The sequence below is a fragment of the Pelecanus crispus genome, chromosome 15 (genome assembly GCF_030463565.1).
Source record: "Pelecanus crispus isolate bPelCri1 chromosome 15, bPelCri1.pri, whole genome shotgun sequence".
Lineage (NCBI taxonomy): Eukaryota > Metazoa > Chordata > Aves > Pelecaniformes > Pelecanidae > Pelecanus > Pelecanus crispus.
Genome location: NC_134657.1, coordinates 4,295,224 through 4,363,457, shown reverse-complemented (window position 1 = coordinate 4,363,457; position 68,234 = coordinate 4,295,224). Strand labels below are relative to the sequence as shown.

Here is a 68,234-nt window from a genome sequence, read left to right as displayed (position 1 = left end):
ATGTGGTTCCCCCATGATCCATCAGTTCAATGAGCACTCCTATGACTTTATTGTGGCACCTCTGCCTTTCTGGGAACACTGATTGCGCTGTGGTTAATGGGTCTGCACAGATAGCAGCTCCAGGTGAGTTGCTCTAAGTGCCTGCAAGGGAGGTTAGCCAAGGGCATGTGTAATATAGCTGGGGCTCTTCCCATGCTGGGGAGGGCTGTTGAACTTTGCATGCAAGGAAGGTAGTGAAGCAGCTGCATGTGCCTGGGCACGGTGTAGGTGGGGATGCAGATAGCCCTGCTGCTCTGGGTGTGCTTCTCTTGCTTCTCATGGGCTGGACTAAGGCAAGAAGATACTCTGCAAAGAAAGGAATGTTACTGATTTGTGATACTCTTAAATCAATGCCCTAGGATAGTGTTGGGCGAGTGGTGCTGCTTCCAGTCAAATTTGAAAGGTAGACTTTGATTTGTGTTCAAGAAAGCTTTCACTGCTCTCCGATTAGTGCATTACAGTTTAAAAGTCTGCCTGCATCCAAGACAAGTGTGCTGTGAGGGTCTGTTGCCCAAGAGGCAACTGTACTTGCCAGAATGCATGGGGTGTCCCAGATGGCAGGGGTAAGCATTGGGATCTGCATAGAAAAAGCTGCTCTGCAAACTGTGACAGCAGGCATTTAAACAGGGCAAGAAGAGGAAGTGTTAACCGGAGCCAAAGCTGCAGCCAGAAGAAACAAAGTGCAGTGATCAGAAATAGGCCCACAAATGCCACACGTGGAGCAGTACGCTAGCAACAATTCTGCATGCCTCTCGGCACGGGCTCCCAAAGCAGGAGCCAGAAACACGCGTGGCTCTCCGGGCTCGCTGCCTGCAGCCCGAGTGCCCTCTGCTGTCACCGCGGCTCCGCAGCGAGCGGGGGGCGAGCGCGCCCTTCCCCGGGGACAGAGCGGGGCCGGCAGTCACGGCAGGCTCCTGACACTGCCCCTGCACGGCCTGCGAACGGGGCTGCCTTCAGAGCACTGCCTCTGGATGCTGCCAGCTAGCTGGAGCCCTGGGCTGCTGGGGTGATGAAGGAGGCAGCTGGCCACCTCTGCTGTAATCTTTCTTTGCATGAGACAAAACTCTCTTCCTCAAAATGAGGGAGGCTGATACTCAGCCCAGAAGCATGCTTGCGTGCTTGCTTGGCTGTATCTGGCTCTTCTGTTCCTGTGACATCTCTTCCTCGCATGCCAATCTTAACCACGTACCTTGCCTGTCCTCTTCTGGTTTGTCTGGGCCCCTTTGCTTCACGTGCAGGCTGCTGCGTAAGGAGCTCGGCTCTCGTGCAGCCGTCTCGGGCAGTAGTTATGCTTTGCAGCTTCCATGAGACTTCCCAGTTGAACTCACTATAGCTGCTCTCTCTGTAACTCCAAACTGCCTCCCCAGCAGGAAAGCATCTTTAGGCCCATTTTTTTCCCTAATAGGTAAGGAGACTGAGATGGACAGGGTGGTCACTGCCCCAAGGACATCAGGAGGAACTAGCTGGATGGAAGGAGAAGCAGGAATCGGGTTAGGTCAGTGCTGCTCACCCATGGACTTTGTTTTTCCCCCGAGAGATCTGTATGATGTGGGACAGTGATGAAGGAAGCCTGGGAATGGCTGTGTCTGAGCTGCAAAGGGAGCTGTGTGCCCAGGGGATGTTGCTTTGCTAGCCCAGTGTTTTCCCGTTCTTCAGAGGTCGTCTACTCCTGACAGGCTTGTGGGCCCAAATGCAAGGATAAGTCACTGGCTTTCCATCCCATTTGTGACCATGCTCATCTTGGCTGCAGCTTTAGGCTGGAGGCCTCTGCTGCAGGTGCGGCTGATGCCCTGCTATCCTGGCTTTCAGGAGGTGCCATTCCCAGCCTTTACAAGCTGTTTGATTTAGGGAGAATCAATGTCCTAAACTATCCTCCCTTTTACAGCTGGCTAGAACAGCTGGGCTGCAAGCAACAGGGAATTGTCAGGTTGGGCCCCCCCATCCTTCCCATCCCCAGTCTTGAATGCCTGGTGGGGGAGCAAACTCCATCTGTCCACAGACCCCCCCAGGTGGGAAATAATAGATGCTTCACATAGAAAAATTCGATTAGACTTGACAAGAGATGTATGCTAGCGCTTCCTTGCCAGGGCCCCATCTTGCTCTGTTCTGTTCCTCTGCAAGAGGCTTGCTGCAGAAGCTATTATGAAAAGAAAAACCCTTTTAAGTATAATGGCACTTATAGCCAGGACTGGCTGTGGTGGGCTTTATAGAAAAGGAAATTACAGTGGGGTCTTGTACAACTGCAGCCACCAAGATGCAGTTGGCTCCCTAGGACATCAGACGCCAGCTGCTGAGAGCGGGAAAGGGCTGCGTGGAGTGCTGTGTCTAGGGCTTCTCATAGTGCCTCTGGGTGTTAGAGGTGTGTTCATGCTGGTGTCTTGGCCAAAAGTGAGTGGTTCACGTCTTGAACTCTCTCCAGTTCTCCTCATGCAGCTGTTTTGTTCCACTGTGGGGTGTTTTGGAGGGCATTCCTTTCTTTGTTTGGTGTAGCTCACTGCTAAGCTCGGCAGTGGTCTGCCCAGAGATGGCTGTGGTGCGCTGTGGGTTTGATGTGCAAAGGAAATAGGAGCCCTTTCTACAGCTCTTGTTGCCATGTTCAGGACTGGGAGGAGACCCTTTTGTGTGGCCTTGGTTTTGTTTTTTCCTCCGGCATGAATGCTCCAGCAAGACTCAATTTTTGTGTTTTGATGCTTGGATTTCTAAATACTCTGGGTCTGGGTGATGAGAGTATCTGTTAAAGTACTTGGGGACAGACCTCTGTCTGTACAACACATGTCTGCATTGGTTATCAGTGTTCCCAAAAGCTACTGTGTAGTATCACACGGTGCTTGCTGCTGTTGGCACAATGAAAAGCAGAAGGAACCCCCATTTGAAGCTGTGTGTGATAGAGCCCTTCAGCGGCTGGGAGCTTTAATACATTGAAATCCTTTTGTCAGGGTTGCACTGACTTTCTGTAATCCTATGAAATTGCATCGTCTCAATTTCTGTGAACACGTGAGAACCCATTAACCTCATGTGCTCTGTTCGTCTCGGACAGCTGAGTTGATGTAGTCTTGGAATTGGATGTACGTGTATGGTGCAGATTTCAGTGTGCTCAGACTTCTGGTATTTGATCAAAATTCAAAAGGCATTTGGAACAAAATATTTATGTGAGCAAGATTCCCCCCCCCCATGTACCCAGGCACTCACTTGCACTGGGACTCTAGCACTGTTGTGGCTGAACACAAGGAGTAATCACTCCCCTGAGGTCAGCAGCAGCTTTTGCAAGAAGCTCCGTGGAGCACAGGCAGCTATTCCCTGCAGTGAAGCTGCAAGGCATTGAGTATCTTGGCAGGCACCTCTTGGAGGCGAGTGGGAAGGTCAGGACAGCTTTGCAGGATGCCCCTGGCAGCCAAGGTGAACACCAGGCCTGCTGGCATGAGGGGGAAGTGTGGAGTGGGAAAGCCCCAGGGCAGCTGCGTTCATGGTAAGAGAGCTGCTGGGGAGGCTGTGTGCATTGAGTAGTCCAGCCTAGATGAGCCTGAAGTGGGGGCCATGGCCCTACCCTGTATTTACAAGGGACACAGTATCTGAAGGCTTAATCCTGGGCTTTATCCTGACTGTGAGATGGCAGCTTAGGAAAGGTTCAGTTTAACAATTGCATCACGATGTGGAATATTGATCCCCTTGCTGTACTGATTCCTTAGAGACATACGGAAGCCTCATTTCTTCTGTGGGGCAGAGAGTGGGTAGCGAGTTGAATATTAACTAGCAACTTTGTCAGCTGTGTTAAAGGCTGTGGTGAATAAAGTTGCATTGTGTGCAGAGGTAACAGAGGGGAAAGAGTTAAATTCTGAACTGGTTCTGGTCTCTCCTGGGTCAGAACCAAGGCTGAGCTCACAGTAGAGCTACAGTTACAGAGGACCTGGAGGGCATCTGTCAGGGCTGGGCTGTAGAGGAGCCTTTCTGGACCTCCTCTGTACCTTGCATGAATTCCCACTATGTTTTAGGTGCACCTCTGCCTGCTGCTGCTCTGCAAACCCACTGCCCATCAGGTGCTTCTGACAGGTTTAGGCTGCTGGGCTGGGGAGCAGAGCATGTACCTCTTTCTGGGAGACTGACAGTGTTATACAAGATGGAGTAACTCCTGTTTTTTGGATAGGACTGGCTGACATTGCTCCACATAACTGAACAGAAAAAGCATGCTTAAGCACAGGACACAAATACCCAGCACACAAGGGAAGATCCACGCACAATTGTGTCATTTTATTAAGTTTGCCTGGACTCTGGCTTAGCATGGCTGTGGTTTGGAAGGCCAGTGTGCCCTAGGCACCCAGGGACAGCAGTGCAGAAAGCCCAATGAAGCAGAGCGTGCACAAAGTGACCAGCTCGGAAGCTCTCTCCTTTGGCTACAGGTTTAGTAGTACACTGCATTTGTAATGGTGCACTTTGATGCAAAGTGGTATTCAAGTATGTATGCGCTGGCAGCCCAGGAAGGGAAGACAGACAGATGGACACAAAAATCTAAGTGCCTATCTCTCTAGGCAACACCAGCTCTATTAAGGGGATGCTCTTCTGAGAGGACTGACTAGCAGGGATGGGCTTGGCTCAGGGAAGCTTAGGCGTCTTTGCTCGGGATGGTGGCTCACAGCCCTGAGTGGTATCAAGAGGCACTAGTGGGAGTATGTACCAAGTGCTGTCTTGTCAGAGAGCATATGGGCTGGAGGCAGACGTGTACTTTTTGCAGACACTGTTAGTAGCGGGAAGAACTGAGATGAAGTGGGGCCAACAACAGCTTTCTGTGCGAAGAGTATCTCCTGCCTGCAAAGAGTCATACTGGATGACCATGACGTTGCATGAAGCAGAGGCCAGGATTTTTAGGTGATCTCATGTCTGATGGAGAACATCAGTGCAAGCGGCGAGGCCGAGTCTAATGTGGTGCATTCACAAATCTATTCACATTCTTTGCATAGTCCCCTTGAGGAAAGATGGATGATGGCCCCTGGCATCTTGCATGCACATTCACACACAGAAGGGTCATATGGTCTACGGCCCGGAAGCAGCACCATGCAGAAACCATCCAAAGGCCATGGAAAGCCTTGAGGGAAGTCAGCTCCAGCACACAGGCCCCAGGTCAGCACAGCTATGGCTCCACTGTCACACTGCTGTTGGTAACACGTACGCCATACCATCCCTTCCAGAATAGCGTGTCCTGGCCACCATGTTCAAAGCGGACAAAGCGGACCCCAGGCCCATAGTTGGAAAAGGTGTGGGAGATCTTTGGGATGAGAGACAAAATGGTTGTTGGTCAACATCAAACCACCATGAACCTACCCTTCTTTAGTGCCCATAGCCTTCAACCCCACCTGCCCGACATACCTACCAGGTTGGGTAACATTTACACTAGGAGTTACTGGGAGGAGCTTCGATCCCATTGTTGTTCAGAGGCTATTGAGCCTCTCCCAGTTGGGCATCTCCTTCATCTTACACCTGCAGTGGTGGCTCAGCAAGTTTCCAGGTTTTATGTAAGGTAGCCTTCCAGTATAATCCCCTCATTCAATCACAGTGTCATGGCTCCACAGAACACATGACAGCCGCTGCCTCCTCCAGAACTCCCCTGCTTCTCTTTGCTTAAAGATATTCCCGATTCAGGTAGGTTGGGTGTCACCTGCTGAGCCCACAGCTGTAACTCACCTCAGTCCAGCTGGCATCGTTGTCCTGTGGGATGGCAATGGTCTCACTTCTGTACTCAGCCAGAACATCCTCATTCTCTGAGAGCAGCTTCACGCAGAGCTCATAGAGGCAGCCGGCATCACTGCGTCCTGCATACCTGCCAGGAGATCCAAGCTGCTAGTCTTACCTGTGTGAACTCAGCAGAGCCAGAGCACGCAACTGTATCTGGCTGAATGCAGGCTCTACCACTCTCATCAAGTCACTGGGGCCTGGGTTTGAGGTGGAAATCTGTAATGGTTCTTGCCCCAAGCCACCACCTCCCTTCATTTACAACAGGGACCTAGTCTTTACAGGCCATGTGCACTGATTGAAGCCTGTGGGAGCTGCTGGTGGCTCTGTAAGCCAAGACCCAGCCCTGTCCCACATCTAGGGGACCTGGCAGCTGAGGCTTTAAGGCCCAGTGCAGGTATAAGCCCTCTCTGCCTTGCCTTCTGAGGCATCCTTGCTACTTACCAGTCTTTTACCACAACTTTAGGCTGGGTTGTATCCATCAGCTCTTCCCAGTAGCCCGCAGCCCTGAGGTCAATGACCTGAGCTTTTCGACACCACCTGAAAAGCGAGATGTTAATTGGTCTCACAATCTCTCCTGGGAGTGGGGAACTAAAAATGTCCCCTTTCCTGAATAAGAGAAGAAATCAGCCTTACTCATAAGACGTAACAAAGTATTTATGGACTCCTTCACTAGGGAATTCTTTTCCAAAGTCCCCAGGGAGCTCTTCAGTTTTCCAGCCATCGCCTCCATTCTCTACCTCTCCCCAGTGCTGCAAGTCTTCTGCAAATGGCAGAAAAGAGACTCAGATGAGTCTTGGTTTCTGTGGGCCTGGGGAACCTGACCTGCTCCCACTGGCACCTTCCTCTGGCTTGCGAAAGGCATGCTGTTAGGTGCAGTGCTGATTTTGTATGTAGACTGTGGAGATGTTTGTTAAGTAGAGGTCAGGCAAAAGCCTTTTGTCTGGTTGAACTTAATGTTAACAAACTTAACGTTCCCCACCAAAATGGCTATGTGTGTGTAGGTTTATTTAACAAAGTACTCCAGAGAAATTATTTAGGTATTCTGAACTGTGTGTCAGCACTTTTTCAGTGTCATAACACAGGAACAGCCTGGGGAGAGATGCTGATTGCTTTATTTCTAAACTTTCTAAATTGCTAAGTGGTATTTCTAGAAGCAGTATGGCCCTAAATGTTGGGCTTTTCTGGTCTTAGCCAGAGGGAACGTGGGTGTTGGAAAAGCTTGCAGAAAAATAATCTGTAAACAAAATGGAGAAGCTGTGTTGATATTGCTTTGGTCTATGATGTGTGAAATGTATTTGTTGCTGTTTGGGTTATGAGGCTTGGTTACTGCTGCTTATTGCTAAGCATCTTGTAGAGCGGGCAAGCAAAGTTCACAGATTGTCAGAATAATGGCAAATGGGGTACGCGCACAGCTCTGTAATGTGGGCTGTAGCAGGGAGGGTACGCACAAGATTGCCTGAGCTGCTTCATGGGAGGAAGGCCTGAAGTGCCTGGTGAGCTAAGGGCAGATGAGCTCCTGAGCAGGGAGAGGCCTGATCTGTCCTGTCATGATTTAGCAAGAAGCAATCTGGAAACCCAGATGCCGCTACCAGTACTGCACTGGACAGGGGTTCTGCAAAGGACATCTTGTCTCAAATTATGATTCTGATCCCTGCAGAGGCTTATATGAAGCTGATGTCAAGTAGAGCCCTTTGTAAAGGCTGACTATCAAAGGCCTTCATGCCCATTAAATGATTTGACTGCGTGCATTAAGTGAGTTGACTCGGGCAAGAAGAAAATGCTGCAACCTGAGCAATTAAAATCTTTTTCAAAGACTGGAGATGCCCAATTCCCGGTGACTAGTCATCTCTATGAAATCCTAGGGCTTGTTATGCTTGTGTCTCACCTTCACCACATGGGTTCTTGATGAGATTCTTCCTTTTCTTACTCAGGAAGTAGAAGTTTTGCCAGTTCTCCGTGTTCTCCTGTGACTCTGCTCCGGTGAGGCCTTCCTGCTGACACTTAAGGATCCAAAGCGCAGCTCCATCGACCAGGTTCTTCCACTGGCAGCAGACCAGGCGGCACGCCAGCACCAAATCCACCGCAGGTATGGAAGCCAGGATTCTGATCAGCACTGCTTCAGGGAGGGACTCCATCCTTGGGCCAGGCTGGATGGAACTTTCCAAGAAAGAAGGGGGAGAGGAGGTGTGACACAGTGGTCCTTCAGACATGGGGTTCCCCACTCTCAGTGATGTCAAACAGTGATGCATTAGGGAAAAAAAAAGAGAAAACAAGCATGTTCTCTGAAAGCATGATTTTGGGGGCATAGATTGCTTGCTAACCTCAAGGCCTCCTGACCCCTATTAAGTTAATACCCTGAAGCATGTGAGCAGATTAATATTTTATGTTCGAAGTGAAGCCCTTAGTAAAATCCATCCACAAAACGCAAGTAGCTGATATCTGCAATTGTGGACAGCTTGTCTGTTTCCCAGACTGGAATTAGACCTTCCAGAAATCTCTGCTGCTGCAAAATCAGCTTCTCTGCAGAGGGAGGTTTCTGGGTGTTTGCTCTGCCTTTAAGAACATGATTGATAACAAACACTGCAGAGCAGTACCTAAATATCGATGGTGAGCATCTTGCTGGCCACACTTGCAGTGGTTTGTTCTATATCTGAAAGGCTTTCCCTCAAGGGACTGGCACTTAAATCTCCTTAGTCATAAGCCTATATAAAGTATAGGTCTGAGGATAACTGAAAATAACTCAGTTGATATTGTCTAATATTCCTTTTTCTATGGCCTTATAACCTGAGCAGTTAAGTCAGACGTGCATGCTTTAACTTCATGTGCTAATTCTGCACTCTGACTCCCACCAGCTCTCTGCTGCCCTGAGTTCTAGGGCCAGGTGCTGCAGGAATAAGGAAAGATGAGTGTGCAGATTCAGAGCCCCGTGCCATCAGTGTGGGATGCACTGGGACACTGCTTTTATCTCAGCAGAGTCCTGATGCTGGGAGGCTGCAGTAAACTGCACAGATGCAGCCAAACTCCTCAGGGGTGAGTCATTAAGCCTAGGAGGGCACTAAGGACAAAGCAGGTGAAATACCCTGACATGCTACTTGATGAAAAATGGCAGTGCCAAATCTGGTAAGGGAGGGAAGAAACAGAGTCGCTACTGCGAGAGCATCCCAAAGCTATAGATGTTCCAGGTGCAGGGCTATCCTGTGTCCTCTATCTGCACTGCAGACAGCAGGGGGAAGCTGTCACTTAAAATTCCCTGGCTGTTATGGGGGTAGCACTGGGGATTTCCCATTCCCCCCACTCCTTTCCAACCCTCGACTGCAGTCCTGAAGGGCAGAAGATGATTTTTAAAAGACAGACAAGGGAGACCGTGCTGGCTTCGCCTGCTGCAGGAATCCGCGTGCCTCGCCCGCTCCGTGCCCGGTGAGGGAGCGTCGCGGCTCTCCTCGCTTTGCAGCGATTCCCCAGCGCTCGGGAGGGGCGAAGGCCGCTGCCTGCCTTCCCTGTTCCGCTGCGCCCCGCAGCCCCCATCCCCTGCCCTGCTCGGGACGCGCTCGGGTCCCCTCTGCCCCCGCCCGAAGCCCCTTTCCTCCCTGCCGGCCCGGCCCGGGAGGAGCCCGCAGCGCTCGGGGGCCGGGGCCGGGCGCTCCTACCTTAGCCGCTGTGCGCGGGCGGGCGGGCGGCCGCGGCTCTGTGGCGGGGCGGGCGGGGGCCGGGCCGGGCCGCCCTGATAAAGGGCGGGGGCCGCGGGGCGGGGGGGCCGCGGCCCCGCACGGCGCCGCCTCCTTCCCCGCCTCCCCGCCCCGCGCTCCGCCCGCTGCGGAAGGGCCGGGGCCGCCGCCGCCTCACATCCGTGTCCGGAGGGCGCAGACGGGCGGAGCCCAGGTGGGGCCGCGGCCGGGGCCGGGCGGGGGGAGCGGCGCTGCTCGGCGGGGGCAGGGCCCGAGCCCACGGCTCCGTCCCGCTCGGGGCCCCCGGGGCGGGCGGGTTGTCCGCGTAGTTCTGTCGGTAACCGGTGGAAACTCTGCTTGCTTCCCGAAGCTGTGGGTGCCCGGGGGCGTTGCCGCCGCCCGCCCCGGACGCTGCCGCTCTGTGATGACAACCATTGGCGACCTCCCCGAGGACGTCCTGGTGGAGCTGCTGTCGCTGCTGCCAGCCCGGGACCTGCTCTGCACCTGCAGGCTGGTCTGCGCGCAGTGGCGGTACGTGGTGGACCTGACCACCCTATGGAAGCGCAAGTGCCAGCGCGAGGGGTTCTATATTCAGAGTTTGGACAGAAGCATCTCCGACTGGAAGATCTTCTATATGCTCTGCCACTTGAAGAGAAACCTAATCAAAAACCCCTCTGCTGAAGGTTTGTTTAATTATTCATAGGCGAGAGCTAAGAGAATTTCCCAACAGTCAGAATGAGTCAGTGTCCTGCATTACTCAAGCACTGTGGTGGTGTGGGACTGTCCAGCTACTGACAAATCTCTGCTGGGTCAGATCCACAAGTAAACATCTGCAATAAAACTACAGAGGGTAGCTAAAGTGCTGGTAAGCACGTATCCATGGCTGCAACCAGAAAAGCCTCGGAGTTGCTAAGGCCTCGGCTCTGCGGACAGCGACGGTTAATGTCGCACAGCAAGTACAACACGGCAATGAAACTGTCGGGTATTGGGATTAAACGTTTGGGCAGCTGGGGAATTTTTGTTGTCAGACTTGACTAATATGACTACAGTAATTCTACTTCCTTACTGATGATGAGTTTCTGACATAGTCAGAAAGTTGCTGCCTCTTGTCCTAGCTGCTGACAGCCACGTTAAAAGTAATGGCAACATAAAGACAGGAGTCACTTTTGGCTGTAGGAAAACTACAGTGTGTCTGCAAACTCATCAGAGCAGGCTCCTGGTATTCTGCTGTAGCTGATGCTTTAACAAAAGCAGAGATGCTGGAAACTGGTGTGAGGTCCTAACACTCATCTCTGCTACCTGTGTTTTTAGAGAACTTTCAGCACTGGATACTTGATAATAATGAGGGAGATAAGTGGAAGATTGAGGATATGCCTGGACCTCATGGAAGAGGGATGCCAGACCCTGAAGTACGCAAATACTTTGTCACTTCATATGGGTAAGAACTGGATTCTGGTAATCTGGCGCTGGGAGACCCGCTTCCTCCTGTCTGTCTGTCTGCAAAGGCACCACGGTTAGGCAGCTGGGGGCGGGACACTGAAACTTAGCCCGTGTGTGGGAAAAGAAAGGAGCTTAATTAACCTTTTACACTAGTTGGTCTAAACACACAGGTGCACTGAGAGAATTAATCACAGCATGTGCTAAATTTCTCTGTCTCTACCAGGAATGTCCTGTAACTTAGTCATGATAATCCACACGGGATCTCTGCTCCTCTTCTACCAAAGGTGGTGGGCAAAGGTTAAGGTTTAGCAAGCTAATCAGATGCACTTACCTGACAAGGTCAAAGCTCTGTAACCTCTAAGAGAGTAGGTGTGTTTGTCATGCTAACAGCTTGCAATAAAAGCTGACAACAGAGGAGGATTAGCTGCTCTTACACCCATTAAGCAGCAGGTTCCTGTTACCAATATATGCTACAAAAGCCATGGGACCACTTTTAATCCAGTTTGTAGGTAACTCTTCCTTTTATCTGGGGGTGAAGCTAATCGGTTCACTTCCTTGTCTAGTTCTGGCTGCGGAAAATGGCGTGCCTTAGCCCAGTCAGCCTCGTGGGCCTTCAAGGTCTGGGTGGGCTTTTGGCGAGAGTAAAGTTGTTCAGGGAAAGTGTGGACATTGAGAGGGAAGAGATGCGTTTTGTGAAGCTGTGAATATTTCTATTGCTGTTGCAGGCCATGCTTCAAGTCTCAACTCATTACTCTGCAGAAAGAAGGATACTGGAATCAGTTGATGGATGAGAAACGGCCTGAAATCGTAGTCAAGGACTGGTAAGCGTATGCACTGAAAACTAGAACTTCTGGTATTGGCCTAGAGATAAGCTAGGCCTCTGAAGCTTTTCATGCTGTAAAACTAGTTCTTCATCCTTTGGGAGCTGTAGCTCTTGAGTAAAGCATAAGCTAAATCTAAGTTTATTCAGTGGGCTGTAAGGAGGTGGCAATCCTGCAAAGAGGAGGATAGCTGGAAGGTTTAGAACTTTTTCAGAGCTATGGGGATGATGTTCCTTTTCCTCTGCAGATGGGAATCCCCTTGGATGCTGTTTTTGAACACTAAAGAAAACTGAATGCTGTATATACAACCCTGCTCCTTGACTTACTCCCTGCCTCTCTAGGTATGCTGCCAGATTTGACTGTGGATGTCGCTATGAACTCACAGTGAGGCTGCTTTCTGAGGACTACATTGTCCTTGAGGAGTTCCGTCCCGAGCCAGTGGTTATAGAGCAGTGGAACGATGCGATGTGGAGAGAGGTGGGCAGCAGCTTTGCATCAGTATTGTGACACTTGAATCTTGCAAGTCTTACCTGGCCAGAAGTCCCAAGTGGACCTACTTTCTCTGCTCTTCAGCCTCCTCTACTCAATACAAAAGGTTAAATTAAGTAAGTCCTTGCTGTTGACAATGCTGAAGAAGCAGTAGCGCCATGAAAGAACTAGGTTTGGTTTGTAGGTGCCCAGGGTTTTCTAAAGAGTATCCCCTAGGCTTCTGTGTTATTTTAGCTCTGTCTCTTTCATTGTTTTTTGCTTAAGTTTTTGTCTAAATAACAAAGCTACAAGAGCACAGTTCTTGTTTTTATTGGATCAAAAAGCTTTGTTTTAAAATTACTGCATGGATGTAATTTAAAGTATTGCAGATGTTACTCTTTTTAAACCACTGAATGTGTTTAACTGGTTTGATTGGCTGTAGATTCCCCAGTACGTTGTTGTTTTCATGACAAATGTACCTAAGAATCAAGCTTATGTTATGATTGACTTTGGAGAGGCTTTTTTCCCTGCCCCTCAGAAAGGGGTATGGTGCGCTGGTATCTTGGATATTAAAGATATCTTAGAATGAGCTTTTCCTGAGACCAAGACTTGCATACTGTAGTTGTCCTAGCTTCTAGGTCAGTGCTGGCTTATTTAGGCAAATTAAGGAGAATTTTCTTCTTTCTCCCCAGATTTCTCACACCTTCCAGAATTACCCAGCTGGAGTTCGTTACATCTGGTTTCAGCACGGAGGCCAAGACACCCAATTCTGGGCAGGATGGTATGGGATCCGAGTGACAAACACCAGCATCACCATTGGGCCCCTGACGTTGTTATGAAGGCACAATATAAGTGTTTGCTTTTACCTCAGGACTGTAACCAGGTGGTCTCAGGTGCACTTATTTGTCTGTACTCTCTGGGTGAGTGTCCTGCCTTTGTCTTGCACAGTTGGTCTCAAATACAAGCAGCTAGTTCTCATTGTTCACAGCAGAACTTCTGCAGGCCCAGCCCTCTGGAAGGACTTCTGTCTTCGCCTTTCATCCTCCTGTACCATTGATGTTACCGCAATTACTAGTGCCCTTCCACAGGAGGAAGACTAGGACAATTAAATATGGTATCTGTCTCTTCTAGTTAATATGTCCTTGTGCTACAGCCAAACTCTGAGTCTTAAACAGACACCACTTCTTGTTTGTTTATGAACTTATGAAAGATAAGGCTAAAATGTTTATTTCAGATTATCAATGCTGTCTTCAAGGGCTCTGTAGCAGAGAGACTTGTTTTGTATGGTATTTTCCTGTTTCAGTTTAATTTTGTATAAAAACATGTATCTTTCACATCAGACCTTTCATAGCATAAGGACACTGTCAACCCTTTTTGATATAAATGCTGTGTCACTGGTACTTAATTCCTTACTGTTTCTGTAAGCCTATATGATCAGAATGGTACATACCTGCCTGTCCGAAGACAGCCCATCATTGTTTGAATAAACAGCCAGAGAGAGAAACAGGAGATAAGGAATCCCTTAAGGTGGCTACCTTACAACTTAAGTGCCTTTTGATTGTGCTGGGCTTTCTCCACACTACCTTTGTACTACCAAAGTATGTGGTTTGTACTGAACAGTCTAACCCTATATAAAATGTTAAAGCAGTGCATGACCTGGATCTATAGTATTCTTGCACTTTTTACTTGGAGGAAGCAGGGCGGTACTTACTGGCTGTCTTATTGAATTGTCTGGCCAACAAGCTCAGCTCAAATACTATGAATCATGTCTTCTACCCCTGCATGCACAGAGCTAATACTAAGGCCTTCCTCCATCTCCTGTGATAGGTGTAGGATTAACAGTGCTTGCCTTGGCTGTTCTCTGTTAGGAGTAGGGCAGTTGGCAAGCGTCCTTGGTGGACGGGCAAAACCCACCTTGCTAATGCCACCCGTGGGTAAAAGCTGTCCCATGGAAAGGGGAGAGACCAAGGTTGTGTATGCTCTCGTAGGAACTGACAGATCCCACATATGTTCCAGTAAAAGGTGTGGAAAGGTGGTGGAAGCTCCACATAAAATACAAAGCTCCATACAAAACAAAAATGCTTCCTCACTTAAGGCGGGAGGCTGGTTTGGACAGGACTCAGCCTAGTTCAGCTGGGGTAAATCTTAGTATTTATTGAAGACTACTTGGGACAGTCACAGCGGACAGACACTACATAAGGCCTCAGTCACCCTTAGTATGAGTCCATTGCTCGAGTGGAGCACATGTCACAGATCGCTGTATATCGCTACCGATGCGTGGTGGCGATGCTCTGTTAAGGTGAGGACTGGATTGGTACAAAGCGCTGACTGCACGCTGCAGCAGGCTACATCCTGCTGCTGCCCCCAGGGATTCACTGTAACAAAACCTGTACTTGCTCTGGTGTGTGAGTGTACGTGGGAACAGGCTCTGGCTCCACATTCCAAGTCAGTTCTATATACAGTGGTAAGAGCACTTGAAATAAAGAGGCAGTAGCTGCTCTACATTCACCCAGAAGGCCAGCTGAAGAGACAGTTATCAAGGTACGGTTTGTGAGATATCTTATTCCACTGGAAGATCAGATGAGGCTTGAAGGCAAAGAAGATTTGAAATCAGGTGCCTTTGTGGGCTCGCTCTTCTACATATAGCTGCATCTGGAGGAGAGAAACAAGCATCAGTTCTGTTTGGTATGCAGGTAGGTGAAGGGGAAAAAGGTCTGCAATGGGCTAAATAGGAAGAGTTTGTACCTTCCCCCATAACCAGATTTCCTACTTTATTATGAGGAGTTTTGCCCTGTTCTGATTACTGGCACAGGCATCTGCAAGACTAAGCAATAATACTGCTCAGCAATACTAAAACTGTTACCCTGCAGAAAATTGCGGAGCTGGCATCAGAGTAGACAAAGCTTAGAACTATGTGCAGTTCCAGCCGCCTCTTGGGCCAGAACGCTCTGCTCACCTTTAAGATATCAGATGTCATAGTCTTTAGGGGAATAAGCCGGGGGTCGTGCATGTGCATGTCTTGTTCATCAGCGAGGATCCACGGGAAATCCTAGGGGCAGGAACACAAGGTGCTTTATTTGCAGAGAGGCTGGCAGGCTCTGTAAGGTGAGCTCTGTCAGCACTAGGTCAGCATTAAGTCAATGAGAGATCTAGTGGCTGAGGGAAGAAATGGGTAACAAACCCTGCGTAACAGCAAAACTGAACGCTTGCATGCTTTGCCAAGTCTCAGGGCCAAGTTATCTTCAATTACAGCATCAAACTATATAATGTTAACCAGTTTTCCTTATTCCAGAGGTGACACCTCACCTCTTTAAAAGATATGCTCTTAGCTGTCCTGAGCTAGCATTTTATATTTGTTACACCAGCATTTAACTGCAACTCCAAAATGCTCAGGGCATGGATTTCTGTCCTGCCTTGCAAGTTTAAAGGTTGGCCTACTATACAACCAGTTTCCATTCCTAAGCAGTACAGAACAGACTTCCATTCTGAAACAATTTTATACTTCACTAACTTCATTTATTGTGCCTTAGGATACCCGAAATACCTTGGCTCAGGGAATTTTCCCTGTACCTAAGCAAGGATTCCTAAAAAAAAAAAATCTTGCTTTAAGAAGTGAACTGCACACTCTCCTGCAAGATAAAATGTATTTGTGCACCCAAAACCCACTAGTTACTTGAATCTTAGTCTTCCTTGCTATTTATAAAGAATCAGTCATCCACACATAGTGGATGTGGGATGAGAGGGTTTTTTTTTGTTGTTACTTGAATTCAAGTGCCTATTTTATATGTCAGAGTACTTTTAAGTACTGAGTACTTGTTGGAGGACTTTTAAGTGACTGAGCAGGCATTATGCAGTAAGTATTGTTACAATCTAATTCAGGCATTGAAGCAGCTATTATCTGCAATTGTGGCTGGTGTGTGGTGAATGTGCTCAGTCACCTCGCCAGAGTGAACCATTTTAACACATTCAGAGCAAAGTTGTGAAGTGTATCATGTAAAGCTGACATACACATCCAAAATACCTAGCAGCCTTAACCTTAGAGGTGCCCAAACTCTTTCATTTCCAGTCTTTGCTCTGCAGGCTGCTCACACGCAATGAGGTAGCCAAAGATATCACTCACCTTTATCACTTGGATCTTTTCCATGTTCCGTGTGGCAGCTTCCCGCGTGTGAACCAGAACTGTGAAGGTGCAACCTGCAAGAGAAGTAGTAGGCTCCAGATCAGGCGACAACTGACAGAGGATCAGCCACTACCTATTGTCATCTCAAGAATGCCATGCTGTTAGGCTGCATGGATGTGGTCACCTGGGGGATTGTTGTCAAGCACAGCATCGCACACGCTGATCTTCAGGATGAAGGCACGCAGTAACTGCTCCACGTGGGACAGCAGGGACTCTGAACTGTTGAGGAGACAGCAGTTGTTACTGGCATGCAGCAAAGTACCAGGGCCTGGCGCTGCTTCCAGAACACCTCTGCAGAGGCAGGTGTGGATGCCACGGGCAAGCAGTAAGGGAACCATTACCCAAGGGAAACATTACCTGATGGACAGAAGAGGTGGCTGGGTGATCTCAAAGACAAATCGCTCCACGGGGTGGTGCTCTTTATCCAGGATTACGACTACGACTTTCTCCACATCGTTCTGCAACAACAGAGAGAGAAAAATCTCTGCCTTAAAACAAGCTGTCTTCTGCCCCCAGTGTGCTTCACAGAATTCTGATAAAGTGGGAGTATGCTTACTTGTTGTGGCTCACAGCACTAGCGGTTATCCAAAGCTTAAGCACTATGAGATTATTCTTACCAATCGGAAAAAATGCTTTCACAAAGCCATTTCTTGCTAGATGTTAAACTGATAGCTTATTGCTAAGGCTCTAGGGAGATGTTTCTCTAGATACTGTTTTGGCACAAAGGAGGAAATGTACAGCCATCTCACTGCATCACTGGGGAATGGACAGTGATGGGGAATTACAATATGCTTAGACCGTTGGCCAAATATAGCAGCTTTGTACTACTGTGATGTAAAACTGACCTATTTCCATTCTCTAAATGTCTGTAAAGAGCAGAGCATGCAAAATCTGCCAGCATCCTACATCCTGAAATGTTTCATATGGTCACACCTAACTGTACATGCTGGCTTACAGCAAAGCATTTGAACTATTTTGTCAGATCAGTGCTTAAACTTAAATGTATTCAAAAGCAAAATGTTAAGTTAACATGTAGGATGATGTAACTGGATGTATATCTTTGTGTGCATGTATTACGTGCAACTAAATACCAATAATCGGCAGCAATGCAGGGCCTTAACTGCAAGGAAAGGTTACAGATGTTATTTTTATTTTTTGTTAGTAACTTTATCAGCTAGTATATTGTGTATGGTAAATCTGTAAATAAATTTTGCAATGAAGATGGCATTTATGTTCTCTTACTTTCTGTCAAACAACCTTGGAGTACTTTTGCCCAGGTCCCTGATATGATCTTACCTTCTCAAGCAGCGGCTTTACACAGTGCAGCGTGTCCTGGATGTACTGATTCAGCTCCGGGTGGCAGGACATCTGTAGCAACAACAGTGAACAGTCAGCGCTGTGTTCTGATGTGAACCAGGACGCTGCTAAATGGGAAGATTTAAACAGAAGCACCAATGTCTTACAAGGCACTCGAGTCATGCTTCAAATAGAATTTTTCACCACTAAGTTGCCAATTCAAACCAGTAATTCTTTCATGGAAGGGTTAATTGGCTGAGGCAGATCACTGCACCCACAGAGCTGTGGTGTATTGGGAATAGTATATTCCAACCACCTCTACCTGGGGCAGCTGCCTACTACTGTTCATGATCTGCTTGTTCCATGAGTACTGCTGTATCCTCAGCTACAGGGCTGTTTTCTCTTTTGACAGGAACCAAGTTCTCTTCAAAAATGAGTTTGCATGTTAAAACAAACTCTGGAAGTGATTTAGTTTATTCTGATGAGTGTTGACTGATCCCCACTATTTTGCTTGTCCACATGGCTGTCAGCTTCCAGGAAAATCTCCTACCTGGACAGGTACATTGTATTTTTTCCTCTTCTGAAAGATCCCAATAGGGTAAACTTCTCTGACATATAAGATAAGGTGAACAGCCACTTCCAGAAATTCTGAAAGAACATCTGCAACAACTGAAAAACAAAAGTAAAGGATGCTGAAGTATGGGGGCAGGGGAGCATGCAGAGCAATTCATAGGAATTTTTTTTCAGGTCTTTTTCCCTGCATAAATTCCACCTGCTTCCCCTTAGCTGCAGGAAGTTTAGGGATAGAACAACCCTCCAACAACAATTACACAAGCTCATGCACCAACAAGAAGCTTCACAAGCATACCACAACATACTACCTTGCCCAAAGTTAAGGTCCTGCCGTGTGAGAGTGGTCATCTTTCCCAGAACCTGGAAGTAATCACAAGAAATAATGGTTGTCCTCTTGCTCCTATATTATTAATAGTCAGCTGATGGAGCCATCCACTTCCCTAGTGCTGCTGAGCTCAGACCCAACAAACTCTGCTCTGCGCTTAGTCATGAGCATATGAACTCTGCTGTGACAAATCTGCAGGGCCCACTATGAAAGGTTTAAGCACCCTCCATAAGCAACACCACGTCGTCAGCACCAGCAGTGCAAAAACTGAAGACAGCGTCATTGCTGTGTTCTGGCTCACACCTCTGATTAATACTCATAATTTAATTCCTGCTTTTTTTTTTTAATTGTGTTTTATTAAAAAGTGAAAACCTATCCAATTCACAGCTCTTCACTGTCTCCTTCCCTTTTTGATGCATTTTGCTAGGACTGGAGAATTCGTGATTTCTAAGACACAGGAAAGCTTAGACAATCACTTTTCAGTAGCACAAGGAACACTTTTTTAAAGTCACACAAATGTTCTTGCAACATACCCAAACATACCCCTGTTCTAACCCCCATATCCTACTATAACACAAGAACTCAGTTCTATGGGTTTATTCTCACACCACCACGAAAGACTGCTTGTTCAGGCAAGGAGCTGCATCTTCCATTGACGGTATGCAACACAGCTATACATCTGCTGCCTACTACCAAGAGCTTCAGAGTCTCTCTCCCCAGTCCCAAGGAAACCAAACCCTGCACGGCTGCCTAATTAAGTTAACATGGAATTTGTCACAGAGAATCATAGAATCACAGGATATCTGAAGTTGGAAGGGACCCATAAGATCATGGAGTCGAACTCCCTGCTCCTCACAGGACTATCTAAAACTAAACCATATGACTAAGAGCGTCATCCAGATGCTCCTTGAACTCTGACAGGCTTGGTGCTGTGACCACTTCCCTGGGCAGCGTGAAATTTGTGACAATTATAAAGGGCAGCACATTAGATAGCCAAATTGAAGACCACGTGCTGACACCAAACAGCAGATGCTGGGGCTCAACTTTCCAACAGCTTTCTTTATATAGTGGAGTACCTGCCTTACACGTTTTAAGCTACAGTGTACATAATTTTCTACTACAAATTAAAATTTGTTTCATTATTTTATCCGTACTCTTTGCATGCATGCAAACTCTAACCACTAATAGCAGCACCATTTTTCATGAACTGTGTGTGTCTTTAAATGCCTCCAGGAGCACAGAGACTGCTGACAAGCCACAGCCATCCCAATCAGTTGCTTAGCCACTGATTTGCAAGCTGCAACAAACCGTGTTTTTCAGACCTACAAAGAATTACTTCAATCTTCACAAAATAGGAAGCTACTCTCCTCTCCCTTTTTAAATCAGAATCTTACCAGTGTATACAAAGACTCCCTGGAATATTAGTGATCTGCTACAATGAATGGAATTAAGATACTTAAGCATCTCTCTAGCACCCCACCTGCAGCGACTCTCAAATTTGTACAAAAAAATCTGTATCAGAGTAACACAAAGAATCGGTGTTTTTAGAGGTTTAGGTTCACATCCTCACCTAAACATCCCCCTTTCTTAAACTGAGGCAGCAGCATCCCAAGAGACCCACCCTTAGTCACAGGGTTAGACCTAAGAACCACACATTTAATACTCCCTCAGCTTAAGGTATTGGAGTAACCGATTGGAGCAATGCCGCAGTTAATAGCCTTTCATCTATTAATTTGGATTTTCTGTCCTATGTGTATGAGATCAGTTCCCAGAAGAAATCATCCCACCCTCCCAGCATAACAGACAGCACGGAGGGACGGCTAGGGGAAGTGAGGAGTAGGCATCAGGAAAGAAGAAGGCCTGCACCTTCCTTCACGATGCTTTTTGGAAGCTAGCAATCCCTTACTGAAGAAATTTCAGAAGAAAAGGGAAGCAAAGGAGGCAGGGGTGTCAGTTCGTAATCCATCACCTTCCAAGTGCCCGTGCCTATTGCACGGGCTCCCGCGCCAGCCCCGAGTAACCCGCACAGGCCTCCCGCACCAGCCCGCGCTGCGCCCTGCCCGCTTCACGGCTCCAGAGGAGCGAAGGGAGAACCACGGAACGCTCCCGCGCCGGCTCACACGCTGGCTTCTCTAACGACCGGACACACGGAAGGACAGACCACAGCTTTCGGGAGGGGGGCGGGTGCCCCGGGGTGCCCCGCTCCCACCGCTCCTCGGCGGACAAGCGCTGCCTCTACCCCGGCACTCCTGCCGGCCTCCCCCAGCCCGTGCTACCAGGCGTTCCGCACCGCTCCCCTCCGAAACGGCGCTCCCGGGCTCGCAGAGCCCCCTCGGCACAGCCCTCCGTCCCGCCCGGGGGACCCCGGTGACCGTGACCGTCACCGCCTCGACCCCTCCCGCCCGGAGCCGCGGAGGACCCCCGCTGACCCTTACCGCCTGGGCCCGGCCCGCGGGGCCCCCGCCGCCCCTCGCCCCGACCCGACCCGACCCGACCGGTCCCGGCGCACAGCGCGGCTGCCCGGGCGGCGGCGGCGCGGGCCTCTGACGTCAGGGCGCCGGGCGGCCCCAGCGCCCCCTGGCGACGGGAGGAGCGGGCGCGGGGGGCCGGTCCCCGCCGGTCCCCGCCGCTCGCCGCCCCCCGGCCGGCGCCCCCCGCGCCCCCCTCCCTCGCAGCGGGGCTGGGTGCAGGGAGCGGGGGACGCTGGGCTCTCCCCCCCGCCCGGCCCGGTTTGCCGCCCCGTTACCGTAACGCGGGGGAGCCGCTCCGCGGGGAGCGGGGGCGCCGTGCCCGCCCCGCCCCGCCGTGCAGGTGAGCGGGGGCCCGGCCGCCGCCCCGCCCCGCCCGGGCCGCCCCGCCTTTGTCCCCGTCCTTTGTCCGCCCCGGTCCCCGGCCGGGGCAGGGAATGCTGCTGCCACCAGCCCCGCGGGAGCGCGCACCCCGCGCCCCTGCTCCTCCTCCTTCCCCCCGGCACCCCCCGACAGCACCCCCACCCCCCCGCGCCCAGCACCCCCCGAGCCCCTCCGCCCCTCCCAGCCCCACCTCCCCCCGCACCATGCACCCCAGTCCCCCGGGATTCCCGGCGTCCCCGGTTCCTCTCCACATTCCCCCACTGCCTTCCCCCTGTCTCCTCCTCCTCCTCCTCCTCCTGCTCTCGGGTTTGAACACCCCTCTGCCCCCCCGGCAGACCGGCCTCCCCTCCCGCTGCACGCACAGCCGCTGCCCTGCCCTGCCCGCCGGGCTCAGCGCAGAGCGAGGAGCCGCGCACAGGTAGGCAGCGCTCCCGCACCGCGCTCCCGCACCGCGCTCCCGCACCGCGCTCCCCGCACCGCGCTCCCCCCGCCGCCAGCCCGGGGCCGGCCCGCGGGGGCCGGGATGCATGCTCCACCGAGCGCGTTCCCCTTTGCTTTCGCAGGGATTGGGGAGGAGCGGGGGGCACTTTCCCACTTTCCGTGCGCCCCGGAGGAGACAAAGACCGGGGGTGACGGGGACCCCAAGCGCTGCCGCCGCCAGGACGCCCGCGGTGCCTCGGGTGGCGGCGGCACGGCTGGGCGCGGGGAGCCGAGCACCGGCGGGGAGCCGAGCACCGAGCGCGGACAGCGCCGGTGCCTCCAGCCAGCCCCATTGTCACCCGTGCCGGGGAGCGGGCTCCGGGCTCTCCCGCTCCCGCCGCGGTCCTGCCGCCCGGCTCGCCCTCGGCGCGATGTGCAGCGCCGTGCACCTTGCAGGGGTGTGCAGCGTGGGCTGCTTCGCGGCTTGCGCCCCGCCACCCCCCTGCGAGTCCCTGCTACCTGAGGGGCCGGTGCAGGCTCCCTCCCGAGGTGGCTGTCCCCCTCCCTGGAAGCAAAGTCGCCCCGGACAGAGGCGTGGGCCCTCTCGCAGGCAGCCGCTGAGCCCCCCGCGCACCCCAGGGGTATGTCCCGGCCCTGAGCCAGAGCTGCTGTGGGAAGTGGCCGAGGGGTGAAGGAAGCTTTTCCCACCGAGTCATTGTGCTTGCAGAGCCGCGCGCTGCCATGCACCGAGCCCCTGAGTACCCACGGGTTATTCGCTGTTCTTCCTCTATTGATAAAAGTGAGAGCTTGTTTCTGAATTAAATCAATTTGGCATGAGTTAATGGCTTATTACAGCCAGTAATTCATCATGCAGGATTTAAGTGACATTTATCCAATTCACACCTGAAGTCTTCCGTCAGCCAGATGTTTTAATGGAAATGGTTTTGTATTCCCATCTCCTCTCCCTTGCAGGAGGAGGCATTAATCCTACACATTTTGGTTCAAAGTGAGAATGACGTGCATGGAAAAATGTTGAAAGCACAGCCTAACTGTTCTGCCAGTCAGGACACATCTACTTCTCCCACCCCCCTGGTGAAGATCGGGCCAAATCTGCCCCCTTCTTCCCTGTCACACTGGCGGGTGCTTTCCAGCCCGGTGAGCAATGACCTTTGCTATTGATTGTGTCTCATTTGTCACCAGGCATCGTGCATTAAACTGGAGAGTCTTCTCTGCTGTGCTGACAGCAAGCGACTATATCTTGGATGCTAATCTCAGACTCATTGCTATTTTAATTTCATTATTGGGTAGAGTAGGCTCTGTTTGATAGCAGGTCACCTATGATGGCTGTGTCAGGCACTCCGTGAGGTCCCCGAGGGAAGCAGAGCAGAGGGTACTGCATATTCATTCACGTGCCCCTCTTCCACTCCAATACAGCAACTTGCTGGGCTGCTCTGTCCCTGGAGGATGTTGGTGCTGCACCCTCCCTGCTCGTGCACTGACACCGAGAGCAGCGAAGCTCTCGCTGCAGGTCCGCGTAGGCACAGGAGAAAGCGGGGCATGGCTGTGGCTGAAGGCGAGAGGCACGTAGTGACTTGAAGGACTTGCAAGGTGTCCAGTGTTCATCAGGGCCAGGGTGTTGGAGCTTAGCAGTGACTTAGTGACAAGTACAAAACTGCCAGCTTACTCACAAGTCTGGGCTGCAGGAGAGTGTATTTCCTGCGTTGCGCTGTGTGAACAAGCCATTTCTGTCCTCGGTGGTTAGGAGGACAGAGTGCAGTCTGTCAGCCAGAGGTGAGTGGTGACGGGAAGGGATTGCCTGGGCCAGTGGGCCAGCAAAACCAGAGTCCCAGTTCCAGCCCTTCAACTAATGTTGAGCGAGTCACATTTCAAGTGGTCACTGGGCATGAGTTGCCCCAGGAAGATGCTTTGTGGAGGCACAGGGGCAACTACAGCTACTAGCCAACCCCCTGCTAGCCTGAATCTCTATGTCCTGTCTCTTGTGCCACTAGTGCAATTAGTGTATTAGTGAATTTGGCCCTTTCTACAGCGGCGTGCTGCTTGGTGATGGCAGAAAGCAAGAGAAAACAACACAAGCAAAAGGAAAGCAGATGTTTCAAAGGGCGGTGGCGGGATTCAAGTAGCCTAGCCTAAATATCTGCAGAGGGGAAATCTCTCATACCAAACACAGTCATGAGGGACAAGGAAACTGTGGAATCAGATAAATATGAAAGGCAAAGTAGGGAGGAAAGGTGACGATGGATACAGGAAACCTAAGAAAGGAGGAGGGCAGCTCCGAAGAGGGACCCAAAAGAACTGGAAATCTGTGAGCAGGGGACTCTGCTGCTCTGTCATCCCAAGGCTGTCCAGGCCAGCAGCAAAAAAAATATTCTTTGCAAAGTGAGTGTGCAAGAAATGTTGGAGAGAAGAAAGGCATTATTACTTTTGCCCCAGTGGGGTAAAGAGAAGGGTGCATATAAGATTACCTGTCTGCTTTTGGGGACCCTAGAAAGCTGGGAGAGATCCCTTTGAAATGGGAAGGTCTCTTGGCAGATTGTATATGAAGCTTCCCAGCATTTGCCTCCAAAAACAGAAAAACAGATGGAAAGAGACCCAGCAGGGAAGTGAAATCTCATTTATCTGCACAATGCCATCCTCCTGGCTCCAGCCAGCTCTCTGCATGTCAGCTACCATGGAGCCTACCCCGTCCATTCTGCTCCAGGCCTTCCCAAGCCCATCCATCACCCTATGGCTTCTTATTTACAGGGAGCCTGGCACATGAAGCTGGGTTTATTGTCTATCATCCCTGCCACACATGCACATACACACAACACCCATGTAGATGCACATACACTTTGTCTGTTGCTGCAGCTTGGAATTGTCTGGAGTCCAGGAAATCTTTACGCACTCCTGCCAAAGTCTGAGCTTATCAGAGCCAAAGAGAAATCTGGCCCAGAATACATACTTGGGTCTAGCTTAGTACAGCCCTTGAGCATACAAACTGCATCACTGTCGTCTGGGGTGATAAAGTATCTTGATATTCTCTATTTCTCGGTTCAAGAGTTTTGTTCCTCTTGGCTGTGACATGAAGAACATATGTGAAAAGTTAAAGCTAGGACTGTCACGTATCATGTTTTAAATCAGATATGTGAATGAATGTCGATTATTTGATGTTTTGTCAAATACAAAACAAATACAGCAGGGGCAGTTTCTGAGCCTATTTCCCCACCAAGGTGACATAACTGTATTTATAGGGGAAAAACATGCCTGAGTTTCTGTGTACCTACTCAGTCCAAGGCTACCTTGCAGGATTACAAGCAGAGAGCAGAGTAATAGCAATTGCATCAGTGAGCCCAGAGAAAGAGACTGCCCACAGGGAAAGTTACTCAAGATGCAAAAAAAACCCCTTTAATTTCCCTTACAGGGTTGCGACCATCCACTACTAACCCAAAATGCATCAGAAATGGTGGCTGGGAGACAACACTGCAACTCATTCATCAGCCCTGAGCCTGCACCCTGGGTAGCTTTAAGACCTTATCTTTGCTTTACACATTTTCTTGTTAGTAGGCAGGTTTGCTACCTCAAGAGGCAGGTGGCTCGTAATCCTGAGGGTACATAAAGGAAGTGCAAGGCATTGGGTGGAGTAAGGAGGATGGAGGTCTGGGGTTGTGAAGAACTACAGGGGCAGCTGAACTTGGCAAGTACTTTAGCTATTTCCTTTATTAATATATGAACCCGAAGAAGAGGATGAGTTCTGGACCTGTAATGTATTTGTTTTAGAGCAATTTAGGAAAGACATCTGCTTACAAGACCAGGCTTCTTTCTCCCTGCTATACGTTTCAGGGCAAAATTTCACCCTTTGCAGAAAAGGTGTATCAGCAGTGTGACAAAATTGCTGTCACCTGCATCAAGAAGCCCAGGGCTAGCATGGACTTCTTTTGTGGCCTGTGGTCCTGACAGAGGAGGGGGGTGGACTTTACTTTGGTGCTCAGACATTGAGGAACCTGAGCGCTGAGGAGAACTAGGGATGCATTGTGTTTTCTAGCTGCCTTTTGGAAGCGTGAATTTTACAGCTTCTGCAGGGTAAGAAAAATGGAGAAGGTAGGAAGAGGTTTCTGAAGTTAAAGATAGATCAGGGCATAGAAGTAAGTGGTTAAGAGAAGGCTGGGACTTCTGTGCCTCTAGCACAGCAGTGTTGCATTAAGCCAAGGTACCAAAAGTTGTCCATGCACTGTTTTGGTTTGGCAAACAGCTCAGACCTCCCCTGACAACGGTGCAGTACAGGTATTTATCTGCATTATTAATGCAAGGTTCCCAGTAACACAGCACGTTAGCCTGCCCTCTCAGCCAGTGCAGAGATGAGGCAACCCATGTGCCCTAGCTGCACTTTCATCCTGTGTCATGCCAACAAGACAGCTGGGCAGCTTAAATAAATGCCCCCTACACTTTGAAGCAGACCTTCTGTTTAACTGCCCTGCAGCATTTAGCTGCTTTCTAGCTCCTGCTGAAAACCAGAATCCACAGCTAACGTGTCTGTCAGGTTCACCATCAAAGAGCCCATGTCTGTGTGAGTGAGATTGGAGACACCCGCCTCGCATTCTCTTTGCACTTGTTCTCTCCTCTTGGCATTTTGCCTACAGATGAAAAGGTAAGATGCTGTTTCCAGCTCTTTGAGTTGTTCTGAGTGATGCCTTGATCTGGCTGGTTTGCTCTGGTTCTTAAAGAGAAATTCCTAGGAAAAGACAAAGACTGTGGATGCAGAGCTTGGGTTTTGCTCGGTTGCTATTTGTTCCATTGGTTTTGAAGCAGGACTTCAAGTGCTTTGTTAAAAGATTTAGCTGTTGGTCTGGTTTTCCTTTGTCCCAGGTAGCTGCCAATAAAATACGATTTCATAGTCTTATGCCTTCAGCAAATGAACTACACAGGACCTCCTAAATCAATCCTCAAGCAGCAGTTTGTTGTCCTTTGTGGCCAGTAGAAAGACCTGCTTTTCAGACACTGCATTAAAGAGATGGCCCCTGTGCTGCCTACCTCTTTCCAGGGGAGGTCTGAACTGAAAATTTGCTCCCAGGCTCTGAGCAATAAAAGAAATGAATCTTGGAAAGGCAGAATCAGCTGGTAAATGAGTGAGCAGACTTTTCAGTTAAGAGGATGAAGACATCTCCCTCTAAACTCCCCAGCTGCTCTATGAGGCTGGGGCTGCTATGATGGCAGGGGTTTCACTGACTCAGAATATTTCATTTTCAACCTGTCTCATAGGTTGAAAGAAAAGAGGAAAGGAAGAACCAAGGCCATTCTTAGGGTGTCTCCTGTCAGCTCCACACAAAGATACTGAGATTGGCGTCAAAGGATGTTACTGCTGCCCTTCACAGGTGACAATGGCTGGTCAAACAGCAAAGCACCTGGAGGAGGGAGTAGGAGCCATTGCAATTATGCAGCAAAGTGGTTCACCTGGTGAACAGACAGATGGAAATCAGGTGCAGCTGGGGTGCAGGAAAGATGGGGAGAAGGCTGAGTGAAGAGCTGTGGCTATAACTTTGTGACAGTATTTCTCAAATGTAAGCATAGGCCTGGTTTTCTGGCAGTCACTGTCACAGGGAACTCTGGCTTTAAGCACACCTTCATGCTGCCCAGCTCGAGAGGGACAGTCTGAGAAAGCTACCCCAAAGTGAAAGGATGCACTAGAAACACTGAAAAACCCCTTTCCTCCTTTTGTGGGAAAGGACAGGGGAGAATGACCTAATTGGAGAAATGTTTAACTTGTGTCATGTCCCAAAGCTGACATGTCTCATAACCCGAACACAGGGATGAAGGAAGACCCTCAAAAATATTACAGTGAAGCAGAATGAATGAGAATACTCTTGCAGCTGCTGTGCTGAGGGACTTGGTCTCAAGTGTTCTTTAGACTTAAATTACCCTCCCAGTGACAGCCTCACCTGGTGGGGTGAGGTGAAGTGACCTGTACAGGGTCAAGGAGGGAAAGTGGGACAAGCTAGAGAAAACTCAGTCTGCCTTCCTGGCCCTTGGTCTTTAGATCAGCATCCCCTGCTCTGCTGACAGCAGAAGATTTGTTTCTCTGTTACGCTGTGAGGTATCAGCACAAAATTTCCAGTTTTTTCTTCCCTTGACCAGTTTGAGCCACCCTGAAGCTGTATGTGTGTGCATGCACACGTCTCTCTGTCTTGAGCTGCTCTGGGCTGTTGCTGTCCTGCAAGGCTACCATCTGCCTCCAGTTCTGTTCATCTTGACATCTTCATCCCAAGGAAACCAGCTGTGAGGAGGGGCCAGTGCCAGCCAGACCCAGGTTGCCAACCTGGCAGCAAACAGCCCTAGCCAGACAGCTGGTGCTGTGCAGGCAGCTCGGAGCCGGAGCCGTGGCCTGCAGGAGCCAGGCTCCCCAGCCCCTCAGATGGTAGGCTGTGAATGGGAGGGTAGGGGGGCTAGTCAGGAATCAAAGGGAAATGTCCTACTGATTGATGGCCCTCATTTGCACATGAAACTGGGACTTCAGCCCTGCAGGCCCTGCACGTGTGTCTCGGCTGCTGTAACCAGGGCTGGGAGAAGAGGAGGTAACCAAGGAGGGAAAAAATCACTTCCAGCTCTGGACACCATAACTGTTTTCATCTAAGTGTCCTAGGTCTGAATCTTGCTTGCCTTTACAGTTCCTGGAAGTTGGTTTCTTATTTTTCCTTTTTTTTTTTTTTTTTTTTTTTTAATGGCAGGTGAGGCAGAGCACCCAGGATTATGGCAACTTCTTCCACCTTCTTCTCTCCTTTCCTCTTCCTGTGTGTGCTGGTTCTTTCTGCCATCAGTCTTGCAGTCTCCCTGGACCCTGGCACAAAGCTCAAAAATGTCCCTGAGAACAACAACCATCTTCAAAACCAAGAGATGTGGCTGCAGCAGCCCAAAAGTGGGCACCACCACAAGCATGGCTTGGCCAAGAAGGAGAGGGTCCATGCCATGCCTTCTAGAGGGCGGCTGGCCTCTGAGGAAGAGGCCCTCAGAATGGGTAGCGGAGCTCCAGCTGTGGAAGAGCTGGCAGCAGAGGGACAGCCAGCAGCCCTGAAACAGAATAAGGATGTGTTCCTGGGTTTTGAGTTCCCATATCCTGAGAGGGAGAACCAGTCCCCTGGGTCTGAGAGAGGGAAGAAGCAGAACCGAGAGCATCGGCGACACAGCCGCAGGGACAGGCTGAAGCATCACAGAGGTATTTGAGCTCCAAGGGAAGCTGAGGTGGTTGGGTCAGTGTATGTGAGGGCAAGAAGATGCAGCTGTGGTTGAGCCACATGGGTATGTGGAGGGTGTGGGATGTGTGCTTGCTCTAGGGCGAAATCTGCCAAACAAAAGAGGCACAAGAAAAAAGGGGAACTCCAGAACTGGAGGCTTTTGCTGCTGGCTGCAATTTTGTGAAAATGACCTAGTTTGCCTTACAGGGGGAGCTCTGAAAGTTCCCAGGACTTGAAGGGTTGTTTTGGGGTGGCCTGCTTTGTTTTTCTGCTTTTTTAGCAAATGGTTCAATTTATGAACAAACACGTCCAAGCCAGGCTCAATCTCTCCACTGACTTTGAAAGATGACGAGAACTAGAAATAATACAAACCCCTTACTTAGCTTGAAAATCAGTTTCTTCTCATCAGAGCTTGTATTCGTCTATATTTATGCCAAACTAAAAAAAAAAAAACCAAAAAACAAACCCACAACAAAAAACCCAAACAAAAAAACCTTTGCATATGTGAAATTGCACTAATTACTTTTAAATGTTGCTTGGTTTTGACTGGGACTACTTTCTGGTGCAGGTCAAGTTGTAGGTGTGTCTCTCTGTAGTATGGTATGCTCAGTGTGGTAAATCTTTAGTTCTATTAAAGCCAGGCAATTTGTGTCAATCTACACTATTTGACAAACTGGCTGTCAGTATCCCTGAGTTCCACTTATCACTCCTCCCTGCATCAGTAAGAAGAGCTCTATTGTTTTCTCAGGGGACTGACTAAATAACTCATGTTAAGCAATATAGAAGAGCATGCAACAAAGCTGGTTTGAACCAATATTTGCAGACTACAAAACAGCCCTTGTTTCTTTGGTTTAACTTAAGGTCTATGTTTAAATTAATACTTAGGAAAAGCAGCAATCAGCCTGTGAAGACATTCTTATTTCAGGTTAGGTAGGTCCTGACTTGAGCTAAATTGACATAACCCACTATTAAAATCAAATAAGAATGCGTCCACAGGTATTTGCAGCAGCTTAATCCATTGGTTTAAAAATGGTTAAACAGGTCCATTTTTGTACTCTTGAGACCAGAAGAAGAAATCCTTTGTTTCTTAAGCAAGAGATAGACATATATCTTCAAGAAGGTGTGATTATGTATGACTTAAGTGTGTAAAAACCAAGATGCATATACTCTGGACCTGATCTATCACTTTAATAGCACAAGACTTTGTTTTACGCTGGTCTAAACAGCAGCTCAGGGTGGTAGGACACTGGCCAGTGGCTGGATGAAATCTGAATTCCTTTGACTGAAGTCTATGGCATGCAGAGAGAAAAGGGATGAGAAAGCTAATGCTGCTGTACCTGTTGCCCTCTGCAGGGAAGACTCCTGAGGCTGGGCCAAGTGCCCTGTACAAGAAACCTGAAAGCTTTGAAGAACAGTTTCAAAACCTCCAGGCAGAGGAAGCTACAAGTCTGACTCCCACCATGCTTCTCTTCACTGCACTGGAACTAGCTGTTTCCACAGAAGAGCCTCCTGTTCTTCCAGCCACATCACCACGGTCACAGGTAAAGAGATAGCTGAAGAGACAGCTGGTAACTGCACTGCACCTCTGATGCAGGCAGAAATCTCCTGCACCTAAGGTCCAGTTTCCTTTTTTTTTTTTTTTTTTTTTTTTTTTCCCCCCCCAGTTAGAGGTAAGTGCTCACTTAACACCAAAGCCCTCCCTCAAAAGCAGCTCTCTGTCTTGGAGACATCTCAACACCTCTTCTTCACGAACAGTTCCTTTAGTTGCTTCTCTTCCCTGCCCTACCTCTCCCTTAGCTAGCCATCTTCATTCACCTTCAAGGACCAGAGAGGCAGTAGCAGCACTTGACTGGAGAGGCAGCATTTCCTAATGCTCCTCCCTCGCCTTTTGTCCTCACATAGAAGCAGTGGAAACTTCCCTCTTCGCTTCAGCTGCAACAAGGGAAAACTCTTCCCTTCTGAAAATGAGTTGCCAAGAATCCCTGGTGGACAAGACAGGGGTGCAGGGTGGGGGGAAATCATAAAGCCTTTTTAAGGTCTAAAAGCACCAAGAAAATTTGCAAAGACTTCAGTGTCGCTACAGAAGTGTAATCTGTTGTCTCTTTGATTTCTTGTGGTTTGCAGGCCCGCCTCAGGCAAGATGGGGATGTGATGCCCACCCTAGATATGGCACTCTTTGACTGGACAGATTATGAGGATCTCAAACCAGAAATGTGGCCATCTGCTAAAAAGAAAGGTGCTAAACCTCCCTGTCCTCTTTCCCAAAAGTCATTCTGTAAGGCTTGTCCCATGGTTAGTGTTCACACATGTGCTGAAGGATGTGAGATCACAGTGGTGCGGAAAGAGAGAAAAAGCATCAAGCTGATTGTGTTTTGTGCTCAGTTTCAGAATGTTTCTCATTTTGGATGCATAGTTTGAGGGCAGAGGAAAAATGATGGATGGAGGGTTGAGAAATAGGGAGGAGATTAGACTATGAAGGTTTAGAGTTCAAACTCTTGAAGTTTGAGGCTGTCTTTACCCTGGAACAATGTAGTCTCCAAAATAAAAGCACTAGCATGAAATTTTCTATCAGCATCTGTTTTTTTTTTCCGTAGAGAAACGCCGCAGTAAGAGCCCCAACAGTGGAAATGAAACCGTGGCGGCTGAAGGAGAGCCATGTGATCATCACCTTGACTGCCTCCCAGGTCAGGATCAGCTTGGTAGAGTCATTTCTCCAAACATGAGATCATTTGAAATCCAGCCCAGGTTCTAATACAAGTATCCTGATTTTTAATACTGACAGAAAGTGGTATGCAGAGGGAAGGGCAGAGGCTCTGTAGGCTTGTTGTGGGAACAGATGATGTCTGTACCATGGAGCTGTCATGGGTGTCAGTAGCCCCACAAGGGAAAGCTAAATGAGCTGTGCTGACCCTTGTTCCTGTGTTGCAGGCTCTTGCTGTGACTTGCGTGAACACGTCTGCAAACCACACAATCGAGGCCTTAACAACAAATGTTACGATGACTGTATGTGCACTGAAGGTGAGTTCAGCTCTTTGCTCTCCCCATGGGTGGCTGCGTTGACTCAGAATAGTGGTTCGCATGTGAAAATAGGAGCCAAGCTCTGCTGCTCTTAGCCTTTCCCTGCCACTGACTCACAGTGTGACCATTGAGTCACCTAGGGTATCTTGTTTTCCCTCTTGAAAACAAAAATCCTGCTATCTACAAACCTAACAGAAGCCACAATATATTAACACTGCAATGGTGCTTTCAAGTATCACGGGTTATAAAAACAGACTACTAGCCTTGTTTTACATGACCTTATGCCTAATAGGCGTTTCCTGAGTTAATTTCAGCTGAACCTGTTGCAATTTAGTAGGTGTGGGCAGGACACAGACTTTTGTTTCTTAAAACTATTTCTGAAGAATCCACAGCAGCCCTTAATAGACAGTTGTGTTATGAAGATGTTGAAAGGCACCCTTCTAGTCTGATTGTGTTCAGGATCTGCTCCAGGCACTGGGTCTTGCTGCCAGAACAAACTTCTGGTTGGCAAATTTTGTGACCTGTGTTTAGGTACCTAGTGACTTTGACCAGGTCATTCACCTACTTTTTACTCATTTACTTCTTTTCACAAACAGACTGGTTTCCTGGAGTTGCAATGTTAAATGATAGTCTTTACCTTTGGTGTGTCGTGTAACACTTGAAGGTCCTCATCAGAGCGGATGTTCTGATAGATTAGCCTAGCAAAGTGTTTCTGCAAGCCTAACGAGGGTTGCCCCTGGTCCTACTTTATACTTAAGCTAGTTACAAGTTGATGCCAAATGTGCATCCTCTGTAGCATTAAAAAGATCCCCAGAGATGTAGGGTCCAGATAAGATAGACAAGATGCCTAGATAAGAGCAGAGCTCTGATCTTGTGTGCTCTCCTTCTGGGAGGCCAGACTGCCCTGGGGGGATTAGTAATGAGGGGCAGAAACCCAACTTCAAGGTAGCTGATCTCAAGGTAGCCCATGCACTCCAAAAGGCTGCTCAGTGACCTGTGACATCGGCTGGGTCTCCCGTGTACAAGTACTCAAGGACAGTTTATGGGCTGTCTCATTATAAAAGCTATAAATCCTCAGCCTCCCCCACTCAGGAGTGCTGGCACTGTTGCTATCTGCTGCCTGCTCTGGAGGTAAAAAAAGTTGCAGGTTCCAGGATGATCAAATCAGCTCCTGCTAACCCCAATGACCAGATCCTGGGCTACTGAAAATCGAGGCTTTCGTGAGAATTATTTACACACAGGCTGTACCCTGTCTGGCCCAACTAGCTACACATTCTGGTGTAACGAAGTCAAACGATAGACACCAAAAGATAAATCTGTCAGTGCTAGAAACTGGTGAGTTACCCTGACCAGAGGCTCCCGTTCCATTGCCTTCCACTGCCATGGGAGAATATGTACTGGGTTTTTTTTACAAATAAAATGCCTTCCCCCCCCACCCCGCCTTAGTATTCATCAACACTGTATCACATAGTTTCCTTCAGACCCTGCACCTCGAGCATCCAAAACAGAGAAACTGAAAGAGATCAGCAGTGAGCTTTGGATCAGACCTCTGAGTAATAATGCTTCAAAGTCTCTTCCCTCCTCTCCTGAAGCTTGAGGGAAATAAATAGCAAGGGGAGCTCCCTAGCCATTGCTGCTGCACATTAAGTCTATAGTAATTTCCCCATGGAGAGATCACTTAGACAGTAATGGGAAGTAATAGGGGGAAACCAAGCAGGGCTTCCATAAAATCACTGGAAACAATCAGGATAACTCATTGGTATTTCAAGAAGCCAGTGAAATCTTGTGCCTGAGCCAATGAATCCCAAACCAGAACAGAGAGCCAAACGGAATAGCATGGCCCAGAAAGCAATATGCCCTTCCCATGTGAGCCATTTCTCTGCAACCTCATTTGACACAGCCCAGGCTTCCCAGCCCTGGGACTGTCCCCACTGCAGCAGGCTCTGTCATGAACTGAGGCTGAGAGCTAATTGTTTGATTTTGCTGCTGTAGTGAGCCCTGGTCCCTCCTGCTCACTTATGCGTGTCTTTTCCATAGGGCTACGCTGTTATGCCAAATTCCACCGGAACCGAAGAGTGACCCGGAGGAAAGGGCGCTGCGTGGAGCCTGAATCAGCCAACGGAGAGCAGGGATCATTCATTAATGTTTAGGAGGGTGGGACTCCTGCCTGGATGGTCAGGAGCAGGGGTCAAACTGTTTATACCTAGCAATGGGAATTAGAGGAGAAAGTCAAGCAAATGACTGAAGCTGCAGGCTCTGAACATGCCAGGTTCCAACAAGACTGAAGCTCTTGTTAATTACAAATAGAGTGGCCTCAGCCTTTTCCATACCAGGGCTGCATTCCCCGTCCCTTCGCTCAGCACATTCCTGCCATTGAGCTGAGTCCCCTCTCCCAGTTAGTAAGAGGTGATCATGACTACCGTTCTGATGGTCCTGGCAGGAAAAGGCTCTGCAGTTTCATCTCCTCCTCTCAACAGAGGCAAGATATGAAAGATCCTTCAAGTCAAAGGGGATATGAGCTTAAACTTTACCTCTTAACTATTGTGTGAGAAGAAAGATAGATCCTCCTTACGGATCAGAGGTTCCTACAGGATAGGAAGCTTGTAGCCTCCAGGCAGAATCAAAGATGGAAAACGGATCAGCAGGAAGCTGGCTACCTAGGTGAGAGGGGAGCCTCTGACAGAGCTCTTGCTCTCTCCCTTGTTCACTGCTACAGACAGATATTCCCTAGCTGTTACACAGGACCACTTCCTACCTGTCGTCTTTGGGACCACCCAGTCCCACTCCTTCTTTCCTTCCTTCCTTTCTTGCTTCCAGAGAGCCACCTGGTTTCTGCAAGGATGTGGCAAGACATCCCAGCCTGCAGCTCTCACTCATTTACTTATCCTGCCAAGTCTGTTATTTTTAATGAATATTTTTAGGAGCTTTCTGGGGAAGTGATAGTTTTCCTAGTGAGCCAAAATGAAAGTTTTTGGTAACAGGAGATAGGGACAGGCTGTTCCATTGTAGTAAATCCTGTGACATGTTGCATGTGTGTTTCCATGGTATGTAAATAAAGATATGATAGATATCCTTTGTGCAACTCTTCTACTTCTTTGACTGCACCTAAAGATGTGGCAGGAGCCAGAAAGACCTATAAGGGAGCTGGCCAGCAGGTAGCACTGATGCCTTCAGGTAATCACACAGAGCAATTGTGCCACTTGGTAGAAAAATTCCCTACCCAAACTGGGGATCCAAGCTTCCCTGTATCCTCACTGAAATTGCAGCTAACAGGCAGTTTCTGCCTGGTGTAGCTATCCAGATGTTCAAAACTTCTTTATATTACTACTTAGTTACTGACTTCAGTGATATACTGGAGCAACACGGGCTACCTGTGTTAAACAGGACTAGTGTTAGTTGGTAAAGATGTTCTTTTCTACTGCTAACACCCCAGTACCCTGACTTCTGGTGTCAGACAGCTCTGAAGCCTTCTAAATGTTAAATTCAAGAACCTGGAGATGTACGGCACTTTTTGTAGGAACAGAAACATTAATCCTGGTGCTGTGGTCAGAATCCTCTTTATGCTGCTTCCCTAACGCCCCCGTTGTTCCATTTAGGTAGGCAAATCTCCATTTTGCGCTCCTGTTTCTATTGTAGTGTCACTCAGCATTGTGTATTCACTCAAATGCTGCTAGCGTAATAGTTTACACCTCTAATATGATGAGTGCCCAGTCATGACCACAGAGTTATGCTCTGAATATAATATTAGTTCTGACCCACATACACCTGTGCTGCTAGGAGATATGCTCAAGGAGGAACTTGTAAAGGAGCATTTAGGCAAAACCTACCAGCTGGTTGGATGTAGCTGTTTAGATTTCTGCTTACAGCATTACAGTCTTAACCCAAAAGGCAGGAGTAAAGAAAGGTGGTTTGGTTCCAGCTCTATTCCACGGCAGCAAGGATGCAATTTGTTAACCCAGAGGGAGAAATGCAGCCCCTCCCTCAGCCTAGATGCAGAATAGTGGGTGGTGCTGCCAGTGCTATTGTCAGTGGAAGCATAAAGGGAAAAAGGCCTTAACTGATCACAGTCAGTTGCAGAGCTCTCAGACCCTGGGCCGTGTGACACCGATGAGAACCACATGCACAGCCATTATCAAAGCCAGGTTTTGATACCACACTGCTTTCCAATATAGGAGCTGAGATCTGTGTTGGAACAGTGCAATTGAAAGAAAGCAGGAGATTTTTGTAGGGGTCTTTATCCTTGGTGATGCAGGTATTCATTGCCCCATACACTACATACAGAATCCTTGTAGGATCCTGGGCAGTGTTTTGGGCAAGACTGTTTTGCAAATCATGTGAAACACAAGCAGGCTTAAACAGCAAGTCTGAATTTAAAGCCAGAGCTTTTAGACTCCAAAAAGAGACTTGCTTCTCCAGCTCTTGCTTTTTCAGCCTTTGGTCTATTAACTCTGAATATAAAGAACAGATTATTCTTAATTGGTGGGATTAGTTAAACGTCTAAGGTCAGTGAAAATTGATTAATTATTATAAATCAAGTCACAGGATTATTGGATTGATTGCTCACATTGGAGTTTCAGAAAGAGAGCCCATGACCAAGACTCATTCTTTCTGAATCAAACCGTGATGTTGCAGAGGTGAAGCAGAAAGCGTGAGCAGTGGCACAGGCACATGCTGCACAGCCACAGCAGTGTGAAATGCACCAGACAACCTGATTTATGCATCAGCCAGATCAACTACTCACTTCGCAACTGCAGTGCAAAGGAAAGCTGTTGAGTAAATAACATGCCAAGGTGTGGAATGCAAGACCAGCCTGTGATATAAAACCCCGGGGAACATTTGCACAAGAAGTCCAACCCACTTCTGAGTATAGCAAAGCTTTTTAGTGCTGCTCTGCGCTGTCTCAAGGGCATGGCAGCAGCTGCAGAGTTACATTTAGCAACTTTCCCCTTCCTTTCCAGCATCTCCCAGTCACACTGGGGTCAGTGACAGTTCTGCCTTTGGGGGCATGAGGTCTGAAAAAGAGAGGGGGAGACAAACGCCAAGCAAGTCTTGATTTATAGGTTCTCAACTGATTGTTTGGGAAACTCAAATCATGAATTCACACAAGCTCAGCTTCTCTACTGCCCCCAGAGAGCTTAAGCCACAGCGCTTGCAAGATTTTCTATTGTCTTGAAAGGACTTTGGATCAGGCCCAAACCAGCCATAGCAGGGCTTTGTGGAATAATTTTTAAAGTTAATTGCAGGGCATGCATGCAAGAAAGGTGAGTGACAGAGTCCCACCCAAGCTCCTGCTCTACAGCCACTGCTGTTAGCAGCCTCACAATGAGTCCAAGGGGTATGCATCATTTTAAACCACTTCTCCAAGGGTGAGAATCATTAGACATGGAAAAGAGAGGACAGCGTGCTGATTTGACATAATCATCTCAGCAGCTGCCTGTTCTGCAAATGCTGTTGAATCTCGGGGATGTTGCTGGCAGTTGCCAAAATGATGACTGCAAGGGAGACAAGGAGTGGAAGCACAAATTAAAACACTTGGGAATCATTCTGTCTCAGGTCTGTAATAGTCTGCATTCATTTTAGCTTGGGGGTGTTTTATTGAAACCCTCTCTCCTCCCTCCCCCACCCTCCCAGTAATTACCCTGTTGTCAATTCACAGTGTGTGAAAGTGCTTCAATTTCAAACCCATGCTCTACTACATTGTTCAAGTCCATGCCAGTCACTCTCTGCTACATAAAGCCTGGAAAAAGCATTGCTGTTGTATTTTTTCATCAGAAAAAATTAGGGCTGTTGTTTTCTTGGAATGTTCTGAGTGATCAGATGTACCCCATAAACCCATTTCTGCTATGTCACTTCATTTTCTGGAGTGCCAGTGAATCTTGAAGTCCCTCAATGATATCACAAAGCTCTAGTTAGATTTTAGAAAAACAGAGGAGCAGATCTTCCTTGCTGAGATTGTAAAAGACTTTCAAGTGCGCTTGTCAAGATACCATGTTAGTGTAACCCTCTCCACTCCCCAAATCATCCTGCCATAGACTGTTTTGCAGTGAGGTTGCAGGAGGCGTCTCCCCACCAGCATTACAAAATGCCTTCAGTTTCCCCTCCAATGCAAATAATGTTTCAGCTTGCTGATTTCCCACTGGGATTTAAAAGGGAGTTTGTAGATCCAGGACAACGTCTATATGCCCTTCCTCACTGCTTATTCAGAAAAGCTCTATTGATAATACATGCATTTGCGCCAAGCTGATGCTTTCATTGCTCTCAGCTCCCCAGCCAGGGGCACAACTCAAAGACACCAGTGGCAGCTGCAGCCTTTAGTTGCCTTCAGACTAGACCCCAAGTGAGGGACGAGAAGGACAGAACTATGAGGGGTGAGCTTGTCTGCATCCCCATAGGCCAGATAAGGACAGCAGGAGCAATTATATTGGCTCCTCTACTTCTCCACAGAATTTCTATCACCTTATCCATCAAGGGTACAGTGTCCTGAAAATGCAAAGGAAAGCGTTTCTGCCTTATTAGCCTCACTTTTATGCTGTCAGACAGGGAGCCAGCTGTGTATTAGGTTTTTACTCAGTATGCGCAAAACATACACCAATATATTTGAGATAAAGCAGCTAATTGCTGGATATTAGTTGCAGAGAGCTGAACTTACCTGGACCAGTCTTCTAGTCAGGAAAATCTCTGTATCCTGTTTCTAGTCTCCTGGGACGTCTGCTTCTCCCTGCAGGTCTTCTTTAATGTGCTGCTTATCTTTCTCACCATGTTTATGTTGCTTTGAGTTATCAAGCCTAGGGAAGGGAACAGAGACAGCAGGTTACACAGAGAGGCAATTTACAAGGTACAAGCAAAGCAAAGCAGAGATAAAAAACAACCAACCCCCCCAGATCAGATAGGTGTGGGAGACGTGCAAATGCATAATGTCTATCATAGCTCTCATTGTTTTCATATCCATGAGATCATTAAGACATTTCTAAGTCCCTTGCATCCATGACATGCAAGCCCAGGATATAATAAGCAGGGCTGAATTAATTGCATGATACATTGATGAACAAAGTGAAGTAAAGCGCTTTTATTGTACAAGGGGAAACGAATGCTTTGCATTAAACAGCAGTCACATCAATCCAAATTATGGCTCATGCTGCATAAATGATAATGAGACTCTGTCTCAGTCTGAGTGCGAATGCTGAAAGGAGCAAAGACGCCCACACACTGCTGCATCTAAACAGTTCTTGTACTTAAACTGAGACAGTGGAATTTGTCTCTATAACAAATGGTTCTCCTTTGATAGATACCTATCCTGGCGGAACGGCATCCCTATTGCACTTTGCACCCAAATACTGAGCCAGCAATATGGCTATTCAAAGTCTCTCTTTACCTTCCCCCCCCCCCCCCCCAGATGTCACATCTTCTTTTTGTCATTTAGGGTAAAATTCAGTCCTTGACATTACTGGGACCACTAGCATTGATCCCATTTGATGCCACTACTTCTGTGAATAGAGGCAGGGCTCCCCTGCAAGACACAGAAATGGAAATGAAGTCACAGCTGATGTGGCATGTGGCGATAGATGAGTTACATTTCAATCTTTCATCTGGTTAAGTGGAACATTCAGAGATTCCTGGGGGGGACTTTCACAGCCTTTTTTTTCCACTGCTGTTCTCAGCTATGCAGCCAGTCAGTTTTGTTCTGCTGCTTCCTCTGGTTAGCATTTTCTAGGTTGTTTCATTTTGGCATTTAATACCTTGCCTTGGGAGGTCTTCAAGTGTGCTGCATATTAGCAGTCAATAGCACTCAGGGTGCAGTGAAGGGCAGGCTAGATAGGGCTACATTTGCGGCTTGTTTGAGAATGTCTGAGTGTAGGTTCAGCACTGCACAATTCTCATGTGTAACCTTGCACTGCACTGCTTGAACTGGAAATGAGATTGAAAGATGACTCATACATTTCCACATTCAGCTTCTGCAATGAACTTCTGACTCCTTGCTCATTCCTCAGAGGGCCCCATCTTTTCTGTAAGAATAAATGATGACAAGAAAGCAACTGACCCAGTAAAACACTGTAGTCTTACACTGCAGACAGGCAAAGCATGCCTTGGGCAAAGAAGGGAGGGTTTGAGAGGCGTCATCCTGACTTCTTGGTTCTGTTAGTTCATTTGCCATGCTTAGGGAGAAGACTGCTGCTATGAACTGGACAGGAAATGGTAACTTATAGCTGTACTGTGTGGGGTTGGGTTGATCACTTACCACCTTCCCTAGTTCTAAAATGGAAGAAGCTTTCTTTCAGAATGAGAGATGAAGAACTTGTGATTTGTACCAGGCTTTTAGGCAAAGAGCTCAGTCATCTAGTTTCAGGGAAAAGTCTAGGGCCATAGGAAACAACTAGTATCTGCCAGCCGTTCTCTAGCTACATGGCTAGAGACTCCGGTGCTCAACCACAGTGACCTGAACTTGACTGGGTTATTGTGTGATACAGCTGAGCACAGCTAGTGCCTTGCAATTGCTTTTTTATTGGTGTTTATCAAGAGTCTCTTTGTCACTCTTCACCTTTTTGCCACGGTACTGATGTGGGTGCAAAAGCTTTCTCTTCCTCCAGAAAGCTGCTAAGTCCTATACACTTACTAGCCTTCCTGGACTCCGACTACAGTCCAAGTATACTGTCAGACCTTCCCTCAGCTGCGTTACGTGTGTAAGTAGCAGGACGAACCGTTTGGCCGGGTGTTTGGAGTCAACAAACTCATCCAGGCAGAGGTGGTGGCTTTCTGTTTTGGAAACAGGTGCTGTGCAAGACACATCGGGTAGCTAGAGTATCCAGGCTATTTCCTCGTTCGGAACACGGCCGTCTGACAAGAAACAGCCGCTTGCCACCCAGCCCACAAAGGCACACTGCAGAACCTCGGTGCGCCAGGTGATGTGGCAGAGGGCACGGCCCAGGGCCGGGGCCGGGCCTCCCCTTCCCTCCGGACCCCCCGACGTGCCGCCGGCGCCCGAGGACCCTCCGCGGCGGAGGGGCTGCCGAGGGGCTGCGGCCCCGCGGGGCGTGGCGGGGCGGTGTCCCGGCTCCTCCCGCCCCGCCGCCCTCCCCTGGGCGGCCCGGGGCCAGCCCGCGGCGGGGCCCGGCCCAGCCCCACGTAGGGCGGCCCCGCCGCCGGGAGTCACGGGGCGGGCGGGCCGCTGCCATGGAGCTGCCTGCCGTCAACCTCAAGGTAGGGGCCGCGCCGCTCCCGGGCCTCCCCGGCTGCCCCGCGGCCGGCCGCCCGCTCGGGCTCCGGGGGCTCGGCGAGAGCAGGCTGCCGGCGCCGGGCCGGGGCCCGGGCCCGGGCCCCGCCGTGAGGAGCGGGAGGGCTGCGGCCGCGGCTCGGCGGAGGCAGGGGCGCTTGGCCCGCCTGCCCTCTCCTCTCGCATGCGGGGCAGCTCGCCCAGGTCCGGGCCCTGGCCGAGGGCCGGGTCGGGAGACGGGGAGGCCTCCGAGGAGGGAAGGCTGGCGTCTCTAAAGCTCTTCCATCACGTGGGCAAGCGTTGCAAAAGCTCCGGGTCATTAAGACCGGCAGGCAGCGGCTCCGAGGTTCTCTCTGACTTCAGGGCAGTTGCTAAAGCGGCCAAGGACTGGGTTGGGACAACAGCTGGTTATTAACGTGTCCCTGGAGGTTTCCAGCTCAGCTGACCAGAGCTAAGCCGGGATAAACACTACACAAGATCCTGAGGAGGCAAAGTTTTTGCTTGTCAAGCAAAATATCTTAGAAAGATGATCCCACTTACTTTGGGGTTATCATCTGGTAGGTAGTTGAAATTACTTCTCTGTTGCGGGTGGGTGGGGCTTCAACTGGGGCAACTTGAAAATTTTGCTGAATGTCTGGTAACCAAAGAAATGGGAAATAAGGGACTTATCACAGTTATGTTACTTTCCACTTTGGGAAGAAGTGCATCCTTGTGGAGAAGCTGGCAGATGCTAAAATCATTTTGCTTTTGATGTTTGATATTGAACTCTTCCCTGAATACCAGACAGGTGACATTTTCCTCTGGGGTTTTTTTTTTTTCTTTTGTATTTTCAGAGCCCTGAGATTTCTAGGGGTGTGTGCCTTATTCCAGCTTCACTATTTCGTGTATCTTGTTTGGTATGGCAAGTTTCAGGTGCTTGCTTTGGTTAAAACTTTGCCCAGAGAATGAGAGCATCACTCATCACATCAGGCTTTTTCTGCTATCGATTCATAAAGCTGCGAGCAGTGGCCTTGGAGCAGGCTGCCTACATGCTGGCTGGGAGGACAGTATTATCTCAGCTACCGTTACGAATTCAGCTTTGTACAGAAAGGCTTTCATGTGGCTGTGCTAAAAAAAAGAAGCTTGGCATTCATACAATGATGTTTCCCCCTCTTACTGGTTCACCAAGAAAAGCAACTTTCCTTGTTAGAGGCAAGTAAGCAAATGGCTTTTTCGGGGCCTGGCATGTGGATTATATTACATTCTGGAAACTAGCTGATACTTCGCTCGGACAAGTTTGGACTATTGTGTGATTCCCAGGGCACTAGGAAGATTAAAAGATCTTGCCTTCTGCTTTGTTTTTTAACTTGGTTTTGATTTTTTTTTTTCCCATGCTAAAACAACAGTGAAAAATAAGGACATTTAATTAAAAAGTTTGCCAACATGAAATACATGTTCTACCATGGGAGGTGGAGATAGGGGAGCTGAAAAACACAGACTTCTTGAATGAATGAGTCACCATGACAACACAATTAAAACACTGCTTTTCTTCTCTGGTTTCAGACAACCATTCCCAAATCGCTTCCTAGATAAGAGTGAGCTTGTCCTGGGCAAACTGTTTTCAGCATTAAGAAATTCCTTGTTGTCAAGTCTGCCGGTACTGCTCTGAGGCTGAAGAGCTGGGGAATAGCGAGTTAACAATTGTACCTGCATCTTTGTACTGTTCCTGAGCTAGGGCCTGCTTCCCTGAAACATACTGCAAAGATGGGAAGGATTCGTATTCTGAAAGGGACTGGAAATAACACACACTACTGCTATTCATTGGCATGATTTGCTTACAGTTTCTGTGAGATTAAAAAAGATGAGCCTCATGATAGAAGTAGCTCCAAGAAAACGGCATGACTGAGCTGTGTTTGTGCCAGAACATAGCAATGTCTTAGCCTTGAGGTCTCTCTTCAAGCTACTTGCAGAGCTATAAAATTAATGTAGCAGGCTTTGCCCTAGAGTGGATGAGGAACACGCTCATGAAACAGCATCTACGGGCTCAGCTCTAATAGTAGTGCTCAGCAAAGCATGTGGGAAGCAGCATAGACATATTTTTCCAGTGAATGCTTGACACCATAACTATGCAGAACCTTGAAATACAAAGTTTGAGTTTGATAAAGCCTGGACAATGCCCTACAATCCATGCACCTGGAAACATAAGTTTTGTGCTTGGGCATTTTTAAATGCTAGGTCACAGAATCATAGAATAAGTTAGATTAAAAGAGACCTCTGTATGTCATCTAGTCCAACCTCCTGCTCAAAGCAAAGCTAACTTCAAAGCTAGATCAAATAGCTCAACTCAAAATTCAGCTGACTTTTAAAAATCTCTAAGGGTAGAGCCATGATAGCCCTGTTGGACAGCCTGTTCCACTGCCTAACCACTCTCATTATTATCACTCTGTTATAACAATGAGGAGCATCCTCGCAGGTGCCTCACTCACAGGTGGCCACTCAGCTCTATATTTTGGTTAGTATATCCTCAGGTGAATATGTCACAGAGTAGATGAAAAAAAAAAAAGTAAAATTAAGAAAATTAGATACTACAAGAAAATAATTTTGATTTGGAACCATGTAATTTTTAACTTAGTCAAAATTCAGCTTTGTGCTAGGTTCTGTGCTGAAGCATGTTTAAAGGAGTGAGTTCCCGTTCCAAAGAGTTTCCCATCTAACGAGACCCAGGCAGACCCAGGCTCTTTGTATGCTTGGCAATTAGTTCCATCACCTGCTGGGATTTGCAGAGGAGCTAGGAATTCCCCTTAGCTCTCCCCAATTTTCAATGGGATGCTTTTAATCACATGGTTATCCTTCTGCCCAGAGGGGATGGGGACAAAGGTCCCGCCTTTCTTATTTTCTGCTCTCCACACTTATTCAAGTCTTGGGAGTTATTTTCTCAAAAGAAGAAATGTGTGCCTTCCTTAGGTACAGACTTAAGTCCTTGAACAGATGGAAAAACTTTGAATTCTTCTGCTGTCTCATCAGGAGACTGCCTGCAAATTATTTAACCTCACATAGTGACTGTAGCTTTAAAGAATGTTTTTCATTAACACTACATTTTCTGTGCTAAAGCATACCAAGACCACCAGCTAATTCCATAGTGCCCTGAAGAACCGTCAGGTAAATTGGACTAATAACCAGGAAGGGAATGCCTTGGTTTTATTTCAGCAGTCCCTCATACTATCAGCCCTAGTTTACCTGACTTTATGCTGATGACTAAGCTTGCTTCATAATTTAATAACTACAATATTGATCTAGACAGCTTTAAAAAAAAAAAGCCACCCTGCCTAATTTTGTTAACTGGTGAGCCTTGAGGGGTCTTGCGGGTATGTATCATGCAATTAAATACTACCTAATTAAGAATTTCCCTGATGCTGTGATAGTCTCTTGAGTAAATGCTATTTGCATATCTACATTCTTACCCAGGAACATCCTGTATTTTACTGATTAGCACTTTCTGCCTGGTCTCCATGGTACAACCGGGGAGAAGGGAAAGCAGGGGGTGATGGTGAAGCATTTTGTAGGCTTTCATGAGCAATTAAAAAAAATCATTAATAAAAATCTGTTTAAGCAGTGTTTGAAGTTAAGACAAAGTCAGGCTACTTGGGGTGAATGCTTGACAGATATGCTAGGGTACTGCAGTGAAGCAAGAGCTCTGTCTTATCCTAAGGCATCTACATTGTGGTATCCTGGCAGAGCAGTATGAGCCACAGCAGATGCGTCGCTCCTGTTGATTTCCTGGCCGTGCTCCACTCATGTCACAGCTTCATTGGTTATTAATTCTCTTCTTGAGCAACTAGTTTTGTATTAAGTTAGAGCATAGATAGATGTTTTAAGTCGGTGAATGTAGCAGGATGTCAGTAGATCTTAATTTTTTTTTTTAGTCTCTTAATACTGTTATCTGCATACAGCTTTCCTGTGGCCACCAGCTAACTTAGCTTTTTGCTACTTACTCATTTCCCAATTTTTTTTTTTTTTGTGGGAGTATTTGGGGGGAGTGTGCTTCAGAGGGGTTTTGGTGGTGGTGGTTTTATTTTTTATACCGAGGTTGGTATAAATGCTGACAGGAGCCTTTCTCACACCTAGAAAAAATAGAAGAGTGCCTATTTCCCCTGCATCCTCTGATATGTCCAGACTTCAGCCTTTCTTTTATGAGGCTGCTAAAAGAGCCTGTCTTCCATTTTCTTGTTTTTACAGTGAATATGAGTGATCTCCCTTTGTTGAGATTGGCCAGCAGGCTCAAAAGCAAGTGAGCACATGGATATATGTATAGAAAAAGACTGAAGTGGTATATTCTTGTTCCCATTTGCTGTCTTAATAAACATGTAGAGTATGTCTCCTTGGTTACAGAAATGTCAAGCGCTGGTGAACAGAATCCTTGTGTCACTTGTTACAGTAATCTTTTTGGATTTGTCCCCTTGAGCACGAGGATCAGGATCATTCAGGGCATTTGCAAAGTACAGAATTTGTGACAGTATTATCTTGTTGCTACTTAGGGCACTGCTGGCATTTGGGCCCTTGTGGCTTCACTGGGAATGGAGAGAACTGTGTACTATAGCAGGATCGGGTACTATGGCAGTTATCTCAGGTTCCTAGAAGATTCCTTCAGGTCTGTTAATATTGCAGTGAGGTTGAACCACTGCTCTGAACAGACTGGAAGGAGGTAAAGGGAGGATTCACTGAGGACTGGAGTGAAATTGCTGGGAGCTGCAGGCATGACTTTCCATGGACTTCTTGGTGATGGGATGCCAGATTGGTCATGTATAAACTGTGCTAGCATAGTGTGAATCAGATTGCTTGGCTTTCTGTACAAACTCTTCTGGAGTTCCAAAATCAATAACCCATTTAGAAAAGACTAAGTGGGCCCTGAATCAACTGTTGACAGAGATGACAACAATAATGAATGACTACACTGTAGCACCACAGGAAATACTCAGCAACAGAAGCAGAGAAAAATGGGTTTGCGTCTTCACTGTCCCAGCTGCTACGACAGCTTTCTACGCTGGTTCACAGGTCCAGTGCACTCTTCCACCTGTCCCTTGGAAACAAGATGGTGTCATTTCATGTCAATCCTCCCACAGTTCTCCCAACTTGCTGACCTGTCTTTCCTCTCTGTTTTTTTCGTAGGCCATCATTCTGGTACACTGGCTGCTCACAGTGTGGTGAGTGATTGGTAACTGGCCTGGCCTGGGTGAGAAGAGGGTATTCCTTCAAAGTAGGAACGGGACATTCTCGGGGAATCAGCACTCCCTATTTGTGCCTGTCTGTGTGCAAGAAGATGCTAAATCTAAGAGTGAGGTGTTTATATGGGAACAGGGATGAATGCAAACAAACTGTTGCAGGCTTATTGTGAATGTGGGCTGGAGGTTTTTTTTGTCTCGTTTGGCAGGGGATGCATGAATCACCTGTTTCCAGCCTCCTATGCCTGGGGAAATTTCAGTGTCCTTGCAGTGGGGATTTGGGCCGTTGTGCAGCGAGATTCCCTCGATGCCATCTTGATGGTGAGTGTGATGGTGTTTGCCTCCACCTGGCTGCTGAGGGAGAGGGTGGAGGGCAGAGGCAGCTTCTTTGAGTCAGTGATGATTTTCAGCTGTTCCCAGTACAGCAATGAACAAGTCAAATTCCCTGTTTGGGTTGTTTTGGGTTTTTTTAAGAGAGTGTATAAATCTATAAGCACTGTAAACCATGGTGAGAAGCATTCACTGTCACTTATTTTGCTTCTCAGAGGTGAGGCATACTCGATTCTTACTTTTTTTTACCTGCTGTTGTGACTTGTAATGCCGGGGGGGACTGAAAGCGTTTAATATGCTTGAGTTGGAGGGGCTTTATAAAAGCCTCCTCTGAATATTAAAGAGATATCGTGAGAAGGTGTCTGACAGACATGAAGAAAATGCATGAAATACGAGATCATTAATTTAGGAATCTCTGTCTACTTGGACAGTGTCAAGGGTTAGCAATGTGTGATACTGGGGTGAAGGCACGATTGTGTGAACACACCTCTTGCAGGAAATAGACGCTGTAACTGACTGTTACCCTATTCAGTTCATGTACCATTCTCTCTGTTTCCAGTTCCTGACTGGCCTGCTGCTGACAGTCCTCACAGACATCACTCACATCTCTGTCTTCTACCCTCCAAACAAACTTCTCACTGATGCGAACCATTTCAGTGTGGGCATGGCCATCTTCAGCCTCCTCCTCAAACCTGCGTCCTGCTATTTGGTGTATCGAATGTATCGGGAGCGTGGAGGAGAGTACACCTTTAACATAGGTAGGATGCTTCCTCTGCCTCCGCGTCAGTGTGGGCCGCCTCCTTAGGGAGACCGCCTTGCGCTTTGGACCCTTCCGCCTGAGCTCTGTGCAGCTGGATTCTGCTCCCTTCTCCAGGGTGAGGAGGTGCTTGCTCTCTCTTGCGCATGTCTGCTCTCCCATTTTGTGGTTCTGCTGTGTCTTAGGCCTTAAATTTACATTCTTCCTCTCTTCCCTTGCAGCCCTGAAATCCTCAGCTGACAGCCGTTTTGCCCACAATGGTATTGATACCACTGCTGTCTCTTACTCAAGATAACTGAGAGGCTTTTCCTCTCTTCCTCCTCCTGCATTTGTGTACTTATTGGAAGCCTTTGGGTGTCCTCCTCTCTTTGCCAACGCTTCCTTTTCCTTCTGGGGGAACGTAGAGGCAGCATCCGCTCTAGCTGGATTATGCATGAGAGAGAAAGAAGCTGGGTTTCTAACTCCGTGCTTTCTCTGGGCCTCACACATCCTAGCTACCTTGATTGCTTTGGACCTCCATTTCCTCAGCTGGAAAATGGGACTGATGTTTACCTTGTTGGACTTTGCCTGGAGGCACTCGTTTTTCTCCTGTTTGTACTTGCTAGTGATAATGTGGCAGCCTTGCCAGAGAGAAGGGGCTGTGGCTGGATGTTCTGGGTCTCAGTCAGCTTTGCCAAGCATGCCTGGTGCTAGTTCATGCTGGGGCAGCTGCCAGGGATTGTGTGCTGTGTGGGAGTTCACCCTGGCAAAACCAGCAGCCTGGCACAGTTATCTTTTTGCCTTCCTAAGAAAGCTGTGCAGGACAAAGTATGGTACAACGGCATTACAGTGTTTGAAAGCTGTCACTTGTGCTGCTTTGGTGCTAGCAAAGAAGATAACGCTTCCTGCAAAAAGAGGTGGATACCTGCAGAGGCGGAGAGGCCATGGAAGGGAACCATGGCTTGGGGCGCTCTGTGTTGTTTGCATCTCCCTGCTAGTGGAATGTGGATGTCTTCTCCATCAGCTACTTGTGCAAATGGCGGACAGATCTGTCTTAACTGGGTCAGAAGGCCTCTGAGTCAACTGCAGTGCCTTGCCGTGGGCCATGTTTGTGCCAATTTTTATTAGCTGCTCACTGTGTTTGTAACTGGGATTTGACATTTGTATCCCATGGAGAGTGTAGGTATCATTGAGGAGTTCATCCCTTTGCTTGGCATTTGAGAGCGCTCCTTTTCAACCACGCTATCCCAACACAAGCATGATACTGTCTGAAAGTCTCCTCTCAGGCACAGGTTGGAATTCAGACACTTTGTAGTTTCATATGCTCTCCTGAACTGTCTTTATCACAAGATTTTCAGTACAAACTGTGTGCTGTTGTTTTGACGAATGTGGTTGACAAATTTCCTCTTTCATTTTCCTGCGCGTTTTCCTTTTGAACCTAACAGTGTTGCATTTTTCCTGGTCTTCTCCGTCTCCTTTTCTTCCCACACAAAATCCCTTTTTGTTGCTTGGCAGCATCCTTGCTGCATAGAACAAGCCTCTGATACGGTTTGGTACCCACCTTTGATTCAGATTACTTTCTAGCCATGGCAGATGCCTGGCCTATAGATAAAGAGCTTTCCATGCACATTCTCCCTCTGTCTCTCTTCTTTCCCTGCTCATCCCCTGGACAGTAACATGATTTTGTACCATTCTTGTACCACAGGCAGATTGTTCATAGTGCAATTGGAAGCACTGCTGGATTCAAATTTAGTGCCATGGTGCGGCACACTTGAGGCATAGCTGCATTGCTGGGAAGAGTGGTTCATGGATGAATCATGCTCTTAAATCTATGCTGTCAGCTAGCTGTGGTTCCTGCTGCTTCTGGTTTTGTCTGTTCATTTTTCTACTGCATCTCATAAACTTGATCTTGCTGAAATATGCTATTACAGGAGCCTGTTATGCTGCTGTGTAGTATTGTGGGTCTTGCTTTCCACACAGCCATGTGGCTACTAAGAGAGCAGTTCTCAGGGAATGAAGAGGCATCTTCAAATGGATCTAGTTACTTTGTCTGTGTTGGAAGGATGAGTTTTCTTACCTCCCGCCTGTGTAGTGAGGATCACAGAACACAAGTGCTGGCCAGCTGATAGAGCAACTAATGTGGTGTGCTCCTGAGCTGTTGGTTTCTTCTAGGGGATTCCGTTCTTGTGCTTTTGCTTTTTTCCCAAGCTTGTTCTCTTCCATCTCCATTCAGGTATCACCCATGCAGGCCGGGATCGCAGCTCCTATGAGCCAATTGATCAGCAGGATGCCCCTCCACAGTGGCCTGACTCAAGCAAGACAGCCCAGCAGCCGTACTGAGGCCCTCTCTGCAACAGAGGACCAACGGTTCCCTCGCCCAGTCTAGCCTTCTGCTCTTCCCATGTCCGTTCTGATGGAGCAAGACCTGCTACTAAGCAACCAGGAGAGGATCTGATATTTCATTTCTTCTGCCTCCCTGAAGGTTAGGCAGATGGGTTCCTGCAGTAAGTCCAGAAGATCTCGGAGATGTCATGTTAAGCACTGTGACTCTTTGTAATCCCAGTACTTTCCTCCCTCCCCTTAAATCCCTCCTCTCTGTATGTGAGTGGATGCACCTTCTGCAGTCTTCCAAGTCTTGTATTGTGCATCCTCTCTATTTTAAGTAAGGGAACCACTCAAAATATTCCTGGACAAGCTATCTTTAAAAGGCTTATGGACTGCCGTTAAACAATACAGTTTAGCCTGCTTTTATGCAGATACATTTCCAGGAAACATCTGGGAGTTCTTGAGGGCTGTTTTTGATGGTGTTATTTAACTAAGATTTAGGACCATAACTCCCTATGCTAGCTGTGGTGGTTTGCACACAGCTGGGGTTGGTATAAAATGCTCTTACTGGGCCAGGGAGCTGCTTGTGCTCCCAGTATTTAGTCTTGGGTTTGATTCACTGATGCTTTTATGCAAGTTGAATGTCCTTCAGGATCCTTAAAATGGCTGTTGAATGTAGGTTATAGATACTCTGTGCCTTGAAATGTCCTTCAGCTGCCTATCTCAACAGAACTTGAAATGTTACATTTTTCTAAGAAAACTATAAAATGAACACAGTTTTTCTGTGTTAGAAAAAGTTACAGTGGTCGCCTATGTCTCATTTGAAAATTTAGGTATTTCTGAGGGTTTGGGACTGTAGCCAGGCAGTCTGGGAGTGTCATTATGAGGGAACGTCTATGGGGCTTCTATGGCTTTTAGTCTAAGCTTTACTCAGACAAGTAGAGGGCACTGCTTGCAAATGTGTGGGTGGGAAGGTGGGCTAGTAAAATGAGGATTGGGGAAAGGAAAGGATGGGTTTATTTACACTGCAATGGTGAGCTTTGTGGGATGTGACAAACTAAACTCTAATCTTAGGCACAATAAATCTGCCCTACTGTGGCTTTCAGGTAAAATCCTAAAAAAAAAAAAAAGTTCAACAGGATTCTTTTTCAGAAGAAAAAGAGTATGTCAGCTTTGGCAGAATGGAAATACTAGTGCTAGGAAGACCTGTGTTGTTCTGAAGCAGTTTGATTTTTCAAAGTTTACATCTGTTATTCTACAACTGCATTTCTCTTGACAAGACCTGCTGCTGCATTGATTCTTGAGTGACCAAGAGCCCTGTTAACTTTGCTCTAACCTCTAGAACCGTGCCATTTGTATTTTTAAAACCAAGCAATTTTCTCCAAGTTTGATCACTTTAAACATAAGCAGATGCTTCCTCCACTATGCTGCACAAGCGCTACAGTGACCTGCTGCTGTACCTGGACCATCATCATTTATGCTTGGATCAACCACATGGTAAATGCCGTAAAAGTGCAAGTGTGGTTTACTCTCCCAAGATGAGTGGTGTGCATTCATTTCGCAAGCTGCCATGCAATAGAGCATAGGAATAGGAATCAGTCTGCTCTTGTGATCAGATAGGGAAGAAAGAAGAATAGGAGGCAGAAATTTCTGGGGCTTGTGGAATTGCAGAGCAGGCCTTTATATTAATTTAATGGGGTTTTTTCAGCTCTTGAGAACTGTACAGTGACAGCATGGATCCCTGAATAACGCATTTAAATGCTCAGGTTTTTCTTCCCTAGTCCTGTGAAGCTCAGACTGAAAACAACTATTTAAAATGCAATGCTTTTTGTGTATTTGCACGAACAAAGAGTCACATCTAGTGAGCCCTTCCCAGCCATTCTCCACTGCAAAAGATGCCACAAAATCTATTGATACCCATCTAGCTGACCTGCTGTGTGCTTTTCTGTGGAGACTTCAGCACACCTGGGAGCTCAGGGGAGCAGAGCAAGGCAGGAGTTATGCTAGGCTTACTGTGCCTCAAGGATACCTATTTTGGGCAGTAAATCAGAGAGGTGATGATAAAAACAAGGCTCCTCTCCTGGCTTCTGAGGAGGAGGCTGTTTGTTTCAGCAGTGCTTATAGTAAGCACCAACGCGCTTTTGGATCAGTACCTGGTTTAGTAGGGCATGTGGGGATTCATCAAGCCTGGAGGCCTTGCTGATCCCGACAGCCTGGCTTCACTGTGGGGCTCCTCGTAGCTCGTCAGCGGGGTCTCCTCAGCCAGACGTGCAGCAGGTGTGATACTCTGTTCAGGTTTTGATTTTTTTTTTTTTTTTAAAAAAAAAAACCCAAATCCTCGGGTCCTGATGTGGCGGGGTTGGGTTTTTTTTTGGTGATGAGCTAGCAGCTCCCCAGGATTAACCACGACCCGCCGGGCGCAGGTGCCTCCCTGAGCGGCAGCGGCCCTCAGGCGGCCCGAGGGGCGGGCGGCGCCTGCTCGCGCAGCTAACGGTCCCGCCGGGCGCAGGTGCCTCCCTCAGCGGCAGCGGCCCTCAGGCGGCCCCTGCTCGCGCAGCTAACGGTCCCGCCGGGCGCAGGTGCCTCCCTCAGCGGCAGCGGCCCTCAGGCGGCCCCTGCTCGCGCAGCTAACGGTCCCGCCGCCCGCTCGCCCTCGGGGCCCGGCGCTGCGCTGCTGACAGGAGCCGGGACGCGGCGGGCCTGGGGCGCCTCGGGGGCGAGGAGGAGGAGGCGGCGGCGGTGTCCCTTCTCCTGAGGCGTGGTGCCTCTTGCAGGTACGCCTCGCCTCGCCTGCCCTAGGTGAGCCACCCCGGCTGGCCGGGCCCTGCCTCGTCTGGGCCGCCTTCAGAACGCAGCTTTAATTACCCGTGGGCGAGAGCGGCTTTCCCGTGGCCATCTGCAGCCCCGGTGACAGGTGGCGTTGCTAATCGCGGGGATAAGCCGCTTACAGCGACCCAGCTGGAGCCCGCTCGCTGCTGAGGTTTGGGCATTAAGCGGGGGCAGAGCCGCAGGTTTGCCCCTGCGCTCGGAGGTGCGGGCACAGAGAGGCCCATGTCCCGTCCCGGAGGTTCTGGTGAGGCCCAGCGGCATGTCCGGTGGTGGCTATCAGAGTGAGTAAGTGCCTACGAGGAGAGGTGCGTGGAGAGCGGTCGGGGATGGTGAGCGGGGCCCAAGGTGTGTGCCACGGCTGAGAGCCGGCCTGAAATGGCTCCCTGGGGCTGTGAGCGATGGCCCTCCTGCTCCCACCACCGCATCCCGGGATGCCGGCTGGTTCTTGGATGGCAGCAGGTGATGGTCAGTGCTGTTCCCCAGCTGCCGGAGCAGGAGTGGCCCTCTATCTGGCTAAGGGAAGAGCATTTGTGTGTGCCTGTTGATCTCAAAGTGGCAACAGGAGGCTCATGCGATGGCAACGATGGTTCGGTCTGTAAGGCTGAGCAGTGGGGGAAAAGCCTTGTTTCTCAGGCGTGTGAAGCGTGATCTTGGACCAGTCACTGGTCCCAACTTGCAGCGTGAAATGGATCAGCCTTGGTCCGCAGGGATGGGAAAATGAGCATTGTTTGTGTGCTGCTGATGTGTTTGTTATGGGTCTGAGTCATAGTCATCGTAATGCTAGAATGGCATTCACTTGAAAGAGCTTCGTTTACTTTTCATGAACTGTGCTATTTACTTCGTTTTGTTTATAACAACGGAAGTACATTGATCAGCTTAATTTTTGTTTGCTTAATTGGATTTGTTTCAGGTTTTAATGCGTTGGTGTGTTGCTGCAAAGTGTATATAGTAAGCATGCATTAAATGTTTTAGTTGGAAACATCAAAGCTAATATGAAATCCATTGGTCATGGATTTTGCAGTTTGCAAAATTTGTGGCTTGCCTTGAGTATCTGGTTTTGGTCTTAGGAGAAGTTTTTAAAAAGCACTTCATAAAATCTTGTTGCCTTTTGAGTAAGATTAACTACTACTTAAAAGTGGTTACATTAAAGTCCTGAATGGCAATTTCGGGAAGGCAGACAAACATGGTTTTTAAAGGACGCTATCTCTTCCTGATCTCAGACTGAAATTAGGAATGAGTGAGGTGAAGAACACCATCTAAAATTATCATGGCAAAGCGTTGAGAACCTGGTACCTGGCAGAAAGAAATGGAGTACTAAAAAAATCGCATGAATTATCAAGAAAATAGATTATGTCTAGGTTCTTGAGCATAAAAGTAGTTCAGTGCTGGGTTCCAGGTGTTCATGGAACAAAACAGCAGTGATAAACATGACGGTTTCATGTCCTTTCACAATTCAGATCCTTTATAACGCCCTTTTGTGATACATTACTAGTTGGCTGGATATTCCTGGGGTGCAAGGAGTGCTTCTACAGAGGACCAGTCTGCTGCATTTTGTCGTTATACTGCATGCAGTGATAGGCACCCTAAAGAAGGCAGCCATGCTTTGTCTGTTCTTTCTGTAGTTGCCAACTTCTACTTGTCTGGAAAAAATAATGGGATCTTTCTGTTCATGGTACGCTTGGTGATGTATGAAAGGCAGTAATGGCAGTTCCCAAGGATAATTGCAACACTGCATGACTATCTCCTGTTGCTTTAGTAATTGAGTTTACTCCCCAGTTTGTGGTGATTACTGAAGGAGTTTGCATGTGAGAAGGACAAGCGGGCTGTTCGCAAACAGGGATGACTGGGGCTCAGATGCTTTCTTAGAAGAGAATGAGATAAGCATGGTTTGGAAACAGAGTGCAATTTGACAGGAGGCTTTCTGGTATTGGAATATGTTTGAAAAAGACAATGGGCGTTGATTTCACAGGTCCTGCTGTCTCTTTCTTTTCAGTTGACTAGGGGGGTTTTAAGATGATATGGGGGGGGGGTGTCTTTTCACAATAGCATTTTCCTTTTTTAAAAGAGGGGTGGAAAAGAATGGTGGTTAGAATGACAGAGTGATTGGCAACTTGCTTTTAAAATTTGAGGGCATGAAAGCACAGCCCTTCGAATGGCACTTACCTGTTAGCAGCAACTTAGGAATCTGTGCTTTGCATGAGAGTTATCTGTATAACTGTCTGACTTAGTGGCTAGACTGCAAATTAGGCCTCCCATCTATGCTGTAATACTTCCAGGTTAGGGGACAATGTCAATTCTGTGGATGTGTAAACGTGGTTTCATCCTTTAGCATGGACAAGAAGAAATTGGCCTGCATAGCCTTGAACCTTTGCAGGGCTGTAGCATGATAGGTGAACAAATTTTTACTTGTTAAGCAGTTAAACGGTACCTTAAGTTGAGACACTACCTTTCCTACCAGCCCTGGAGAAAATACAAGTGTGGAGGAGATCTGAGCTGGATTTCCAATCAACAAAGAGGGGTAAGCATTGTACTCTAGCTGGAACCATGCTGCTCTGGCTTCTGTAAAAACATTTTCTTTTAGACCTGTTCTTGTTTGGTGTCACGTAGATCTGTTTAGATGTAAAGCATTCTGGAAAAGCAGCTACAGACTACCCTGTCTTGGCAGGAGGATAATTCATCCTTGCTAGCAACAAGTTCTTTTTCAGGCTCCAGGTGCATGCATAATGCTGGAAGTCTGTGTTTTCCAGGTTCTCTGTTGAGAACTGAGTCTGTCCCCTTCAATTATTCCTGCTCTGCCAGACTTGATTGTCTGCTGAGAAACAGGACGAGAGTAGTGTCTGTAATACCTCCAGGACTGAAGCTGGTGGATTGGAGACAAGAAATTTGCACGGAAAGTACCCAAAGCCTTTGGCAAACTAGGAAAGATGTGATGAGAAATATGCATGCTCCTTTGTTTATATGTCTTCTTATTTTTCTTCAGAGCAAAGAAACATTCAGAAGAACGTGAATGTTGATCTGTGTTTGAGCACTAGAGGTCGAGTAGAGGTTTCTCATCACTGGCTTGAGGCTGCGGCATTCCGTGTAACTCCCACCTGGGAAGCAGAACAAGGCCGGTGGTGTACTGCACCTCTGTCAGCCGGGAAGAGAGATCCTGGTCTGAGACAGACTAATCTCTCCTGCCCTTCTCAGCTGCTCCGGAACACCACCAGTCACTCCTGCAGTTCCTGCTTCCTGCAGCAGAATAATCTCTGCTCTAGGCTGCAGCAGCAACACAGCTCTAAGTGTGTGGCTCATAGGATTCCTCATCTTGCTTTGTCAGTGCTCCCTGCTGTGAATCTTCCTCAGAGACACTCACACCTTGAGGATTATAGTTTAGAAGGGAGAAGGAATGAGAGTATTGACTTTCCTCAACGACACCGTCAGAAAACAAAGGCAGGTGGTAGCTGCTCCATACGCACTGCTCGCCATCACTGTTTAGAAAGTAGGAACAAGAATAGTGACTATCCGGTGGAAAAACAACAGCATCAGCCTCCTGCTGCTTCTTGTATGGATCCTGTGAACCCTTCACTGGTCAATGCGCGTTTGTCATCTCATACTGTAGATTCCCCTCTTAGGCACAAATTAGTGGTGTGTCCCTCTTCAAGGAGCTCAAGTGAATGTGTGAACGCTTGTCATAGTTCAGCCCTGACCTTGGGGGATCTCCATCCGTCTAGTTCGGAGTCCCTTCAGTCTCTTTTGCAATCCTCACAGATTTCTGCTAGCTTGTACTGTTCAATCCAGAGGCTTAAGCAAGAAAGTGCTTTGATGGGGATATGGGGCTCCCTCCCTCTGGAACCCAAGTCTTCTCCGGTCAGTGGCAGTTTGTGCTTTGCTCCTGGTGATTCAGCTCCTAGTATCCTGAGCACAGGAGAACAGCCAGCTGGAGTAAAGACCAGTGCTGCTCAGGCAAGGTTGAAATGGGGTGTCCCATTTGCTAAAGACTGGAGCCTTAGTGCAGTGACAAGGGACTTCAGTCGTGCAGAACCTCTTTCTGTCTCTCACAGATACGGATACATTGACTCGAACACATGGAGAACCAAAATTTCAGGTGACATCCAGCCAGAAACCCTTGCTTCTGAGGTGGGCTCTGGCAGGCTAGTGGATACAGAAGCAGATTCCTCCTACAATTGCTCCCCTTATTTGAGATGCCAGTCCCAGGCAAAGCCAACTCTGGAAACTGGTAGTCTTTATGCTCACACAAAAAGTCATTCCCCTGAAAAGGTTCTTAAAGGAGAAGAGACATCTAATGGGGCATGCCCGTGTGCTGTATCTTGGAAGAAAGACCTTCCAGCCACTCTGTATCCAGAAGGTCTGCAGGTGTCACTGGAGACGGATTTGCGGGGGGCTCAGGTGAATGTTCGTGTAGCCATGTATGGGACTCCAAGGGAAGTGTGCATGAGAGTCACTTCTCCTGGAGATAAAGAGTTTAGATCAGTCCAGCAGCTTAGTATTAAATCTGCAGAAGTCAACAACTCTGAACCTCATGTTAAGTCCAGCAAAGAGTCAGAAAAGGTATGTGACTCTAGATCACGAGCAGCCAGAAGAATGGCTGTCATGGGCAGCAGCCAGTCCAGCCCTTTCAGTATTCAGGTTGAAGAAGGCTTTGGTGAATATTCTGACATAGATTGTACGAATGTGAGCAGAGGAGGAAGGAGAAACAAATGCTCCCGCCAAAGCAGCTGGAGGAATTGGGAAGCTGATGCCAATCTTGACCAGTCTGATGAATCTTCTGTGGAGAGGAGTGCCAAAGAACCACGGTGCTGTGAAGAAGGGAGCCAGACACAGGAAACTGTGTCCAGAGAGGTGAGGGTGTGTTCACTGTGTAGCATCCCTGTTCACAGATATTACTTGTGCTTGTTTCTGATTCTTCCTAGAGGTGCAGAGCTGAGGTACAATGGTGATGGGGATGCTTGTCTTATAGTTTTTTCTGGCATTGAATGGCCAGAATCTCCTCTCTCATGGTCCTGCTCTATCCCAACATACACATATTTCTGTATCACATGCTTCTTCCTAAAGACCAGCTTGTTTCTTGGTTGTTCTTGGGATCTGGATCTACATGCAGAGGGAAAGCATTAAACTGGTTTTTACAATGTGCATAGTCACAGGGCCCTGAGATTTCAGTTTTGTTGTGCTTTTCCACATCTGAAGTATGTAAGAGTATTCACAGAGCAATGGTGGGGGCAGTGTCAAAGGCATCTGATGTAATACACTACTCTGAGGCAGCCCTGTTCTGGTCTCCATTCAAAATGACTTGCCATGCTGGGCACAGACAAATTCTTCAACAGAGTAGTGTGAATAATCATGTGAGTTACTGTCTTTTGTCTGTTCGCAGGTCTCCGAGAACAGTTTCTGGTCGTTGAAGGTGAATGAGCAAAGGTAAAAAGACCGTGTTTATGTGTGAGTGTGCTAGTAATTAATAGGGGAGGAAGACTGCTGGAAAGTGGCTCAGGAGCCATGTTCCTGGGAACGTTTGAGTTTAGGCCTTAACCTACATTATTCTGCCATGGTTGGCTCAGGGGCTGCATCCATTTCTTTTCAAAGAGTTGCCATCTAGAGTGGAGCATGCTTTAAAAAATAATTTCTGTATCTTTTAAATTCTAGCTTCTAAATTCAACCTTGGTTGTTGCTAGCAATGGAAGAGCATTGGTTACCATGTATGCTACTCAGTGCAGCAAATTCCGGCATGTTTGCCACATAGTTAGTGAAGACCAAGAACTGGGCTTATCCATGAGATGGGATTTAAACTTGTGACCTGTGGATAAGATGTGTGTGAGACTGAGATTGCTACCAATGTAGCAACAGTGATACCTTAATTTGGCATGAGGCTGCAGGTTATTCACTCTTTAGAGAATGATTTGAAATACCTCTTTTCAGCTTGATGGCTGAACTCTGATTGCCACCTCCTGGCTGTGTTTAACTTTTCTTTCTGTTAACTGGAGCTCACTTTTGTTTTTTCTCTTTAAGTTTCCAGCACTTGTGTGACAGGCAAAGGCTAACCAGGTGTTTCCAAGCCTGGAGGGGACACATCCTCTGGAAAAGGGCTGCAGCCAGGCAGCTTTACAGACAGCAACTGCTTCGGAAGGGCCTTGGTGCTTTGCGGTGGGCTGTGCACCACAGGAGGATGCAGCTGGAGGCAGCCCAGCAGAGACATGCCTCAGCTCTGCTAGCTGTCAGCTTCTGCAGGGTGAGGATGGGCTAGGGACTGTAGAAGTGGTGCCATGAGTTTTCTGTTGTGCAGTCAGAGAAGGCAGAAATCCTATTTGGATAGGGAGGAGGAGGGGATACCCTGTGTGAAATTCAGTAATGTGGACCCTGATGCTCTGCCCGCAGTTTGTTCTAATCATGTGGTTTCTCCTTCAGTGGAAGAAAGCTGTGACAAAACAGAGCAAGAAGCAAGATCCAGAGCCTGAGCCATATTCTTATACCCAAAGTTCATCAGTGGGGTTTTTTGGAGTAGGAAGATTAGCAACTATGACAACCTCAGCTCAGCACCAGCTTACAGCACGATACTCAAAGGAAGCTGAGCAGGCTTGTAGGTAAGCTGAGAGCATTCTCTTTTTGTTATCTTAGACAAGTGGAGGCTTACAAACACAGGGAGAAATTTTTCTCAAATGGTGGGAAGCTTGTTTCCAGGTCTTTGGATGTATTGCTGCAGACAAGCACTGCAAGAATTAGTAACTTAGTTTTAAGAACTAAACAGTCCTCTTCCAGAGCTTCTGCGCACTAGTGTTTTCAGTCTGATTTGAGTGCCTGACAGAAATACTCCTGTACTATTTCTTGAGTTCAGCTATCGCCTGCATATGTGATACAGATGTAAATGAGATTGGAGTGAGGCAATACTACAGTCTCTAGCAGGACAGTAGGGGTGTCAAAAGAAAAAACTTTTCTTGTGCCTTCTGATTCTGAAGGCAGAAGAACAAGTCCAGACAAAAAAAGAGAGCTGCTTCGGGAGAAGGAAGGCTCTGGATTCTGTTCTCTGAGTGCCTCTTTGGACAGATGGATGTTAAAGCATCTTGTGACTCTTTCAGAGTAGAGGGAGGACTGTGGACGCAGCTTCATCGTAGGCAGAGAGGAGGTGAGTTCTGCTGGAGAGCTGAAGCAATCAGAGATACGAGACGGCTAGCTGGTAAGCACATGTTCTGTAGCCTTGGAACAGCTTGGAAGTAATTGCTGTTTCACCATGTTTCTTGGTTTGTGTCTAGTTGTTGCTTTGACCGGATTCTTTCAGAACCTGATCCTGCAAATAGTGGGCCAGTGTCTGTGATGGTGGAGGGTGGCCCACTCAGCATGTCATACGCCTTTTGCCTTGTTCCTTGTATTAATTCAGGTGCAGCAGATGCTGTTGCTCCAGCTATGTGAGCTGTCTCCCTTAAGTGCCCTTTCTCAGACAGCTGGAGTTCAGCCAGGGGATGTTTGCTGTGTGACATTAAGTTGTTTGAAGTTCTTCCAAGTTATTTTTCTTCCTGTCAATCTCTTCCTGCCCTGCAACATAGCAGCTTTCAGACTGTGGCGCCTGCAGAAGGAGCTGCTGAGCAAAGAGGAAGCCAGGCTTTTGGAAGCCCGTGCTCTGCTGGAAAAGAAGCAGCTACGAAACGTTTTCTGGGTGTGGCGTTCCCGATGCTTGGAAATGGAACAGATATTAGCATTGACAACTCGGATCCAAAGAAACTTGGTCTCTCGGTAAGTTGATGAGATCTGTTTTTCATGTGAAAAATCTTTTCACTGTGAAAGTCCAAGGAATGACAGAGCCAACCCAGCCAGTGATGTGTTGTTCCACCTTAAAGCCATCTATTCTTTTGGTTTAGGAGTTAATAAAGATGAAAGTAGAGATAGAAACATGAAAAAGAACTACTGTGGCCAGAGATGTTATGACTTGCCTCCTGTGCACTGCCAAAGCTTTTTGCTCCTGACCTCTGATGTCCTGAAAGACCAAACCTGAGAGCAGCCACTGTGCTGCTGTGCTCTAAGCAGGACAGTGGCTCTTCAATGAAATAAACGAATAGAAGCTCAGAAGACGACAGCTTCTGTCTGTCTTTCCTGAACTAAACCCAGTCTCAGGAGGAGACACAAGCTTGTCGTCTCTTCACATGGTTTTCTATGCGGTTTTATTTTCCTTTGGTTTTCTCAGATGCTTCAGTGCATGGAAGGAGACTGTTGAGCAGAAGGCACTTTACAGGTGCAACCTGTCCCATCTCAGGGCAGTATCACTGAGGAAATACTTCCAGCAGTGGGTTCAGATGCTGCAGGTCAGAGAAGGCGATAAGCAGACAGTGGTGAACTACTTCCTCCTACAATGGAGGCAGCATAATGGTGAGCAGCCTGGGGCCTGTGCAGAATCTAAGATTTGGAGGTGTTTAGGCTCCTTCCTCCTTTTCTTGTGTGGTGAACAACAGCTGAAAACAGCCTGATAACAGAGAGGCTCAGATGATACATGGTATTAACAAACCAGAGTGGGTAGAAGACTAGTTGTTCTGGATGTATATCAGTGAAGCTACAGGGAGATTTGTTCCTCTCTTCATAACCCTAGCAGTAAGTCTTAAACCTACTGAAAAGAAGCAGCATGAAGGCTGGGCTGGGCTGTGTTTCTTAGGACTGCCTTCTGACAAAAATTGTCTCTTGTCACTCTTTGTAACTGTGTTAAGAACCAGTTATAAGCTCCGTAGCTGACAAGACTGAGACAGAGAGGCATGAAGATCAGCCACTGTGGACTGTAGAGGGATGGTTTCCTGAGAAAACAGGCTGCTCCCTTGATGACTTTTGCCAAAAGGTGAAGCTCCAGAGAGTGTATCTGCTGTGGAAAGCAAGGCTGTGCGAGCGTCACAGAGCTGAGTGAGTGAAGAAGAGCCAGTTCCTCGAGCCCTGCCCTCATTAGTAGTGTCCACTGGACTTTCTGGTCCCTTTAGAAGAACCCCTTTTACCATTTATCATCCATCATGTCTGTACTAGTGTCCCCCCTCTGGTATCCCTTTTCAGTCGCTTTGCTGTCTCAATATATTCTGTCTCAGTTCTTTCTCTCAGGCTTTGGAGCAGTGTAGACTCAGAAAAGCTCTAAAATTGTGGCACCAAAAGTGTCTCATGCTGAAGACAATTGAGCAAACTCCTAAGCACTCGCACAGGACTGTCTGTGAAGAACCTCTTGCCATGCTGTTTTCTGAGGACCTCTCAACATCTTCTGGCTTTGACAGCAGTGCTCCAGCTACTACGGCCTCTCAAAGCTCATTGGAGAAGGTGAGGAGGTCTTAATTCATCCAGACTGCCCTGAGGTATTAAATAGCTGGGATTTTTCAGGGGAAGATTTCTGCTTCAACATGATACTGTCATCAGCAAACTGTGTTTGGTATTTAGGTCTGAAGAGCAATGAGCCTGTAGGGTCCTGGAGTTTAAATGTAATCAGAAATTGTAAAGTCACTTCTCCCTGTGCCCTTTCTGGTTCATCATTTAGTGATATGGAGAGGTGCTGAGCTAGTGAGGTTCTCTTGTGCACCTGCTCCTGTTTGTGGCTGCAAGGTGGCAGGGATGAGGTACAAAGAGCCTCATCACTGAGAAAAGGGGAAACAGGCATATGTGCTGTCTCGGTGATGGTTTGCTGTTTGATTACTGTTTTTTGGGGGTTAACCATTCCCAGACTAGTACAGAAATGACTTTCCCATCACATATGTGTGTGCACTCCAGAGCTGTCCTTGCTAGCCTGCAGTTCCTTTGGCTGCATCCTGGATTTCCCTGAATCCTTGCCAAAAAGAGGAGCAAGTGGCATGGTTGGAACTGTTAGCTGAGTGATTCCATTGCGAGGACACTTACCTCACAGCATGTTCTTCCCTCCATACCTGCAGGAATACAGTTTCAGTGACAGCAGCCAGCAGAGCTTCTCCTCCGTTCTGACTGCTGAGGATGTCACACGCATGCCGTATTACAGTTCTTTCCTGCAACTACACCAATGCGCAGAGCTGCCAGCTGAGCTGGGTGGGGAGCTGTACTTGCAGGCCTCCTTTCCTCCATGGAGTAGTGGATCTGGGTGAGTTGGATACGGGTTCCTTGGGATGCTGGTAGCAGTGTGGCCCCTTGTTTGGTCTGACTGAATTCCTTCCTTCTGGCTAGTCCCTCATGTCATCTCACAGCATCCTTCTGGATACTTTATCCTCCTCTTTCTTTCCCTATTCCCCTGACACTCTTGCCTTGCAGAAATTGGTTTGTGGGAGGTCAGTTCCAGTCTTTGGCACTGCAGAGTCCAGATGATAAAGTCCAGCCTCTCACCAGTTGCTCTACGTGGGAAGAGGTAAACTTGAAAAGTGGTGCAATGCCTGTAAATGTGCAGGTGTTTTCTGTGTAGCCCAATTTAGCGAAGAGCCTTTGGGTTTCAATATCAGCACATGGAAGGTCTCACTGCTGTTCTCTCTTTGTTCTTCTTTCTTCTCGCTCAGACAGAAGATTTGGGAGATTGAGGCATTTCTCAGGGTAACTCTTCCCTAGCATTTGCCAGCTGAGTTGGAAATTGGCCATGTGTCAAGGATTTAAAAGGAATGTGTTAGACCATCATGTCTGGGTGTTCATGTGGTGTGTGTGGGCTAGCAACAGGGAGTTAGGCAATCATAGAAGTCACAGTGGCAAGGAGAAAGGGCTGAGCTGCATGGGATGACTGTGTTACAGCAGCAGTTCAAAGCCCCTTTTTGCTTTTCTGGATTACAGGACTGCAGGTTTGACAAGGAGGCAAAGAGTTGCTGGCACCAAGCAGAGAAGTGCTGCCTGCAGAGGTACTTCATTGTCTGGTCAGCTCAGACTCGGCAACTTGTAAAGGCCCAGCAGTACTGCAGGCTTGTTCAGCTGTCTCGGTAGGTATTGTGCTTTCCAGAAGTTTCCTAAAGCTGTCTGTTTTGAGAGGTCTACACTTGCTTTAAAAAAAAAAATCTTCCTCTAGTTATCTTTTTCTGTCTTCAGTGGGAGTTTTGCAGCCCATTATTTTGTTTTTTTCCTGCTTCAAAATTATTATATCTGAACACAATGATTTCTGGTTTGATGGGATGCCTCACAAATTAGAGCAAGCCCAGCACTGCTGATAACAAGCCCTGGTAACTTCCTATCCACTGAACTGGCCTTGCTCTCTGCTCATTTGGAAGTTGAAGAGAACAGGCTTGGCACAGCCAGGACAGAATGCTTTACTCCCAACAACTTGCCCTGTCCATCGTTTCCCCTGACATTTAATGGAGAAAGGATGTTAACAGATCCAATATATTTCCTAAACTCCCTCATGTGTATGTTTATTGTTAAAGTCTCAGTTACAAGGGTGTGAATCTGTGGGAGTTGTTCCTACACTTGGTCCGATGACCTTTGTCTTTCTCAGAGCCTTTCTCAGCTGGCATCACTGGGTTGTGGAAAATAAGAACCGAAAAGCAACAGCAGCCCTACAACATCGAGTTCATTGCTGCAAGATGGCTTTCAGCCTGTGGAAAAAGAGACTGGCCCAGAAAGTGGAAGCTGACCAGAGATTCAGGTGTCACATTCGCCAGATGACTGCTGATGCTCTGTGGCGTTGGCGTTCCTGCTGGCAAAGTGAGTTACCACATCTTGCAGCAGCACTTGTTTCTGTAGGAGAGGGATGCTGTGGGAGCGGTTGGGATGGAGAAAGTCCCACTTCTGGTTGTAACTCTGTGCACTGCTCCTCTGGAATGTCACGTACTAGTCCAGGGGTCAGTAAATGCCTGTGTCACTGCCTTCTGGTTACAAGCAGGACACGTGCCCTGCTGTTTTGTAGTGCTTTATGCTAGGGGAGATGCTCCTTTGGCAGCTGATTGGAAAAGGGGTGGATTTCACTTCACCTGCACTACCAAAGGAGTGTTCAAGCAGTGCATTTTAGCAGCTGGGGAGCTAAATGGAGTTCAGATGCAGCATTCTGAGCTTGAACGTGTCTCCTCAGACCCAACAGTGAGGCTTTGCTTCAGTGGGAGCAGGGTGTACCTTTTGGGGCTGCTTAACAGTCCTGATCCTGTCCCTCAAGGGATTCCAAGTGCTAAGTACTTACACTGTGCCAGGGAAGGAACACTCCCAATTTTTGATGGAAAATTGCCTTGCAGATGAGAGTGGAAGTGATCTGTGATTCCTTGTGTGGGAAAGGGCAGGGGGGGGAAAAAAAAAAAGGTCTGACTGCCTTGCAGACAAAAAACTACAAGGTGAATTGAAAAGTCTCTTCAGCTGCTAAAGAGAGAACAGGAAATCTTAGGAAGTCTGGTCCCATTTGGTGTTTGCAGCCGATGTATTCTCTGCTCTTGTCTGGACTCTGCAACGGAAAAAAAATTGTTGGGCTCAGCTCAGCACGCTCTTGTATTCTCCTACAGGGAATCGTGCTGTGAGAGAGCTGCAGCAGCAATGGGCTCAGCACAGCTGCCAGGAGAAGAAGAGGTTGGTCCTGCAGACATGGTATTGCCAAACAAGGAAGCAGAAATACGCTGCTTTATTCTGGGAACGTCTTCTCCTGCACAGGTTTGTTTCCTGGCCTCAAAGCATTTCAGAGGGAAGCTTTGAGTGAAGAGCAATTTATGTTGCAGAGAGTCCAGTGTATTCAGACCAGAGCTTGGGTTTGCAAGTACAGCTAACTTGTGTGTAAATGGAGCTTCTGTAGGAGTGCTTCCCTGGGGGTGCTCCTACATTAAAGGTTCTGTTGTCTATAGCCTCACACCCCCAGTCTTGGTCTTCTCTTTCAAAACTTCTTTTCTTTCCAGAACTTCTGTTCAGTCTGAGTTATGCAGTGTGGTATTTGTAAACTAAGCAAGGGAGATGCAAACAAATTTGTGTAGTTTAAAAAAGCGAAAGCCTCGTTTCCACTGGAATTATTCAGTATTTGCCAAAAGGAACACTGGGCAGAGGTCTTACAGAGATCTGATGTTTACAAACCTGAATCTTTTAGATTCTGGACACAGCATGTTGATTGTAATTTAAACTAATGTGAAAAATTGAGTTCAATATATTTCTGCAGAAAAGCAATATTTAGTAAAGCCTGTGAAGGGACGACCATGATAGTCAATTCATCTTAGTGTTCAAAAAACGGGTAGATGTGGCACTTCGGGACATGGTTTAGTCTAGTCTGCCCTTGATTGGCTTAGAGTAGACTTGGTAGTGTAGGTTAATGGTTGGACTGGATGATCTTAAAGGTCTTTTCCAACCTAAATGATTCTATGATTCTGTGATCTTGGTGTTAGTTACAATATAGGTGAAGCTGTAGTATGTTTTGGAGTCTTATGTTATGGTGCAGAACCTGAAAACACAAGAATTTACTCTGAAGAGCAAGGTGTCTGCTACCAGTCATTAACAACTACTCTCTCTTAGCTGTTATTCATTAGCTTTCTCATTGAAATTGGTTTTGTTTGTGGTTTATGTTGTGTGAGGCCACTGCCTGCCTGAAATGCAGCAAGCTGCAGTGAACCAGGAATTGTTCAGGTGGTTATCTTTGAGATAATTCAGGAGGGTAAGAATGAATAAGATTATTTATGCCAAGGATTCATTTAAGGCATGAGAAGTGCAGGTTGGCCCTAGCAGATTTCCTTTTGAATTGCAGGGTCAGGCTGAGAGAAGACAAAGATCTGCAGAGGAAAAAGCAACTGAAAACCCAGTAAAACCTTAGTGGTTGTGATGCTCCGGCTCTGCCCTCACCCCACCCAATTGCATTTTCTTCTGGAAATCAATCTGTGTGGTGGCACCCTAGTGGGAAGTGTGTTTGAGAGAAGTCCTTAATGTTGCTCCTTCCTGTAGAGTGTGTCTCCACCATTAATCTTCCTTCTGAGTTCTCCTTTGATGAGGGAGCACTTCTAATTTCTCACCTGGATATGGTACAGGCTGAGCCCTGTCTCTTCTGAGGGGGGCATTTTTCATGCTAGGATAACCTGCAATAGATTCTCTTGATCTTCAGAGAAGCCTGCCAGGCAGAGGATATTTACACCTCTGCCCTATGGTGCAGTGGGGTGATTTGCATAATGAAAGTCCAAGTGGAACAAGGAACCAAAAGGACAAGCCAGGAGTTAAAAGCAGATTGGCTTCTGGGGTAGCAGAGGAAGACTGGCCTCCTGTGCATCAGCCTGCAAGATATAGAGACATTATTGTTGGTGCAGATTTACAGTGCTGTTAATAGTAACTCCTGTAAACATTGATTTTTTTTGAATAAAATTGTCTCCATAAAGATGCTGTATTATTCTAGTTGTACATCCCCTGTATGCAGGCCCTTAGTTTGTGACAGCCAAGAAAAATAGTAAAATCTGAATCTTGACAACTAGGTGCTGTGTTAAATCCAGCCTGGTTCTGCAGCAAGCAGACTTAAGGAGCCTGCTGGGTTCCGTGCTGAAGGAGATTTTAGCAGTTTTATTCTCATCCAGTAAGGAAAAAGCCTTCCTCAGGCATCATCCTAAAGGTCAGCTGCTGGCACAGAGAAAGACTGAAGACTGACTAATGTAGTTCCTTTCTTTTTTTGAGGGATCCACTATGTGTAGTGGCAGGGTGGCCTAGGAAAAGCATTTGTTTTGTAGACAAAGGAAAAACATAGTGTAATATTGCATTCAGTTTGCAGAGGCCTTTGAAGAGGAGGAAATGCTAAAATGGCCACAAGGAAGCAGACATACTCCTGGCCTTTGAGGAGTTGAGAGGAAACAGTGCTGGGAATCTGAAGTAATATGAGGGCAGTTTTTAGCAGAAAGAAACTGTAGTGAGGAGTCTGAATGTATGCCTCCTAAAGACAATGTGCTGGAAAAATAAGTTACACAGAGAAAGATATATAAATGTTGATTGCAGAAGGAATAATAGGAACAGCCTTTTTTCTTGTCAAATGCTCTTTCGCTCGCTTTGACTGCGTATGTGTGACACTGCAGGGTGGGGTGAGAAGGTGGGATTTGGCCGATAGCCTGTTTGGTGCTGACATGGAAATGTGACTTGGCTTCTGCCGCTTTTTCTGTGCTTGTATTGTTTTTCAGGTGCCTAGTTACCTGGGCCCAGGTCACTGCTTGTAGACTGAGGCAGCACGAAGCCCTCTCTTCTTTTAAAAGGGTCAGAGAGCACCGTCTCCTAGTTGTGAGCTTTACTGCGTGGAGGGTGAAATTCTTGAGAGCTGAACAGCAGATGCTGGGAGAGAGAAACCACAAGTGGCAGGGACCCTCTCAAGGTAAAGCCTGTCACCGCTGGCGATTGGCCTCAAGAGGACGGCAAGCCCTGCGCTTAGGATCTGTGGCTACCGTAAAACAGGTAAGAAAAGATGAAGGTCCCTATGAGACAGTTAGTCTTAACTGCCTGTTCTCTCATGAAGACCTCAGCTGGGTCACTAGGTGCTAAGATACAGTCACAAGGCTTGTATAAAAACCTGGTTTGACTTGGGTGACTCCTTAGTCCCTGCCTTGAAATTCTTTACAGACTGTGCATGCGCCTTCATCACCATAATCTGGCACTGATTGCAGCAACCATCTGGAGCACAGCAATAAGGAATGGGTACGTTTTTGACCAGAGAGACAAGAGCACTCCTTCCTCTCTGCTCAAAGATGACATGGGATAATCACTGTC

The 68,234-nt window shown here is 47.9% G+C and overlaps 5 protein-coding genes across 5 annotated transcripts; 3 read left to right on the top strand and 2 right to left on the bottom strand.

Annotated features, from left to right (window-relative positions):
- Window positions 1-5,161: 5,161 nt before the first annotated feature.
- On the bottom strand, window positions 5,162-7,934 carry FBXO2 (F-box protein 2). Its single transcript, XM_009487320.2, has 5 exons — window positions 7,649-7,934; window positions 6,397-6,523; window positions 6,205-6,300; window positions 5,713-5,848; window positions 5,162-5,296 (listed from the first exon to the last, which is right to left on the bottom strand). Exons 1-5 carry the CDS (start codon window positions 7,896-7,898, stop codon window positions 5,162-5,164), a joined length of 744 nt encoding a protein of 247 aa, XP_009485595.2. The 5' UTR covers window positions 7,899-7,934.
- A 1,912-nt stretch (window positions 7,935-9,846) lies between these two features.
- On the top strand, window positions 9,847-13,022 carry LOC104025631 (F-box only protein 6). Its single transcript, XM_009491196.2, has 5 exons — window positions 9,847-10,111; window positions 10,740-10,866; window positions 11,594-11,689; window positions 12,031-12,166; window positions 12,850-13,022. The coding sequence occupies exons 1-5, from the start codon at window positions 9,853-9,855 to the stop codon at window positions 12,994-12,996; spliced, it is 765 nt and encodes a 254-aa protein (XP_009489471.1). The 5' UTR covers window positions 9,847-9,852; the 3' UTR covers window positions 12,997-13,022.
- A 1,291-nt stretch (window positions 13,023-14,313) lies between these two features.
- MAD2L2 (mitotic arrest deficient 2 like 2) lies at window positions 14,314-18,560 on the bottom strand. Its single transcript, XM_009491207.2, has 8 exons — window positions 18,515-18,560; window positions 18,184-18,302; window positions 17,634-17,705; window positions 16,695-16,795; window positions 16,462-16,556; window positions 16,278-16,351; window positions 15,114-15,206; window positions 14,314-14,809 (listed from the first exon to the last, which is right to left on the bottom strand). The coding sequence occupies exons 1-8, from the start codon at window positions 18,552-18,554 to the stop codon at window positions 14,768-14,770; spliced, it is 636 nt and encodes a 211-aa protein (XP_009489482.2). The 5' UTR covers window positions 18,555-18,560; the 3' UTR covers window positions 14,314-14,767.
- Window positions 18,561-28,544: 9,984 nt separating this feature from the next.
- DRAXIN (dorsal inhibitory axon guidance protein) lies at window positions 28,545-34,194 on the top strand. Its single transcript, XM_009480861.2, has 6 exons — window positions 28,545-29,007; window positions 30,380-30,567; window positions 31,151-31,262; window positions 31,621-31,710; window positions 31,955-32,044; window positions 34,082-34,194. The coding sequence occupies exons 1-6, from the start codon at window positions 28,545-28,547 to the stop codon at window positions 34,192-34,194; spliced, it is 1,056 nt and encodes a 351-aa protein (XP_009479136.2).
- Window positions 34,195-41,206: 7,012 nt separating this feature from the next.
- On the top strand, window positions 41,207-49,980 carry AGTRAP (angiotensin II receptor associated protein). The gene is made up of 6 exons (XM_075721608.1): window positions 41,207-41,239; window positions 46,398-46,432; window positions 46,660-46,771; window positions 47,340-47,538; window positions 47,759-47,797; window positions 49,750-49,980. The coding sequence occupies exons 1-6, from the start codon at window positions 41,213-41,215 to the stop codon at window positions 49,854-49,856; spliced, it is 519 nt and encodes a 172-aa protein (XP_075577723.1). The 5' UTR covers window positions 41,207-41,212; the 3' UTR covers window positions 49,857-49,980.
- Window positions 49,981-68,234: the final 18,254 nt, after the last annotated feature.

What these genes read in the sequence shown, in the direction of transcription:
- AGTRAP (XM_075721608.1), top strand. Translation starts at nt 41,213, where the DNA reads ATGGAGCTGCCTGCCGTCAACCTCAAG. An exon ending in TGCCTGCCGTCAACCTCAAG is followed by an intron (nt 41,240 to 46,397) that starts GTAGGGGCCGCG and finishes TTTTTTTCGTAG; the next exon opens with GCCATCATTCTGGTACACTG. An exon ending in CCCTCGATGCCATCTTGATG is followed by an intron (nt 46,772 to 47,339) that starts GTGAGTGTGATG and finishes CTCTGTTTCCAG; the next exon opens with TTCCTGACTGGCCTGCTGCT.
- FBXO2 (XM_009487320.2), bottom strand. Translation starts at nt 7,898, where the DNA reads ATGGAGTCCCTCCCTGAAGCAGTGCTGATCAGAATCCTGGCTTCCATA. An exon ending in TACTTTGTTACGTCTTATGA is followed by an intron (nt 6,301 to 6,396) that starts GTAAGGCTGATT and finishes CTCGCTTTTCAG; the next exon opens with GTGGTGTCGAAAAGCTCAGG. An exon ending in ACGATGCCAGCTGGACTGAG is followed by an intron (nt 5,297 to 5,712) that starts GTGAGTTACAGC and finishes CTCATCCCAAAG; the next exon opens with ATCTCCCACACCTTTTCCAA.
- DRAXIN (XM_009480861.2), top strand. Translation starts at nt 28,545, where the DNA reads ATGGCAACTTCTTCCACCTTCTTCTCTCCTTTCCTCTTCCTGTGTGTG. An exon ending in CCACATCACCACGGTCACAG is followed by an intron (nt 30,568 to 31,150) that starts GTAAAGAGATAG and finishes TGTGGTTTGCAG; the next exon opens with GCCCGCCTCAGGCAAGATGG. An exon ending in TCACCTTGACTGCCTCCCAG is followed by an intron (nt 31,711 to 31,954) that starts GTCAGGATCAGC and finishes CCTGTGTTGCAG; the next exon opens with GCTCTTGCTGTGACTTGCGT.
- MAD2L2 (XM_009491207.2), bottom strand. Translation starts at nt 18,554, where the DNA reads ATGACCACTCTCACACGGCAGGACCTTAACTTTGGGCAAG. An exon ending in GGACCTTAACTTTGGGCAAG is followed by an intron (nt 18,303 to 18,514) that starts GTAGTATGTTGT and finishes TTTGTTTTTCAG; the next exon opens with TTGTTGCAGATGTTCTTTCA. An exon ending in GCTTGACAACAATCCCCCAG is followed by an intron (nt 16,352 to 16,461) that starts GTGACCACATCC and finishes CTTCTCTTGCAG; the next exon opens with GTTGCACCTTCACAGTTCTG.
- LOC104025631 (XM_009491196.2), top strand. Translation starts at nt 9,853, where the DNA reads ATGACAACCATTGGCGACCTCCCCGAGGACGTCCTGGTGGAGCTGCTG. An exon ending in GAAATCGTAGTCAAGGACTG is followed by an intron (nt 11,690 to 12,030) that starts GTAAGCGTATGC and finishes CTGCCTCTCTAG; the next exon opens with GTATGCTGCCAGATTTGACT. An exon ending in ACGATGCGATGTGGAGAGAG is followed by an intron (nt 12,167 to 12,849) that starts GTGGGCAGCAGC and finishes CTTTCTCCCCAG; the next exon opens with ATTTCTCACACCTTCCAGAA.